Source organism: Ornithodoros turicata, unplaced genomic scaffold (genome assembly GCF_037126465.1).
Source record: "Ornithodoros turicata isolate Travis unplaced genomic scaffold, ASM3712646v1 Chromosome52, whole genome shotgun sequence".
Taxonomy (NCBI): Eukaryota; Metazoa; Arthropoda; class Arachnida; order Ixodida; family Argasidae; genus Ornithodoros; species Ornithodoros turicata.
The window spans coordinates 887,974-960,062 of record NW_026999380.1 but is presented as its reverse complement, the minus strand read 5'-3'; the positions used below and the strand labels follow the sequence as shown (position 1 = coordinate 960,062).

Below are 72,089 nucleotides of genomic sequence, written 5' to 3'. Positions count from 1 at the left end.
TCTGAAGCTTCAACAATCTATATACTCCAAAAGCGTTATCTGCAGCATTCAACTAGCGGTTATATAGCTTACGCGTTACGAAAAAGCATGTGAAGCTGAACAATGTACTCCAAAATACGACACAGGCGCCGACTCGCCTTAATGGCTAACCGAGTACCGACAAAGCCACTGTGTCGTAGACGGTCCCAACGGGTCTGCATCGAAGTACTTTGTTGGGTGACCTCTTTGCCAACACGTCGGGATCGTTAAAAAAATTGGAGTATTACGAAAACGCATCTGAAGCTGAAACAATGTACTCCAAAATACGACACAGCCGCCGACTCGCCTTAATGGCTACCGAGTACCGACAAAGCCACTGTGTCGTAGACGGTCCCAACGTGTCTGCATCGAAGTACTTTGTTGGGTGACCTCTTTGCCAACACGTCGGGGATCCTTAAAAAAAAATTTGAGTATTAGAGCATTACGAAAAACGCATCTGAAGCTGCAACAATCTGCTCCTAAAGCGTTATCTGTATCATCCAACTAGCGTTATATAGCTTACGCGTTACGAAAAAGCATCTGAAGGCTTCAACAATCTATATACTCCAAAAGCGTTATCTACAGCATTCAACTAGCGTTATATAGCTTATGCGTTACGAAAAGCATGTGAAGCTGGAACAATGTACTCCAAAATACGACACAGGCGCCGACTCGCCTTAATGGCTACCGAGTACCGACAAAGCCACTGTGTCGTAGACGGTCCCAACGTGTCCTGTATCGAAGTACTTTGTTGGGTGACCTCTTTGCCAACACGTCGGGATCGTTAAAAAAATGGGAGTATTACGAAAACGCATCTGAAGCTGCAACAATCTGCTCCTAAAGCGTTATCTGTGTCATCCAACTAGCGTTATATAGCTTACGCGTTACGAAAAAGCATCTGAAGCTTCGACAATCTATATACTCCAAAAGCGTTATCTGCAGCATTCAACTAGCGTTATATAGCTTACGCGTTACGCCAAAAGCATCTGAAGCTGAAACAATGTACTCCAAAATACGACACAGGCGCCGACTCGCCTTAATGGCTACCGAGTACCGACAAAGCCACTGTGTCGTAGACGGTCCCAACGTGTCTGCATCGAAGTACTTTGTGGGTGACCTCTTTGCCAACACGTCGGGATCGTTAAAAAAATTTGAGTATTAGAGCATTACGAAAACGCATCTGAAGCTGCAACAATCTGCTCCTAAAGCGTTATCTGCAGGATTCAACTAGCGTTATATAGCCTTACGCGTTACGAAAAAGCATGTGAAGCTGAAACAATGTACTCCAAAAATACGACACAGGCGCCGACTCGCCTTAATGGCTACCGAGTACCGACAAAGCCACTGTGTCGTAGACGGTCCCAACGTGTCTGCATCGAAGTACTTTGTTGGGTGACCTCTTTGCCAACACGTCGGGATCGTTAAAAAAAATTGGAGTATTAGAGCATTACGAAAACGCATCTGAAGCTGCAACAATCTGCTCCTAAAGCGTTATCTGTATCATCCAACTAGCGTTATATAGCTTACGCGTTACGAAAAAGCATCTGAAGCTTCAACAATCTATATACTCCAAAAGAGTTATCTGCAGCATTCAACTAGCGTTATATAGCTTACGCGTTACGAAAAAGCATGTGAAGCTGAAACAATGTACTCCAAAATACGACACAGGCGCCGACTCGCCTTAATGGCTACCGAGTACCGACAAAGCCACTGTGTCGTAGACGGTCCCAACGTGTCTGCATCGAAGTACTTTGTTGGGTGACCTCTTTGCCAACACGTCGGGATCGTTAAAAAAAATTGGAGTATTAGAGCATTACGAAAACGCATCTGAAGCTGCAAGAATCTGCTCCTAAAGCGTTATCTGTATCATCCAACTAGCGTTATATAGCTTACGCGTTACGAAAAAGCATGTGAAGCTGAAACAATGTACTCCAAAATACGACACAGGCGCCGACTCGCCTTAATGGCTACCGAGTACCGACAAAGCCACTGTGTCGTAGACGGTCCCAACGTGTCTGCATCGAAGTACTTTGTTGGGTGACCTCTTTGCCAACACGTCGGGATCGTTAAAAACATTGGAGTATTAGAGCATTACGAAAACGCATCTGAAGCTGCAACAATCTGCTCATAAAGCGTTATCTGTATCATCCAACTAGCGTTATATAGCTTACGCGTTACGAAAAAGCATCTGAAGCTGAAACGATGTACTCCAAAATACGACACAGGCGCCGACTCGCCTTAATGGCTACCGAGTACCGACAAAGCCACTGTGTCGTAGACGGTCCCAACGTGTCTGCATCGAAGTACTTTGTTGGGTGACCTCTTTGCCAACACGTCGGGATCGTTAAAAAAAATTGGAGTATTAGAGCATTACGAACACGCATCTGAAGCTGCAACAATCTGCTCCTAAAGCGTTATCTGTATCATCCAACTAGCGTTATATAGCTTACGCGTTACGAAAAAGCATCTGAAGCTGAAACAATGTACTCCAAAATACGACACAGGCGCCGACTCGCCTTAATGGCTACCGAGTACCGACAAAGCCACTGTGTCGTAGACGGTCCCAACGTGTCTGCATCGAAGTACTTTGTTGGGTGACCTCTTTGCCAACACGTCGGGATCGTTAAAAACATTGGAGTATTAGAGCATTACGAAAACGCATCTGAAGCTGCAACAATCTGCTCATAAAGCGTTATCTGTATCATCCAACTAGCGTTATATAGCTTACGCGTTACGAAAAAGCATCTGAAGCTGAAACGATGTACTCCAAAATACGACACAGGCGCCGACTCGCCTTAATGGCTACCGAGTACCGACAAGCCACTGTGTCGTAGACGGTCCCAACGTGTCTGCATCGAAGTACTTTGTTGGGTGACCTCTTTGCCAACACGTCGGGATCGTTAAAAAAAATTGGAGTATTAGAGCATTACGAAAACGCATCTGAAGCTGCAACAATCTGCTCCTAAAGCGTTATCTGTATCATCCAACTAGCGTTATATAGCTTACGCGTTACGAAAAAGCATCTGAAGCTGAAACAATGTACTCCAAAATACGACACAGGCGCCGACTCGCCTTAATGGCTACCGAGTACCGACAAAGCCACTGTGTCGTAGACGGTCCCAACGTGTCTGCATCGAAGTACTTTGTTGGGTGACCTCTTTGCCAACACGTCGGGATCGTTAAAAAAAATTGGAGTATTAGAGCATTACGAAAACGCATCTGAAGCTGCAACAATCTGCTCATAAAGCGTTATCTGTATCATCCAACTAGCGTTATATAGCTTACGCGTTACGAAAAAGCATCTGAAGCTGAAACGATGTACTCCAAAATACGACGCAGGCGCCGACTCGCCTTAATGGCTACCGAGTACCGACAAAGCCACTGTGTCGTAGACGGTCCCAACGTGTCTGCATCGAAGTACTTTGTTGGGTGACCTCTTTGCCAACACGTCGGGATCGTTAAAAAAAATTTGAGTATTAGAGCATTACGAAAACGCATCTGAAGCTGCAACAATCTGCTCCTAAAGCGTTATCTGTATCATCCAACTAGCGTTATATAGCTTACGCGTTACGAAAAAGCATCTGAAGCTTCAATAATCTATATACTCCAAAAGAGTTATCTGCAGCATTCAACTAGCGTTATATAGCTTACGCGTTACGAAAAAGCACGTGAAGCTGAAACAATGTACTCCAAAATACGACACAGGCGCCGACTCGCCTTAATGGCTACCGAGTACCGACAAAGCCACTGTGTCGTAGACGGTCCCAACATGTCTGCATCGAAGTACTTTGTTGGGTGACCTCTTTGCCAACACGTCGGGATCGTTAAAAAAAATTGGAGTATTAGAGCATTACGAAAACGCATCTGAAGCTGCAACAATCTGCTCATAAAGCGTTATCTGTATCATCCAACTAGCGTTATATAGCTTACGCGTTACGAAAAAGCATCTGAAGCTGAAACGATGTACTCCAAAATACGACGCAGGCGCCGACTCGCCTTAATGGCTACCGAGTACCGACAAAGCCACTGTGTCGTAGACGGTCCCAACGTGTCTGCATCGAAGTACTTTGTTGGGTGACCTCTTTGCCAACACGTCGGGATCGTTAAAAAAAATTTGAGTATTAGAGCATTACGAAAACGCATCTGAAGCTGCAACAATCTGCTCCTAAAGCGTTATCTGTATCATCCAACTAGCGTTATATAGCTTACGCGTTACGAAAAAGCATCTGAAGCTTCAATAATCTATATACTCCAAAAGAGTTATCTGCAGCATTCAACTAGCGTTATATAGCTTACGCGTTACGAAAAAGCACGTGAAGCTGAAACAATGTACTCCAAAATACGACACAGGCGCCGACTCGCCTTAATGGCTACCGAGTACCGACAAAGCCACTGTGTCGTAGACGGTCCCAACGTGTCTGCATCGAAGTACTTTGTAGGGTGACCTGTTTGCCAACACGTCGGGATCGTTAAAAAAAATTGGAGTATTACGAAAACGCATCTGAAGCTGCAACAATCTGCTCCTAAAGCGTTATCTGTATCATCCAACTAGCGTTATATAGCTTACGCGTTACGAAAAAGCATCTGAAGCTTCAACAATCTATATACTCCAAAAGCGTTATCTGCAGCATTCAACTAGCGTTATATACCTTACGTGTTACGAAAAAGCATCTGAAGCTGAAACAATGTACTCCAAAATACGACACAGGCGCCGACTCGCCTTAATGGCTACCGAGTACCGACAAAGCCACTGTGTCGTAGACGGTCCCAACGTGTCTGCATCGAAGTACTTTGTTGGGTGACCTCTTTGCCAACACGTCGGGATCGTTAAAAAAAATTGGAGTATTAGAGCATTACGAAAACGCATCTGAAGCTGCAACAATCTGCTCCTAAAGCGTTATCTGTATGATCCAACTAGCGTTATATAGCTTACGCGTTACGAAAAAGCATCTGAAGCTTCAACAATCTATATACTCCAAAAGCGTTATCTGCAGCATTCAACTAGCGTTATATAGCTTACGCGTTACGAAAAAGCATGTGAAGCTGAAACAATGTACTCCAAAATACGACACAGGCGCCGACTCGCCTTAATGGCTACCGAGTACCGACAAAGCCACTGTGTCGTAGACGGTCCCAACGTGTCTGCATCGAAGTACTTTGTTGGGTGACCTCTTTGCCAACACGTCGGGATCGTTAAAAAAAATTGGAGTATTACGAAAACGCATCTGAAGCTGCAACAATCTGCTCCTAAAGCGTTATCTGTATCATCCAACTAGCGTTATATAGCTTACGCGTTACGAAAAAGCATCTGAAGCTTCAACAATCTATATACTCCAAAAGCGTTATCTGCAGCATTCAACTAGCGTTATATAGCTTACGCGTTACGAAAAAGCATGTGAAGCTGAAACAATGTACTCCAAAATACGACACAGGCGCCGACTCGCCTTAATGGCTACCGAGTACCGACAAAGCCACTGTGTCGTAGACGGTCCCAACGTGTCTGCATCGAAGTACTTTGTTGGGTGACCTCTTTGCCAACACGTCGGGATCGTTAAAAAATTGGAGTATTACGAAAACGCATCTGAAGCTGAAACAATGTACTCCAAAATACGACACAGGCGCCGACTCGCCTTAATGGCTACCGAGTACCGACAAAGCCACTGTATCGTAGACGGTCCCAACGTGTCTGCATCGAAGTACTTTGTTGGGTGACCTCTTTGCCAACACGTCGGGATCGTTAAAAAAAATTGGAGTATTACGAAAACGCATCTGAAGCTGCAACAATCTGCTCCTAAAGCGTTATCTGTATCATCCAACTAGCGTTATATAGCTTACGCGTTACGAAAAAGCATCTGAAGCTTCAACAATCTATATACTCCAAAAGCGTTATCTGCAGCATTCAACTAGCGTTATATAGCTTACGCGTTACGAAAAAGCATGTGAAGCTGAAACAATGTACTCCAAAATACGACACAGGCGCCGACTCGCCTTAATGGCTACCGAGTACCGACAAAGCCACTGTGTCGTAGACGGTCCCAACGTGTCTGCATCGAAGTACTTTGTTGGGTGACCTCTTTGCCAACACGTCGGGATCGTTAAAAAAATTGGAGTATTACGAAAACGCATCTGAAGCTGAAACAATGTACTCCAAAATACGACACAGCCGCCGACTCGCCTTAATGGCTACCGAGTACCGACAAAGCCACTGTGTCGTAGACGGTCCCAACGTGTCTGCATCGAAGTACTTTGTTGGGTGACCTCTTTGCCAACACGTCGGGATCCTTAAAAAAAATTTGAGTATTAGAGCATTACGAAAACGCATCTGAAGCTGCAACAATCTGCTCCTAAAGCGTTATCTGTATCATCCAACTAGCGTTATATAGCTTACGCGTTACGAAAAAGCATCTGAGGCTTCAACAATCTATATACTCCAAAAGCGTTATCTACAGCATTCAACTAGCGTTATATAGCTTATGCGTTACGAAAAAGCATGTGAAGCTGGAACAATGTACTCCAAAATACGACACAGGCGCCGACTCGCCTTAATGGCTACCGAGTACCGACAAAGCCACTGTGTCGTAGACGGTCCCAACGTGTCTGTATCGAAGTACTTTGTTGGGTGACCTCTTTGCCAACACGTCGGGATCGTTAAAAAAAATGGGAGTATTACGAAAACGCATCTGAAGCTGCAACAATCTGCTCCTAAAGCGTTATCTGTGTCATCCAACTAGCGTTATATAGCTTACGCGTTACGAAAAAGCATCTGAAGCTTCGACAATCTATATACTCCAAAAGCGTTATCTGCAGCATTCAACTAGCGTTATATAGCTTACGCGTTACGCAAAAGCATCTGAAGCTGAAACAATGTACTCCAAAATACGACACAGGCGCCGACTCGCCTTAATGGCTACCGAGTACCGACAAAGCCACTGTGTCGTAGACGGTCCCAACGTGTCTGCATCGAAGTACTTTGTTGGGTGACCTCTTTGCCAACACGTCGGGATCGTTAAAAAAAATTTGAGTATTAGAGCATTACGAAAACGCATCTGAAGCTGCAACAATCTGCTCCTAAAGCGTTATCTGCAGGATTCAACTAGCGTTATATACCTTACGCGTTACGAAAAAGCATGTGAAGCTGAAACAATGTACTCCAAAATACGACACAGGCGCCGACTCGCCTTAATGGCTACCGAGTACCGACAAAGCCACTGTGTCGTAGACGGTCCCAACGTGTCTGCATCGAAGTACTTTGTTGGGTGACCTCTTTGCCAACACGTCGGGATCGTCAAAAAAAATTGGAGTATTAGAGCATTACGAAAACGCATCTGAAGCTGCAACAATCTGCTCCTAAAGCGTTATCTGTATCATCCAACTAGCGTTATATAGCTTACGCGTTACGAAAAAGCATCTGAAGCTTCAACAATCTATATACTCCAAAAGAGTTATCTGCAGCATTGAACTAGCGTTATATAGCTTACGCGTTAAGAAAAAGCATGTGAAGCTGAAACAATGTACTCCAAAATACGACACAGGCGCCGACTCGCCTTAATGGCTACCGAGTACCGACAAAGCCACTGTGTCGTAGACGGTCCCAACGTGTCTGCATCGAAATACTTTGTTGGGTGACCTCTTTGCCAACACGTCGGGATCGTTAAAAAAAATTGGAGTATTAGAGCATTACGAAAACGCATCTGAAGCTGCAAGAATCTGCTCCTAAAGCGTTATCTGTATCATCCAACTAGCGTTATATAGCTTACGCGTTACGAAAAAGCATGTGAAGCTGAAACAATGTACTCCAAAATACGACACAGGCGCCGACTCGCCTTAATGGCTACCGAGTACCGACAAAGCCACTGTGTCATAGACGGTCCCAACGTGTCTGCATCGAAGTACTTTGTTGGGTGACCTCTTTGCCAACACGTCGGGATCGTTAAAAAAAAGTGGAGTATTAGAGCATTACGAAAACGCATCTGAAGCTGCAACAATCTGCTCCTAAAGCGTTATCTGTATCATTCAACTAGCGTTATGTAGCTTACGCGTTACGAAAAAGCATCTGAAGCTGCGACAATCTATATACTCCAAAAGCGTTATCTGCAGCATTCAACTAGCGTTATATAGCTTACGCGTTACGAAAAAGCATGTGAAGCTGAAACAATGTACTCCAAAATACGACACAGGCGCCGACTCGCCTTAATGGCTACCGAGTACCGACAAAGCCACTGTGTCGTAGACGGTCCCAACGTGTCTGCATCGAAGTACTTTGTTGGGTGACCTCTTTGCCAACACGTCGGGATCGTTAAAAAAAATTGGAGTATTAGAGCATTACGAAAACGCATCTGAAGCTGCAACAATCTGCTCCTAAAGCGTTATCTGTATCATCCAACTAGCGTTATATAGCTTACGCGTTACGAAAAAGCATGTGAAGCTGAAACAATGTACTCCAAAATACGACACAGGCGCCGACTCGCCTTAATGGCTACCGAGTACCGACAAAGCCACTGTGTCGTAGACGGTCCCAACGTGTCTGCGTCGAAGTACTTTGTTGGGTGACCTCTTTGCCAACACGTCGGGATCGTTAAAAAAAATTGGAGTATTAGAGCATTACGAAAACGCATCTGAAGCTGCAACAATCTGCTCCTAAAGCGTTATCTGTATCATTCAACTAGCGTTATATAGCTTACGCGTTACGAAAAAGCATGTGAAGCTGAAACAATGTACTCCAAAATACGACACAGGCGCCGACTCGCTTTAATGGCTACCGAGTACCGACAAAGCCACTGTGTCGTAGACGGTCCCAACGTGTCTGCATCGAAGTACTTTGTTGGGTGACCTCTTTGCCAACACGTCGGGATCGTTAAAAAAAATGGAGTATTAGAGCATTACGAAAACGCATCTGAAGCTGCAACAATCTGCTCCTAAAGCGTTATCTGTATCATCCAACTAGCGTTATATAGCTTACGCGTTACGAAAAAGCATGTGAAGCTGAAACAATGTACTCCAAAATACGACACAGGCGCCGACTCGCCTTAATGGCTACCGAGTACCGACAAAGCCACTGTGTCGTAGACGGTCCCAACGTGTCTGCATCGAAGTACTTTGTTGGGTGACCTCTTTGCCAACACGTCGGGATCGTTAAAAAAAATTGGAGTATTAGAGCATTACGAAAACGCATCTGAAGCTGCAACAATCTGCTCCTAAAGCGTTATCTGTATCATCCAACTAGCGTTATATAGCTTACGCGTTACGAAAAAGCATGTGAAGCTGAAACAATGTACTCCAAAATACGACACAGGCGCCGACTCGCCTTAATGGCTAAAGAGTACCGACAAAGCCACTGTGTCGTAGACGGTCCCAACGTGTCTGCATCGAAGTACTTTGTTGTGTGACCTCTTTGCCAACACGTCGGGATCGTTAAAAAAATTGGAGTATTACGAAACGCATCCGAAGCTGCAACAATCTGCTCCTAAAGCGTTATCTGTATCATTCAACTAGCGTTACATAGCTTACGCGTTACGAAAAAGCATCTGAAGCTGCGACAATCTATATACTCCAAAAGCGTTATCTGCAGCATTCAACTAGCGTTATATAGCTTACGCGTTACGGAAAAGCATGTAAAGCTGCAACAATGTACTCCAAAATACGACACTTGGCGCCGACTCGCCTTAATGGCTACAGAGTACCGACAAAGCCACTGTGTCGTAGACGGTCCCAACGTGTCTGCATCGAAGTACTTTGTTGTGTGACCTCTTTGCCAACACGTCGGGATCGTTAAAAAAATTGGAGTATTACGAAAACGCATCCGAAGCTGCAACAATCTGCTCCTAAAGCGTTATCTGTATCATTCAACTAGCGTTACATAGCTTACGCGTTACGAAAAAGCATCTGAAGCTGCGACAATCTATATACTCCAAAAGCGTTATCTGCAGCATTCAACTAGCGTTATATAGCTTACGCGTTACGGAAAAGCATGTAAAGCTGCAACAATGTACTCCAAAATACGACACAGGCGCCGACTCGCCTTAATGGCTACAGAGTACCGACAAAGCCACTGTGTCGTAGACGGTCCCAACGTGTCTGCATCGAAGTACTTTGTTGGGTGACCTCTTTGCCAACACGTCGGGATCGTTAAAAAAAAATTGGAGTATTACGAAAACGCATCTGAAGCTGCAACAATCTGCTCCTAAAGCGTTATCTGTATCATTCAACTAGCGTTATATAGCTTACGCGTTACGAAAAAGCATGTAAAGCTGCAACAATGTACTCCAAAATACGACACAGGCGCCGACTCGCCTTAATGGCTACAGAGTACCGACAAAGCCACTGTGTCGTAGACGGTCCCAACGTGTCTGCATCGAAGTACTTTGTTGTGTGACCTCTTTTCCAACACGTCGGGATCGTTAAAAAAAAAATTGGAATATTACGAAAACGCATCTGAAGCTGCAACAATCTGCTCCTAAAGCGTTATCTGTATCATTCAACTAGCGTTATATAGCTTACGCGTTACGAAAAAGCATGTAAAGCTGCAACAATGTACTCCAAAATACGACACAGGCGCCGACTCGCCTTAATGGCTACAGAGTACCGACAAAGCCACTGTGTCGTAGACGGTCCCAACGTGTCCGCATCGAAGTACTTTGTTGTGTGACCTCTTTGCCAACACGTCGGGATCGTTAAAAAAAAATTGGAGTATTACGAAAACGCATCTGAAGCTGCAACAATCTGCTCCTAAAGCGTTATCTGTATCATTCAACTAGCGTTATATAGCTTACGCGTTACGAAAAAGCATGTAAAGCTGCAACAATGTACTCCAAAATACGACACAGGCGCCGACTCGCCTTAATGGCTACCGAGTACCGACAAAGCCACTGTGTCGTAGACGGTCCCAACGTGTCTGCATCGAAGTACTTTGTTGGGTGACCTCTTTGCCAACACGTCGGGATCGTTAAAAAAAATTGGAGTATTAGAGCATTACGAAAACGCATCTGAAGCTGCAACAATCTGCTCCTAAAGCGTTATCTGTATCATCCAACTAGCGTTATATAGCTTACGCGTTACGAAAAAGCATGTGAAGCTGAAACAATGTACTCCAAAATACGACACAGGCGCCGACTCGCCTTAATGGCTAAAGAGTACCGACAAAGCCACTGTGTCGTAGACGGTCCCAACGTGTCTGCATCGAAGTACTTTGTTGTGTGACCTCTTTGCCAACACGTCGGGATCGTTAAAAAAATTGGAGTATTACGAAAACGCATCCGAAGCTGCAACAATCTGCTCCTAAAGCGTTATCTGTATCATTCAACTAGCGTTACATAGCTTACGCGTTACGAAAAAGCATCTGAAGCTGCGACAATCTATATACTCCAAAAGCGTTATCTGCAGCATTCAACTAGCGTTATATAGCTTACGCGTTACGGAAAAGCATGTAAAGCTGCAACAATGTACTCCAAAATACGACACTTGGCGCCGACTCGCCTTAATGGCTACAGAGTACCGACAAAGCCACTGTGTCGTAGACGGTCCCAACGTGTCTGCATCGAAGTACTTTGTTGTGTGACCTCTTTGCCAACACGTCGGGATCGTTAAAAAAATTGGAGTATTACGAAAACGCATCCGAAGCTGCAACAATCTGCTCCTAAAGCGTTATCTGTATCATTCAACTAGCGTTACATAGCTTACGCGTTACGAAAAAGCATCTGAAGCTGCGACAATCTATATACTCCAAAAGCGTTATCTGCAGCATTCAACTAGCGTTATATAGCTTACGCGTTACGGAAAAGCATGTAAAGCTGCAACAATGTACTCCAAAATACGACACAGGCGCCCACTCGCCTTAATGGCTACAGAGTACCGACAAAGCCACTGTGTCGTAGACGGTCCCAACGTGTCTGCATCGAAGTACTTTGTTGGGTGACCTCTTTGCCAACACGTCGGGATCGTTAAAAAAAAATTGGAGTATTACGAAAACGCATCTGAAGCTGCAACAATCTGCTCCTAAAGCGTTATCTGTATCATTCAACTAGCGTTATATAGCTTACGCGTTACGAAAAAGCATGTAAAGCTGCAACAATGTACTCCAAAATACGACACAGGCGCCGACTCGCCTTAATGGCTACAGAGTACCGACAAAGCCACTGTGTCGTAGACGGTCCCAACGTGTCTGCATCGAAGTACTTTGTTGTGTGACCTCTTTTCCAACACGTCGGGATCGTTAAAAAAAAATTGGAATATTACGAAAACGCATCTGAAGCTGCAACAATCTGCTCCTAAAGCGTTATCTGTATCATTCAACTAGCGTTATATAGCTTACGCGTTACGAAAAAGCATGTAAAGCTGCAACAATGTACTCCAAAATACGACACAGGCGCCGACTCGCCTTAATGGCTACAGAGTACCGACAAAGCCACTGTGTCGTAGACGGTCCCAACGTGTCCGCATCGAAGTACTTTGTTGTGTGACCTCTTTGCCAACACGTCGGGATCGTTAAAAAAAAATTGGAGTATTACGAAAACGCATCTGAAGCTGCAACAATCTGCTCCTAAAGCGTTATCTGTATCATTCAACTAGCGTTATATAGCTTACGCGTTACGAAAAAGCATGTAAAGCTGCAACAATGTACTCCAAAATACGACACAGGCGCCGACTCGCCTTAATGGCTACCGAGTACCGACAAAGCCACTGTGTCGTAGACGGTCCCAACGTGTCTGCATCGAAGTACTTTGTTGGGTGACCTCTTTGCCAACACGTCGGGATCGTTAAAAAAATTGGAGTATTAGAGCATTACGAAAACGCATCTGAAGCTTCAACAATCTATATACTCCAAAAGCGTTATCTGCAGCATTCAACTAGCGTTATATAGCTTACGTGTTACGAAAAAGCATTTGAAGCTGAAACAATGTACTCCAAAATACGACACAGGCGCCGACTCGCCTTAATGGCTACCGAGTACCGACAAAGCCACTGTGTCGTAGACGGTCCCAACGTGTCTGCATCGAAGTACTTTGTTGGGTGACCTCTTTGCCAACACGTCGGGATCGTTAAAAAAAATTGGAGTATTAGAGCATTACGAAAACGCATCTGAAGCTGCAAGAATCTGCTCCTAAAGCGTTATCTGTATCATCCAACTAGCGTTATATAGCTTACGCGTTACGAAAAAGCATGTAAAGCTGCAACAATGTACTCCAAAATACGACACAGGCGCCGACTCGCCTTAATGGCTACAGAGTACCGACAAAGCCACTGTGTCGTAGACGGTCCCAACGTGTCTGCATCGAAGTACTTTGTTGTGTGACCTCTTTTCCAACACGTCGGGATCGTTAAAAAAAAATTGGAATATTACGAAAACGCATCTGAAGCTGCAACAATCTGCTCCTAAAGCGTTATCTGTATCATTCAACTAGCGTTATATAGCTTACGCGTTACGAAAAAGCATGTAAAGCTGCAACAATGTACTCCAAAATACGACACAGGCGCCGACTCGCCTTAATGGCTACAGAGTACCGACAAAGCCACTGTGTCGTAGACGGTCCCAACGTGTCCGCATCGAAGTACTTTGTTGTGTGACCTCTTTGCCAACACGTCGGGATCGTTAAAAAAAAATTGGAGTATTACGAAAACGCATCTGAAGCTGCAACAATCTGCTCCTAAAGCGTTATCTGTATCATTCAACTAGCGTTATATAGCTTACGCGTTACGAAAAAGCATGTAAAGCTGCAACAATGTACTCCAAAATACGACACAGGCGCCGACTCGCCTTAATGGCTACCGAGTACCGACAAAGCCACTGTGTCGTAGACGGTCCCAACGTGTCTGCATCGAAGTACTTTGTTGGGTGACCTCTTTGCCAACACGTCGGGATCGTTAAAAAAATTGGAGTATTAGAGCATTACGAAAACGCATCTGAAGCTTCAACAATCTATATACTCCAAAAGCGTTATCTGCAGCATTCAACTAGCGTTATATAGCTTACGTGTTACGAAAAAGCATTTGAAGCTGAAACAATGTACTCCAAAATACGACACAGGCGCCGACTCGCCTTAATGGCTACCGAGTACCGACAAAGCCACTGTGTCGTAGACGGTCCCAACGTGTCTGCATCGAAGTACTTTGTTGGGTGACCTCTTTGCCAACACGTCGGGATCGTTAAAAAAAATTGGAGTATTAGAGCATTACGAAAACGCATCTGAAGCTGCAAGAATCTGCTCCTAAAGCGTTATCTGTATCATCCAACTAGCGTTATATAGCTTACGCGTTACGAAAAAGCATGTGAAGCTGAAACAATGTACTCCAAAATACGACACAGGCGCCGACTCGCCTTAATGGCTACGGAGTACCGACAAAGCCACTGTGTCATAGACGGTCCCAACGTGTCTGCATCGAAGTACTTTGTTGGGTGACCTCTTTGCCAACACGTCGGGATCGTTAAAAAAAAGTGGAGTATTAGAGCATTACGAAAACGCATCTGAAGCTGCAACAATCTGCTCCTAAAGCGTTATCTGTATCATTCAACTAGCGTTATGTAGCTTACGCGTTACGAAAAAGCATCTGAAGCTGCGACAATCTATATACTCCAAAAGCGTTATCTGCAGCATTCAACTAGCGTTATATAGCTTACGCGTTACGAAAAAGCATGTGAAGCTGAAACAATGTACTCCAAAATACGACACAGGCGCCGACTCGCCTTAATGGCTACCGAGTACCGACAAAGCCACTGTGTCGTAGACGGTCCCAACGTGTCTGCATCGAAGTACTTTGTTGGGTGACCTCTTTGCCAACACGTCGGGATCGTTAAAAAAAATTGGAGTATTAGAGCATTACGAAAACGCATCTGAAGCTGCAACAATCTGCTCCTAAAGCGTTATCTGTATCATCCAACTAGCGTTATATAGCTTACGCGTTACGAAAAAGCATGTGAAGCTGAAACAATGTACTCCAAAATACGACACAGGCGCCGACTCGCCTTAATGGCTACCGAGTACCGACAAAGCCACTGTGTCGTAGACGGTCCCAACGTGTCTGCGTCGAAGTACTTTGTTGGGTGACCTCTTTGCCAACACGTCGGGATCGTTAAAAAAAATTGGAGTATTAGAGCATTACGAAAACGCATCTGAAGCTGCAACAATCTGCTCCTAAAGCGTTATCTGTATCATTCAACTAGCGTTATATAGCTTACGCGTTACGAAAAAGCATGTGAAGCTGAAACAATGTACTCCAAAATACGACACAGGCGCCGACTCGCTTTAATGGCTACCGAGTACCGACAAAGCCACTGTGTCGTAGACGGTCCCAACGTGTCTGCATCGAAGTACTTTGTTGGGTGACCTCTTTGCCAACACGTCGGGATCGTTAAAAAAAATGGAGTATTAGAGCATTACGAAAACGCATCTGAAGCTGCAACAATCTGCTCCTAAAGCGTTATCTGTATCATCCAACTAGCGTTATATAGCTTACGCGTTACGAAAAAGCATGTGAAGCTGAAACAATGTACTCCAAAATACGACACAGGCGCCGACTCGCCTTAATGGCTACCGAGTACCGACAAAGCCACTGTGTCGTAGACGGTCCCAACGTGTCTGCATCGAAGTACTTTGTTGGGTGACCTCTTTGCCAACACGTCGGGATCGTTAAAAAAAATTGGAGTATTAGAGCATTACGAAAACGCATCTGAAGCTGCAACAATCTGCTCCTAAAGCGTTATCTGTATCATCCAACTAGCGTTATATAGCTTACGCGTTACGAAAAAGCATGTGAAGCTGAAACAATGTACTCCAAAATACGACACAGGCGCCGACTCGCCTTAATGGCTACAGAGTACCGACAAAGCCACTGTGTCGTAGACGGTCCCAACGTGTCTGCATCGAAGTACTTTGTTGTGTGACCTCTTTGCCAACACGTCGGGATCGTTAAAAAAAATTGGAGTATTACGAAAACGCATCTGAAGCTGCAACAATCTGCTCCTAAAGCGTTATCTGTATCATTCAACTAGCGTTATATAGCTTACGCGTTACGAAAAAGCATGTAAAGCTGCAACAATGTACTCCAAAATACGACACAGGCGCCGACTCGCCTTAATGGCTACAGAGTACCGACAAAGCCACTGTGTCGTAGACGGTCCCAACGTGTCTGCATCGAAGTACTTTGTTGGGTGACCTCTTTGCCAACACGTCGGGATCGTTAAAAAAAAATTGGAGTATTACGAAAACGCATCTGAAGCTGCAACAATCTGCTCCTAAAGCGTTATCTGTATCATTCAACTAGCGTTATATAGCTTACGCGTTACGAAAAAGCATGTAAAGCTGCAACAATGTACTCCAAAATACGACACAGGCGCCGACTCGCCTTAATGGCTACAGAGTACCGACAAAGCCACTGTGTCGTAGACGGTCCCAACGTGTCTGCATCGAAGTACTTTGTTGTGTGACCTCTTTTCCAACACGTCGGGATCGTTAAAAAAAAATTGGAATATTACGAAAACGCATCTGAAGCTGCAACAATCTGCTCCTAAAGCGTTATCTGTATCATTCAACTAGCGTTATATAGCTTACGCGTTACGAAAAAGCATGTAAAGCTGCAACAATGTACTCCAAAATACGACACAGGCGCCGACTCGCCTTAATGGCTACAGAGTACCGACAAAGCCACTGTGTCGTAGACGGTCCCAACGTGTCCGCATCGAAGTACTTTGTTGTGTGACCTCTTTGCCAACACGTCGGGATCGTTAAAAAAAATTGGAGTATTACGAAAACGCATCTGAAGCTGCAACAATCTGCTCCTAAAGCGTTATCTGTATCATTCAACTAGCGTTATATAGCTTACGCGTTACGAAAAAGCATGTAAAGCTGCAACAATGTACTCCAAAATACGACACAGGCGCCGACTCGCCTTAATGGCTACAGAGTACCGACAAAGCCACTGTGTCGTAGACGGTCCCAACGTGTCTGCATCGAAGTACTTTGTTGTGTGACCTCTTTGCCAACACGTCGGGATCGTTAAAAAAAATTGGAGTATTACGAAAACGCATCTGAAGCTGCAACAATCTGCTCCTAAAGCGTTATCTGTATCATTCAACTAGCGTTATATAGCTTACGCGTTACGAAAAAGCATCTGAAGCTGCGACAATCTATATACTCCAAAAGCGTTATCTGCAGCATTCAACTAGCGTTATAGAGCTTACGCGTTACGGAAAAGCATGTAAAACTGCAACAATGTACTCCAAAATACGACACAGGCGCCGACTCGCCTTAATGGCTACAGAGTACCGACAAAGCCACTGTGTCGTAGACGGTCCCAACGTGTCTGCATCGAAGTACTTTGTTGTGTGACCTCTTTGCCAACACGTCGGGATCGTTAAAAAAAATTGGAGTATTAGAGCATTACGAAAACGCATCTGAAGCTGCAACAATCGTTATCTGTATCATTCAACTAGCGCTATATAGCTTACGCGTTACGGAAAAGCATCTGAAGTTGCGACAATCTATATACTCCAAAAGCGTTATCTGCAGCATTCAACTAGCGTTATATAGCTTACGCGTTACGAAAACGCATCTGAAACTGCACAAAGATTGGTGGTGGAAGATTGGAAGATTTCGTGGGAGGCTGTTGCAGAAGGAACATCTTGCCGTGAAGGAACGTCTGTTAAAATTACCACACAGAAAGATTAGAGGAACAGAAGAAACCATCAAGCAAGAATAAGAATGAAATGTTCCATGTTCTATTCCATGAAAGGCTCAGTTCGCTCACCAAGAATGCTGTCGGGAACTGTCAACTCCACTTCGGTGGAAGATTTCCTGGGCAGTTTCGTAGGAGGTCTTTGCAGAAGGAACATCTTGCCGTGAAGGAACACCTGTGAAAATTACCATACAGGAAGATTAGAGGAATAGAAGAAACCAAGAACCAAGAATAAGAATGAAATGTTCCAAGTTCCATGTTCTGTTCCATGAAAGGCTCAGTTCAGTCACCAGGAATGCTGCCGGGAACTGTCAACGGAAATGCAAGCCAGACTTAAAAAAGCCACTCCTTCTCATCGTCTTTGGTGATCTTGAGCCTGAGTCTAGCGCCGCCATTTTACGCGGGCGTTGGTGATAAGGCTGCAACACGTCCTATGTCCATTCTTTGGGGGGAAATAGGACGTTATGAATGCTGTAGCTCCGAAGCAATTTCATTTTAATGCAGTGAGGGACAGAAGAATGCGCAGATGGCGCAGCGTGTTGGCATACTAAGTGCGCTTACAGCGCGGAGAAGACACAAAAAAGAAGACGAAAGAGGCAAGATGGTGGACGACATGCATAAAGAACGAAACCTGAACGTGGGTTCTACGTGGGTTTCTTTCAGTGTTTTCCCTGAAAAATAGTTTTAAAACCACTCAATTGTAATAAGTGCCGCCAGAAAAACCGCTGGAAATAGGCCGTATGCAAAATTGGAAGCGCCATCTCGGGGACGCGGTTGCAACTGGGGCGGCCATCTTTGTGTTGTCGAGAGGCAAGTGCGCGCTATTGCCTGCTGCTTGACGGGTCGCTCGCTGGCACGTCCTGAGCCTTCTTAATCCAGCAAAAATGCCTCCACACTGTTGCGTGCCAATGTGTAAACAACGTGGACTCGCAGACAGCGATGGCAACAAGGTATGTACCTTATTTTTTAGAATAAAAATTGTACTCGCTTCGTTGCCGCTCACTGGCTTGCGTTTTTACGAATGGTGACTTTATACGATATGAATACGTGCTATATATGAATACAGAGAGGCAGAAACGTTTGCGGTTAAGTTTTGATACGTTAGTTCTATCACGGTCCCTCAATACTCTTTCTGGTCTGGAAACTCCGCTCGAATACAATAGACAAGGTCACTTAGGGACAATTGCTCCCGCATGGGGCGATCGCGTCGTTCGGGAGGAGACACCCTCGTGGAGCAGACGACGTTTCCATAGCGCTGCGTGTTTTTAGGGAATATTTGATCAGCTACTTTTTACAGTTCATTTCGGGTTTAGAGCAAAAATAATTCTCGAATAGGTTCATGAGTTCAGCCCGCACATTTTAGTTCAGTTAGCGTAAATTTGCAGATTTTCCGCGTAGATTGCAACTTTCGTTGTTGTCTTTTTCTGACACGGAAAGTATTAATTTTACTCTCACTCATATCTCTCAATGAAGGTTGAGAAACATATTAATTCATTCTGTTACACAATCACACAAACTAGTGATGTGTTATAAAGTAATGCCGCTTTCGGTAGTTATTTCGTGACGGCGAAACTTTCCAAACGCGTGGTTTCCTCGTAGCATGCAGTTTGTTGCAATCTGAGCAGAGATAAAATTACGAGGTGATTCTATTTCAGAGAAGACAGGTAAGACCTCAGAAGAAGTACTTATAGAAATCCTGCGTTTAATCATGATCATCTGAAAGTCGTCTCTGGCGGTATGAGAGACGGGGGATACACATGCTATAAATCGCATGACTCGATCGTTTTCGGTGAAGAAATAAATATGTTGTTTTTCGATGTGGTTGACAATAACTGATCTATATTACACTATTAACGTATTGTAGACATCTCTACACATTGGGAAGATGTATCGACTTAAGATAGCAATGGCTCTCATGCGTTCCCTTTAAACATAATGTACATGATCATCCCATGATAATATTTCTGAAGTATTTCTACTATTTTTGCAGCTTGGACTGACTGACCAACCAGTTGTAATAAGGAGATTCCAACATGATTTAAGCTGGGTTACTAAATTAACAGGATAGAATTTCCGCTTACTGAAGTGTGGCCCTAATAGCACTTTTCAGCTATAGAAATGGGCTGACGAGATTCAGGTGTCAAATTCATCGCGAGGATATTTAGAAAAATGAACCTCTGTTTACGCACGCAAAACTTCTCAAAAAGTTCTCACAAAAAAAAAAGTTATCACTTCCAAACACCCGCAGAAACACATGCAATCCATACGCGCAGGCAGCGGCGGACACGAAAGTCTCCTCCCGAGCGACGATGCGCCGCCACGTCATCCGCCGGAAGCTGCCGTTTACGCAATGGTCCAGGGAAAATGGCGGGCGCCCAAACCACGTGATCTCGAGGAGCCACTCACAGCGTTCCCGAGCTGCCGCCCGGGAAAAAAGCTCAGGCCCAGTGCGCATGCGACCGACCTCCTTTCTCAACCTCCTCCCCCTTCTCTCCTGGGTTTTGTCGTCTGCTCTCGTTCCGCGCTCCGCCAGCTGCGCTGGCTTCGCTGTGTTATTTTTCTTTTGCGCGCTTGCTTTTCGCTGCTTCCCACGTCGAATGTGTAGACTAGACTTAATGAATCGGAAGCGATACCGGTTTATAAAGTGCAAATTTATTTGTGCTCATGAATTGACTTGAAAAGGTTCAACATAATCACATGTCTTCCAACAGTCTTCATTTGAAGTTCAATAAAATCGCAGACCACACATCGAAGGGGGTACAGCAGGTTATGTTTTTGGAAGACGGCTGCGCTGTGCCAGGTGTGTCGTTGCCGCTGATGGACGCGAGAACACTGAAAAAATAAGGGAAAGTGTACAGATTGTGGATGCCTGTGAATGAGGGAAATGACTAAAAAGAAGAGCTAAAAATCTGTTTTTAGCGCTCTTATTAAAATAGAGCACTAAATAGAATGTCCCTTGGTGGTTCATGGCATGACGAAAAAAGAGGAAGGAAAGGCCAGCTGTAACGTGAACGAAAGTATACGCTACTATGTTCTGTTAATTAATGTATAGAACTATATAAGTTGAAAACGAAATGCCTCAGATATGGCCGCTGCAAATATGCAGATACCTTGAACACAGAATGTTCTGCTAGGGTCCTCTGCCTTGGCACATTAGAGTCAAAGTTGCTAATATGCCACAACAATACCATTCATCGTAATCATGTACTGGACCCATTCCATCATTGGCATTTTCTGTTAGTGGGTTTAGCTTAGGAATGGAAAGTCAATTGATAACTTAGTAAAAGAGAGGTTAGAAGCCGTGCATCCACAGCAGCATGCATTGTATTAAATAACAAGGGGAAAGGCGAAGACACAGTGGAGTGAAAATGTTACGATTTCAGAAGGTTAAAATCTGAATCCGAAGTCCACGTACAGATTCAGACAAAATATTATGCAGCTACAGAGCTTTGTTGTTGCTATGATGTTGTTATGAGAATATTAGAAATAGAACATTATCATTGCTTATGATGATCTATTATGAATAAACGAGCCACACATGTACACACTTACACACGCTTTGTTCAAAAAAGGCAAAAGCAAAAAGCATCTGGATTCCTTTTAGTTTAACTTACTTTGATTTGATTTGACCATACTGGCGCAAGGATAACAAGGATCATGCTGCGCCGAAGTTTAACTTACTTGAGCTTACTATAGCATTCACTGTGCTGCTCAGAGCTCCTGCACTGTTTTACCAGGATTCAGTAAGCACGGAGCAGGCACAGTGAAGCAATGCAATATGAAATATGCAGTACCATGTGTAACCTTGATGTATTGCCTTTTTTGAGTTTGTGTGGGAAAATTAGATCATGAAAACTGGTGAACCTTTAATCAATAATATCCTTTTTAGTTTAATTTACTTGCACTTACTATATGATCAACTGTGCTGCTCAGAGCTCCTGCGCTGTTTTACCAGGATTCAGTAAGCACGGAGCAGGCACAGTGAAGCAATGCAATATGAAACATTCAATACCATGTCTAAACCTGATCTGTTGCCTTCCCTGAACGATGTGAGGGCAAATTACCACAATGAAGGAAATAAATCAGCAAAAGCCAATCTGAAAAGCAGCTTGCAGGGAGGGCAGTGCTGAAAGATTGTCAGAATCTACTACAGCAGAACTGAACCTTTCTTTTTGTTCAAATAAATAAAAGAAATCCTCTGCTCCAGACAGTTGTGGGGTCATACGCGCCCATTCTAAATTATTGCTGCTTTAGGCTTTCAGAACAACTCTCCCATGCTGATAGCCACTGAAATATGCAGTGCATTACAGTGCATGGGATTACATTTCAGAAATGTTGGTAGTACTGAAACTCCACTTCAAATTTGGATAATGTCAATATGATATGACGAGATCTACATTCGTATTCATGAAGCAAGTTTCTTGCGCTTTCTTCTGCTCTGTTTCTGCTCTACTGAAATTTGCCTGTTTGCAGCATTCGTCAACCTTAAAGGGACGGTCTCGTACACCCTGGCCTATCCACAAAGCGTACCATTCGATTCCTCATATCTGAAAACGTAATACTGTGAATTCGCTCGTCCAGAATCGTCACGATTATTAAATAAACGAATTAAGTTGATAAGAACAGCGCCAGCACATTGCGATTTCTGTTGGCAACAGCGATATCCGCTACGATGGCAGACCGCTTATTGGATGAACAAATCGTCTGCTCTCGCGCCTTCTTGCAGCGGTGAGAGCAGACGACTTCCAAAAGGTGCTCGAGGATCACGGCGACGGCAATAAATTTGCTGCATGTGGTCTGGTCAAACGAAAGACGCGTATTGTAAAATGTGGCCAAACGACAATGTCAATACGTCTCGCATCTTCATTTCGAGCGGCAGCTTACGTGGATGACTCCACCTAATAAAGGCAGTTGACGCTTATTTACTAACCTGTCTCGAATCGTTCGGTATTTTGAGCACTTCTAGTTCGTCTTACCTGCGAAAAGAATATTCCGTATGGAAGTGGTGGAAACGTAACCCGGGTGTATAACAACTCTTTTGTCGACAACAATGTGACGAAAGTGGATATAGAAAAGCACCTGCTGGGAGTCACACACCCGAAACATCTTCAACAAAAGGTCGGATTGTCACACGCGCGTGCGTGTACTCCGCACGTTTCGTTCACGATGGATATGAGGTAAGAGACGTTCTGCGGGCACGATATGTATGGGACGGCGCCGGACGCAGCTCGAACTAAAAGATGTCGGCCGTCACGCAGTCAACTGTTAGCGGCAACGGTGTCCAAAGAACTGGATACGCGCAGTATTGAAATGTAGGTATTACTTTGTTGATAATAGCCAAAAGTGATGTGTACAGAAATTGTCGGCACCGCACGCAACGGCAGTCCCGCGTACCTCGGAAGGAAGTGCTTGATCCAGCAGGCTACGAGTTTGTTTTGCATACAGCCTCTCTAAGGTATTATCCCTACCGGAGCAGTATATCGCCAAACTATGCTCAATAATGTTGTCTTGTACCCCTTCAGTAGCTGACACTAACTGATGAGAGTGGCACTCCTTCCTGTGCCAGAATCAACACCTATTAATGGGTCACAAATATAACAACTCCAATTCGCAGGCTTCACAGCTCTATTTAATTTTTCCCTGCACATTGCTGATGTGAGAAAAGTATTGCATAATATAAATATGTAAGTTATATCCACAAATCAGTGTTGTGATTATATGATGTTCAAGCAGCAAAAGACAAGACAACCTTGTTGACAGGACAGGACGACAGGTTGCTCAGAGCTTGCTGCTTGAACATCATTATGACTACCCGATACCAACAACCCAATTTTAACACAATTGGTCAGTTCTGTGGACGTACATTACAATAAGGGACAATAAAAGATGACTACATAAACACTCAACTTCCGCAAACTTTATATTCAACGTGCTGGACATGTTAGTCTGCAACCCCTGATATCAAATCAAAATGTGAGCCAGTATGGGCTCATGAACACACCGGTGTAACATGAGCAAAAATAAGACTGACGACATGTTGACAAGTTGCAAACCGCTGTTCCATCTTACAAATTTGTCATGCACGTCCAGGTATTTTTCATATTTTTTAAACATTTACACATCTTTCATATTCAACATGCTGGGCATCTAAGTGTGCAACCCCTGACACAATCAAAATCTGAGCCAGTATGGGCTCATGAACACACCGGTGTAACAGGAGCAACAATAAGCCAGACGACATGTAAACATGTTGCAAACCGCTGTTCCATCTTGCAAATTTGTCATGTACGTCTAGGTATTTTTGATATTTTTGAAAGTTTTTAACCAACTCCAAATCTTTTATATTCAACGTGCTGGACATCTTAGTGTGCAACTCCTGACCAATCAAGATCTGAGCCAGTATGGGCTTATGAACACACCGGTGTAACATGAGCAACAATAAGCCAGACGACATGTAAACATGTTGCAAACCACTGTTCCATCTTACAAATTTGTCATGTACGTCTAGGTATTTTTGATATTTTTGAAAGTTTTTAAACAACTCCAAATCTTTTATATTAAACGTGCTGGACATCTTAGTGTGCAACCCCTGACCAATCAAAATCTGAGCCAGTATGGGCTTATGAACACACCGGTGTAACATGAGCAACAATAAGCCAGACGACATGTAAACATGTTGCAAACCACTGTTCCATCTTACAAATTTGTCATGTACGTCTAGGTATTTTTGATATTTTTGAAAGTTTTTAAACAACTCCAAATCTTTTATATTCAACGTGTTGGACATCTTAGTGTGCAACCCCTGACCAATCAAGATCTGAGCCAGTATGGGCTTATGAACACACCGGTGTAACATGAGCAACAATAAGCCAGACGACATGTAAACATGTTGCAAACCACTGTTCTATCTTACAAATTTGTCATGTACGTCTAGGTATTTTTGATATTTTTGAAAGTTTTTAAACAACTCCAAACCTTTTATATTCAACGTGCTGGACATCTTAGTGTGCAACCCCTGACACAATCAAAATCTGAGCCAGTATGGGCTCAAGAACACACCGGTGTAACAGGAGCAACAATAAGCCAGACGACATGTAAACATGTTGCAAGCCGCTGTTCCATCTTACAAATTTGTCATGTACGTCTAGGTATTTTTGATATTTTTGAAAGTTTTTAAACAACTCGAAATCTTTTATATTCAACGTGCTGGACATCTTAGTGTGCAACCCCTGACACAATCAAAATCTGAGCCAGTATGGGCTCATGAACACACCGGTGTAACATGAGCAACAATAAGTCAGATGACACGTAAACACGTTGCAAACCGCTGTTCCATCTTACAAATTTGTCATGTACGTCCAGGTATTTTTGATATTTTTGAAAGTTTTTAAACAACTCCAAATCTTTTATATTCAACGTGCTGGACATCTTAGTGTGCAACCCCTGACACAATCAAAATCTGAGCCAGTATGGGCTCATGAACACACCGGTGTAACATGAGCAACAATAAGTCAGATGACACGTAAACACGTTGCAAACCGCTGTTCCATCTTACAAATTTGTCATGTACGTCCAGGTATTTTTGATATTTTTGAAAGTTTTTAAACAACTCGAAATCTTTTATATTCAACGTGCTGGACATCTTAGTGTGCAACCCTGACACAATCAAAATCTGAGCCAGTATGGGCTCATGAACACACCGGTGTAACATGAGCAACAATAAGCCAGACGACATGTAAACATGTTGCAAACCGCTGTTCCATCTTACAAATTTGTCATGTACGTCTAGGTATTTTTGATATTTTTGAAAGTTTTTAAACATTTCCAAATCTTTTATATTCAACGTGCTGGACATCTTAGTGTGCGACCCCTGACACAATCAAAATCTGAGCCAGTATGGGCTCATGAACACACCGGTGTAACATGAGCAACAATAAGCCAGACGACATGTAAACATGTTGCAAACCGCTGTTCCATCTTACAAATTTGTCATAGACATCTAGGTATTTTTGATACTTTTGAAAGTTTTTAAACATTTCCAAATCTTTTACATTCAACGTGCTGGACATCTTAGTGTGCAACCCCTGATATCGAATCACAATGTGAGCCAGTATGGGCTCATGAACAAACCGGTGTAACAATAGCAAAAATAAGACTGACGACATGTCGACAAGTTGCAAACCGCTGTTCCATCTTACAAATTTGTCATGCACGTCTCGGTATTTTTGATATTTTTTTAACATTTACACATCTTCCATATTCAACGTGCTGGACATCTTACTGTGCAACCCCTGACACAATCAAAATCTGAGCCAGTATGGGCTCACGAACACACCGGTGTAACATGAGCAACAATAAGCCAGACGACATGTAAACATGTTGCAAACCGCTGTTCCATCTTACAAATTTGTCATGTACGTCTAGGTATTTTTGATATTTTTGAAAGTTTTTAAACAACTCCAAATCTTTTATATTCAACGTGCTGGACATCTTAGTGTGCAACCCCTGACACAATCAAAATCTGAGCCAGTATGGGCTGATGAACACACCGGTGTAACATGAGCAACAATAAGCCAGACGACATGTAAACATGTTGCAAACCGCTGTTCCATCTTGCAAATTTGTCATGTACGTCTACGTATTTTTGATATTTTTGAAAGTTTTTAAACAACTCCAAATCTTTTATATTCAACGTGCTGGACATCTTAGTGTGCAACCCCTGACCAATCAAAATCTGAGCCAGTATGGGCTCATGAACACACCGGTGTAACATGAGCAACAATAAGCCAGGCGACATGTAAACATGTTGCAAACCGCTGTTCCATCTTACAAATTTGTCATGTACGTCTAGGTATTTTTGATATTTTTGAAAGTTTTTAAACAACTCCAAATCTTTTATATTCAACGTGCTGGACATCTTAGTGTGCAACCCCTGACCAATCAAAATCTGAGCCAGTATGGGCTCATGAACACACCGGTGTAACATGAGCAACAATAAGCCAGGCGACATGTAAACATGTTGCAAACCGCTGTTCCATCTTACAAATTTGTCATGTACGTCTAGGTATTTTTGATATTTTTGAAAGTTTTTAAACAACTCCAAATCTTTTATATTCAACATGCTGGACATCTTAGTGTGCAACCCCTGACCAATCAAAATCTGAGCCAGTATGGGCTTATGAACACACCGGTGTAACATGAGCAACAATAAGCCAGACGACATGTAAACATGTTGCAAACCGCTGTTCCATCTTACAAATTTGTCATGGACATCTAGGTATTTTTGATATTTTTGAAAGTGTTTAAACATTTCCAAATCTTTTATATTCAACGTGCTGGACATCTTAGTGTGCAACCCCTGACACAATCGAAATCTGAGCCAGTATGGGTTCACGAACACACCGGTGTAACATGAGCAACAATAAGCCAGACGACATGTAAACATGTTGCAAACCGCTGTTCCATCTTACAAATTTGTCATGGACATCTAGGTATTTTTGATATTTTTGAAAGTGTTTAAACATTTCCAAATCTTTTATATTCAACGTGCTGGACATCTTAGTGTGCAACCCCTGACACAATCGAAATCTGAGCCATGGGCTCATGAACACACCGCCATAACATTAGCAAAAATACGGCTGATCCATCTTGCACATTCGTAATGCACGTCTAGGTATTTTTGATATGAAATACTACAATCATCCATGATGATAAGAGCTTATTCGATGCAGAAGCATGGTCTTTGATGCAGATATGTTGGATGGTCCTGAAAAGGGCTTTTTTTTTTCATAGGCCAGGGGTAATTGAAGACGTTGACGTAGATCAGCTTATCCTTGATTTTGTCATTTGCTCCAGGTGTAATGACATGAATGGAAAGCCTTCACTTATCACGTTGACAACCTCCTGCCGCTTAATTGCGGGAATGGATAGAGAGAGCAGCTTTCTTCAGCAGTCTATCCAAGTTCTGATACATATATGACCAAATCTGAAATTTTGCATAACGTTACCATGAAACACGCATTTTTATATGCAAATAAAAAGCTGTGCAACAAAAACAAACCTTACAACACCTTTCAGGAGAATACAACACCATGTGTACGTGACTGATCGAAACAGGTTCCGGATTGTGCGCACAACACACATGCTGGTATTGGCGAGCAGTGTCTACACACACACCTGCAATGTTTGTACAATTTAGAATGGTGTCACGATCAAGCGGAACATATATACGCAAAAAAGTGCGCTTTTATGGATGAGTCTTACCCGTCAATCGATTCCGGATCATCCACTACTTTCACTGGCTAACCACGTTGTTGTGGCAAAGGGTCAGTAGCTAAAGGTTCATCGACGTCCCCGGTTCTTCAATCGATCGGCGCCGATGAGCTCATCTTCACCGCGACAGGGACCCGTCACTATCGCTAAATTTGCTATCAGACATTACGACGTCGCGCGTGACAACTTTCAAGCGCAAAGCACATACACCTCCGACTGTATTGTGCATTGCGCTTCGGTCGCCCAATGGGCGAGCTGCCACCATAAATACCATAACCACGTCACATGTGACGTTGCATGAGAGGGAGTTGAATCCAGCTGCGACTTCTGTCGTCTGCTGTCACGGCATATTCCTTCAAATTTCTCGAAAACCACTTCGTTGTTCTGGTTGAAACTTCGCGACTGTATTTCTGTAGCACTCTTGAATATAATTTCAGCTAAGTTTCGGAATCGCTCGATCTGTACGAGACCGTCCCTCTATGCGTAGGACGACAAACATAGAATGGAATTTCGTCATGCAAACTACATCACAAAAGGGTTCACGACTGGACTGCTTTAAGATGTGCAGCAAGTTTGCCTTTACATTTTTCTTGTGCAATATGTCACCAACATTTGCCTGAAATGTCGTCTCCAGTTTCTGATAATATTCAAAGAAGGCACTTGAAGGGACACAGGTTTGTTCATTAGCACGCAAATAAAGGAACTCACTAGAAGGGTCCTGAAGGTCATCCTGTGTCCCTTTGAGTAGTTCACTGCAGTTGCTACAGTTGGACGTTTTGAGGAACAATTCAACCAAGTGTCCTGCATATGCAAAGCGCGCATTTAGATCAGCAGGACCAATGTCAGAGGACGTATCTAATGTCTCGCTTGATGGCAGATCATGCTCTGGTTCCTCTGGTGGAACAGATGCAACAGTAGAAAACGGCATGTGTTTTAGTTCATTGAGGATTAGGCTCAGCTCGGTAGCTTCGCAGTTACCCCTGCCTGTCGCATTGCCAACTTTGCTTGCCAATGTATGCTTCAAACCAGCAACAAACTGAAATGCATTAGGTGTTTCATTGCTTCCATGCATTTGCCGAAACTGTCCAAACATGTTTTCTAGGGGATCTTGGTTGAGTCGCCTCGTGAGCAGGTGCTCAAAGTTCGAATTCTCATGGAGGTCATCCCACAACGCAAGCACAGCATTAATTGTTACTTGCCAACCATTCACTGTTGGTGGCTCTCTAGCACAACCAATAAATTTCCAGTTAGAAATTCGCTCGGCGGCAGATTGCAAAATTTCTTTATGCTTAGTAGATGCTGATATCGCATATCTCATTTTTTTGTCCTCGCTCTGAGCAGTTGAAGAACTGTTAAGGGTATCAAAGAGAATATCCATCTGTTGCAAGAAATCTGATGTCGCAGCAGCAGCAGGTGGCATCTCTCCCACTACAATGAGAACCGCAATGCCTGCTGACACGCTGTCACTAAGGACTTGTGTTGCAAACTTGACCCTCATGCGGTTGAACACTGTTGGGTTGATATGGTTCTCTGTGAGCCTCGGTGCAAGGCGTGCCTTGAGGGGGTAGTTACTCTCATAGAACTGTTTGATGAAAGCCCACTGAACCTTTTTCTCAGCACTTCCATTCAGAAGGTCATACTTGAGCAAAAGATTCCGGGTTGTCTTCATCAGGTGCGGAGGGTCAAACATAAAATACACCTTGTGGTCATTCACAAGAAAATATGGCTGTGAGGGGGATACTTCCAAATTTCTAGCTAAGGCACAGTTGCTTGAACCTTGGTCACAGACAACCACCTTTACAAAAATATTTGCTGATTGCAACCGTTGAATCAGTTGTACGAGCAGAGCCTGCAGAGTATTTGCTGAAGCTGCGGATTTCGACAGAACATACGCTAGGGGCTGGATCCACGTTGTAGAGATACCGGACAGCATTACGAGAAGAGCTGAGTTTGCCAACTGAGGTTCTCTCTCTTGGCCATTGTCAACAAAACCAAGCACTACATCAGAACCGCGATCATACTGTAGATGTTGCTTGATAGACATCTCATCAAACATCAACATGCATGAACGGTCCTTGAGTGGTAGATCCTTAAGCTTGGCCTCCAGCCTATTGAGAACTTCGGGCAGCACTCCAGGCTCCACGTGAATATCCTTTAGCCAAGTACGGAGGGTACGCTCAGTTGGCAAAGCCAGGAACCGACTTAAAAATCTGTAAGCCCTCGGCCCCATGAAGTGCAATTTTAGGGCTAAACCCCGGAAGTACTCAGGCCACCGGCGCCCATACTTGCGAAAACGCTGCAGGTACAACTGAACCCTGAAAATTTCAAGTGCCTCCTTTGACATATACCGTGATGCACCGTTAATTATCTGAGCTCTTGACAAGGTACTTATCTGTGCTGTCGAAACAGTTCTTCTAGCACGAAACAGACTTTTTCGCAGCTTGTCACGTGACGCCCTTAGTGACTGAATTAGAGAAGTGGTCCTTGGAGTCCTCACAATTTTGGGTCTGCCTCCCCTGTCTATTCTTGGTGTAGCTGCTGCAGTAAAGAAAATATAAGAGACAAATAAATAAATAACAATAAAGCAAACAATGTCACCGTGTGAACAAAACGAAACACAGGTATGCTACGGCAACAGAGTTGCAGAATATAGTCATTTATTCTCCATCATAATTATGCAAAGTAGGGCAGCATAATCTGTTTTCCTGTCACAACTATTAATTTGATTACCCCTCCCCCCCCAAAAAAAAAGAAAGAACCGAAAAATTTCCTCTGTTCCTCTTTCTCTAGCTGCTACTATACTTATCACTACCACTATCACTCTCATTATCTTCCCCATGACAAACGCTCGGCCTCGCGCATCGCATCGCGGCTCGCTATCTCTCGAATCACCACAGTCACCGTACATTGGTTATCAGCGATAGGTTAGAGCAAAATGTGAGAGCGTTGCTAACATTTACTCAGCCCTCATAGATGGCGTCGCAACACGTCGCGCGGCACATGATGTGCGTATTGCGCAACGTATGCGAGAATCGAAAGTACTTGTCGCGAGTTGAGTGAGGCCAGGAGACAAAAGGCGTCAAGTCGGACCAGACTATTTTATTGACCGTTCGGGCCGGTCGCTCGAGTAGAAGAAGAAGTAACTAGCTCGCATCTCGCGAGCGCGAGGTGGCAGGGCAGAAAAAGGGTCATGTGGCCAAAGGCGATGTTGGTGCAGCTAGTGCTGCTACATACTACTGTCCCAACCCGAACGTCTACAGGTACTGAGGTGAGAGTTCATCCTACGAATTTCCCGCGTGACATTTTGCGATCATCTCGTTCCGGAGGCACACTTAGTGTTGAGGTTTTCAGATGTCTGTTATATACGACCTCCAGTTCGTGGGTGATTCGATGATGCTGCGACTGGCGGAGCGTATCACTCGGCGAAAGAGGAGCCATCTACGTAAGTGCTGATCACATTTACAAGTTAACTATTGCACACTGCTGAGGTCCACGATTGTGTGCACCCCTCCCTTCTCTTCTCAATATGCATGTTACCGCGGTGCCGGCGTACGGGGAGGGGGGAGGATTTTCGAGCAGGAAGCACCAGTTTTATGGTCACAACGTGGATGAACAGAAACTAGTAAGAGGCGGGGGTCATGAGGTAGTGGCCTACCTACCCCTTACCCTGATTGTACCTCTATAAACGTAACTGTGAGGTGAGATGTCGCTTCCACCTCAGGCTTTTTTTTTATTGTGAAAGCCTCATTTTTGAAAGGAACAAAAATCAGTGCTCAGTTACATTCATTTTTCAGAATCTTAAGTTTTGAAGCCCGGTGCCACATGCCGGGCTTTACTGCACGCACTTGAGAATTGCGAAAATATTCACAGAAAAGTCATCATAATGATTGGCACTAATGACATCAAAAAGGTAAGCACATATTGAAGAAAATGTATTGATGCTTCACTCAATCTCTGATGCTGCAGAATGTTATTGAAAGGCCTTTGATTTTCGTGGTAAAACCTTCCTAGTTTATGTATGTTCATTCTTTTTTTTTTTTGAAAAGATGAGAGATTCGAAAAGAATCAAAGAAGACATCTCAGCAGTCATCAACCACATCAAGACACGAGTGGACAAAGTAATACTTTTAACACTTCCGCCATGCCCACTTGTCTCTAAAACATCTAGGGCATGGCACACACTTCACGCAGTCAACACACATATACAGACACTACAGTGTGGTAAGTTGCTCAGATAATGCAATAAATACTCTCATGACATAGCCGACTATGGAAAAAAGATGAAGTGGCATCCTTGTGCAAATTTAATGTTTACTGTAAACGGTGTATGTATCTTTCATGCCTTTTAAACAAAAGTATGAGCCATTATGTTCAACGCTTGCAGATGACATTCAGCTCTTGGATATACACAAGATCTTCATAAAGGGTCCCAGAAAGCCGAATTATGGCATGTACGAGAGGTAAGTTAGCAAAATGATCAAGCTTGACAGAGCTGGATGGGAATCTTTAAAAAATTATGCTTATGTTGTCTGAAACCTTTACTTGTACATAGGAGGTACAGACGTCGGCGCAACGAGGCAGCACCAAGGACTGACCTTGTGCATTGGAATAGGAAGGGCATGGATGCTGTTCACAAGGCCACAAAAGATCATCTGGGACTGTAATTTCTAAAACTGTGCTAGACACACGATTAAAAATGAACATAACGGCATAGCACGGTAATAGCTAACCATCATCCCGAATGACATCATTATCTGCCCTGACTTGTTGAAAATTTATGAACTGCATCAGTGTCACAACAAAGGCTTACGCATTCCACTTTCAACAAATCAGGGCAGATAATGTTATCATTTGAGTAGATGGTTGGCTAGGAACGTGCTATGCGGTGAAGTTCATTTTTATGAGTGCAGTGTTTTCAATCTGTTTCGTGTTCTATACAGTGCGAGCATTGTGAATAACGGTGGAACAGGAGAAATTAATATGCATACTGGGTCGACAAGGGGGAACTACGCCGTCATTCGTCTGGATGAACTGCTAAAAAGCCCATGTAAAACCTCAACCTGCAGAGCCAGTGGTAGGATTCCGAACCCATTACCTCCCAACCTTGAGCATAGCCGTCACCAAGATGCAAATTCTGTTACCCACTTTGCAATGCCATTGTTAGACAGCGATTTTCTACTGGTTTTCGTTAGAATGAATATTCTCTTTACTGCTACCATTTCGTTCTCAGTAGGCAAATAATTCGTACAGGCAGCATAATGGTAAATGACCACATACCAGATGAACCCAATGAATCAGGAGCCAACACAGGTGACTGGGAGCAAATGTCGGCACCTCCAAGGGCTGTAAAGGAAAAAAAAAAGTACTTAAAATAAACCAAGAGAAATGTTGAGTAAGGACACTCACTGGGTGGTGACAGCCGGTCCAGGTTTGCAGTGGTTGCTGTATCACCCACACTGCTGCAAGGATCTAAAAAAAAATACAAAAGCGAGCAGGAATTCCATGAAAATGCTGCGGCAGAAAAAAAAAAAAAAACACCTGTTGAGGTATTGGTAGATGGTATAGGAACATGAGATGGTCTTGGAACAGGTGAAGGTGGGGAAACTGGTGTGTCAGGTGTGCCAGGTGGCTCCGAAAGAACGCAGGGTTCCTGTGGTTGTTCTTGTGACTGAAGAGACACATCTAAAGAAGAATTGACGCAGCGGCATATTTACCTCTCATTTCAAACACAATATGCATTATTACTGTCATTATTGTGATTAGTACTTTAGTGTAAATGTCCTAGAACATGCAAGTGCTCAAGAAAGTACCACCGTTGTTTTAGGCAGTGACACAACCCAGCAAATGGAGTACCACGCACATAATGATTAAAACAAACAGATGAAGGTGGTGAAACCGGAAAAAAGCATTTAGAAAAAGAAAATTACGTATGTGTTACAGTAGAGAGATGTGAGAGCAACTAACTTCCACTGGCATATCTGATGCACCATGAGGCTCCTGTGTTTGCTCTTGTGATTGAAGAGGCATATCTAAAGGAGAATGACCACAGAGGCATAGTTAGCAACCTGTCCCACTGTCAATCACAATATTTGTGTTACTGCTGTCAATATAGTGAAAGTGTGTATGAAAAGATATATAAACCTGTTATGCAGAGGAAAAGTGCAACAAAAGAAGCAACAGGGCACATCATTGACTTTACTAGGAATTAACAGTGATCTATGGAGAACCCCCTACAGCCCCCCCCTAAAAAAAAAACAAGAAAATTGGAGGAGTTCCCACTACAATTTTGTGAGATTGTACATTATTTTGTCAAAACTCCACCCCCCCCCCCCCCAGAGACGAAATTCTTGGTAAACCACTGATTATGCATGAAACGTGATGCACAAAATGGATGAAATTACCATAATCAAGTGCAAGTAGCCCAGGCCATTGTCTCTGCAGTGAAGTACTGGCTTGTCCTAAAAGGAAAAAAAAAACCGTCATATTCAAACCTGCCCACATGCAACCTTCGAACGTCTACAGATTGACTTGAATGGACGTGTGGTTCACACCGTCCCCACATATGTACCTCGTCCAGTTCCACAACCACTGCCTACAGATTGATCTAATTAGGGTATAACTAAAACATACATGATCAACTGAAGTGAAAAACCTCACCCTGCAGCGGAACTGTCGGACAAGCTGTTTTCTTCAACCGTACTTTGGCACGAGAGATGAAGCAGTCCGGTGAGAAGTGCTCGCCACACAAAAGCCTACAACTTAGAGCTGAGTCTGCCAAATCGTTCAGGTTCAGCTCAGGGCGTTGTGCATAGGCGATCCACGCAGATTTCCTATTTGAACACCACAACACACGTGTCACAAGCATCCGTGTATCACGCTAAATGAATAACAGCTATGTATGTGATAGTGACACATGGAGTATAACGAGAACACATAATCTGACAGCGGCGTCCGAGCGCAACTCTCATTATGAAACGCCTCAAACGCCAATCGATGACTCGTAGTAGACTTCACACGATAGACCTGCATTTTGTCCTTCAATGGAAAGTAACAAAACTTGTCTTACCGTTCATCGATGGGAAATCGGAAGAATGAATGTCGGCTTCCATGCGTGCGATTTGTACATCCTTTGGCCGTGCAAGGACGTCCTGTCTTCTTCCTCTTTCTGTTGCCGTGATGACTAGTTGAATCTGCCATTCTGTTTTCACGAAGCAATGTAGCAGTGCTAAGTTTCCAGAATGTAAATCGCAACTATTACACACAGTTAGCGTCGGAGTCCTTCCGTTGAGCGGTTCGCGTTCGCGCGTTCGGACGCTCGCTTGGCTCGCTCCTCAATCAAATGACTCTCGCCCAATCAGCGCGAAGGAAACTGACGCCAGTTCTTGGCGACCAATGAGCATCCAAATATTTATACATATAATGCGCAGCCAATGAGAGATCTTCCGAGCTGGCATGCCGGTGGCAACAATATTTTCGAGGCGGTGCGTTTCGCTTTAGAGCCGGCGGCTGGCCACGTGTCGTCGGGGCGCCCTAAGCGAACTTTTCTCGGGAGTTCCCTGACCAGAAAGAGTATTGAGGTTCTATTAATTTATGCCATATTCATGCACGGAATGTAGTGACACGTGAATACAGCTGCGCCGATAATAAACCTGCAGCAGTGGCAGTGTTTTGCTCCGCAGAGCCGCGAATGTGTTTAGTACTGACCCTAGCGTTAGTCATCTTTTTATTGGATGAGAAGTCATCTCGTGATAGCCAAGGTTACATTGTGGCGTCCAAGTATTCCCTCTTATCATCGTCACTGAGTACATTTTGTGTCCTTTTGCAATGCAGGTATCTTTTCATCGTTTCCCTAAAGACGGCACACAGTTCAAGAAGTGGATCATCGCCATAAAGAGAGACGAAGGCCCTGATTTTCGTGTGACCAAGTACACAAAGGTGTGCTAAAAACATTTTTGCACATCTGACTTTATTCCTGGTGTTGCCAGTGGTCACCGACTTCTCAGAAACACAGCTGTGCCATCAGTGTTTGCGTTTAACAAGCCGTGCAGCCTTTGGAAGCCACCAAAACAGCGTGCTGCACAACTGCTACCACGATCACCAGCCGCACAGTCAAGTCAAGCACAAGAGCCAACCGAAACCGTAGATATTCCGACCGAGGAATATGACATACCCATCACCGACAGTGACATGAATGGCGACAACGCTATCGAACCTGCCCTTAATGCCCCAGGCACAGAGGGGCAGGAGCATCTGCTATCTATCATCGTAGGGAAGGATCAAGAAATATTGAAACTTCTAGACAAGCGTGCTGCCTTAGAGGAACAGCTTACATCTGCCAGGGCAGCCATCCACGAACTGCGGGCACAAAATGAATCTCTAGCGTGCCAGCTTGACGAAGAAAAACAAAGGACATCAAATTTTCCCCTCGAAAAGCTCAAGCATTCAGATGAAGTTCATGCTTTACACCGGTTTGCCCTGCTATGAACAGTTCGTGAGTTTGATGGAGTTCTTGGACCCAGGTGAACGTGGCTGTAATGTTTTGCGCACTGAGGACAGCAGTAGTACAACAAGGTCGAATGACATAAGTAAGTATCTCTAAGATGGGAATGCCTCATAACTCTGAGTTGCATTTCACATTTGATATTTCTGTGTGGTTCATTAGAAATTTCTGTTGCAAGATATTAAAAAAATTGATGTAATTAAATCATTGCTACCAATTAATAATTTGGACTTTCTCTACATCTTCAATAACAATATCGCATCTCTACAAACTTAACCGACTTGTCAACCACTTTGACGAAAGATTTCCGTTTCAGGGAAAGGATGCGAAAAGATAGTGACCCCAGCCAGTGATATCGACATCTATTTGCGCTGCACAATAAAATATATCGCCTTTGAACTCTCTTATCTGACCTCTAGAGCGTCCCGTTTGCTGGACGAAGTAATATAGCCCCTAACCCTTTGAGTGATAAAGCATGCGCGGTGCTATGGTCACATAGATAGAGACATAAAGTCTCCTGGCTTTGAGGAAAAGAGTGAAAACAGTGCATATTTTCTACGTCTTGGATATCTCCATCAAGGTTCGTAGTGTTTGTTAGAATGAAAATTGTATATTGATCGATTTTATGAGAGGAGACCGCCGTTCAATTCTGCGACGCCTAGTGACACCCCTGGCTTCCCGCCAACGGACAACCGACATTTTTGCCACGAAACACCTCTCGTCAAGATGCTGCATTAATCCACCGAATGTGCCTCCATGTGGCCTTTACAGCTCAGTGGCGTTACCGCTTGAGACAAGTTGACTCTCCCACCTGCTGCCACTGTGGTGCTCTTGAGGATCTGGAGCATATTCTTCTTCATTGCCCTCACTACCAACCCTCCCAAATCACACTCTCCGAGTCTCTTCGTCAGCTGGACTCTCGCCCCTTCTCCCTATCGAAATTGCTTGGTCCCTGGCCCAATCCAGCCCAGTAACGCTCTGCGCTCAAAGCTCTTCTGACATTTCTGGACACCATCGGACTTCGATCGTTATTGTGAAGGGGCTCGTTATTTTATTCCCCACATTCCCACCGCAATGGGGTAGAGTATCGCCTGTGGCGATGAAACTCCCTCTCCAAGGTGAAAAATAAAGGTGTTGTTGACTGCTCTACAGAATCATTCATGGAACTGTGCTAAAGGCATCCAGAGTTTGTGCAGCACGTCACGAGGACTTTATTAATGCTTTGAAGTGGTACGGTAGCACAGTGGCATGGAAAGCATAAGAAAATTAAATCACAAATTGACAATATGCCCATGGTGTTAGAAAGACATCAGCATTCGGACAGCACACAAAAGCAGGCTGGGAGAAGCGTTCATAGGGCATGTTTGAAAGCAGGGAAAACGCATTTGGTGGGATAGTCTAGATAACGCATTCTTTCATAAATGACACAATTTTAGTGAGATTTGCACACTATACACATTGACACAAAAACGTGCCTCTTGTGGTACAGTTCGCATGGCTTGAGTAGCTGCATTCAGCATTCAGAGCCCCGTTAGCCAGGCCCTCCCACGAAGAGGGCCCGTTGCCCAGCTCCCACCACGAGGAGGAGAGGTTGAATGCTGCTGTTTATGGGAGCTGTGAGTCCGTAGTCAAAGATTCCGAGGGCAGGCAGTTGTCGTTAAGGGTTCAGGAGAAGTTGGATGCTGCTACTTATAGGAGCTGTGTGTCCGTAGTCAGATTGTCAGGGCAGGCAGTTTTCAGTAAGCGTTATCAGGAAGGGAATCTGTACTTGTAGTTCAGAGGGGGGAAAAGCACACTACATCTTAGTGAATACATAACACACGGTCAAGGCAGATGCTGCCGGCTCTTCACAATGTAGGGAAGCATATGGGAGAAATAAAACTTGTCAAGTTTTGACTTCATGTCCCTCCATGCATGTTCATCGAACCTGATGCGCTCGATAGCAATCCAGGTTTTGGAGAACACAACAAAGTCAGCCCTCTGACATCCTGTTAATGCCATTTGTCCGACTACTTGAGCGTGGTACTCGTGGTTCCTTTTGAGGCTTGGCTCCCCATTCTCACTAACACTCATGCACAATAGCTGCAGTGTAGAGTTATCTGGATCAGTGTCTTTCAAGGAATATGGGCACTTGATTTCTAGGACACCATACGTGCGCTCCTCCGGGTCGTACACAAATCTATCAGGACTGGCACCTAGCCACGGGCACCCCGGATGGACGATGAGACCGCTGTGTCGCAGTGAGACATTGTGGCCACAGCGCTTCATAACTTCGGCATAGCGTTCTGCTGCCGGCCCTTCATTTTGGTTGGCCAGGTTGCTAAAAAGCACAGCCCTTGACCCGTAGCATAGAATATGTGGTTTGAGTCCTGCAGCTGGCTCAGTGACCATTCCAGTAGCTTCTTTCGAAGTGTAGAAGATTTCCTTCCACTGCATTGTGTTTGTTGTTATCTGCACAATTTCCAACAATGTAAGCACACACGTGATATGCAAAGATACATGTAAGGGTATGAACAAAGTCATACACTTACCATCAGTATACTTTGTTCTTCTGTGGCGAGCCCGTCCGGGAAGACATACTGTGTTGCTCCGCAGAAGAGTGGCAGTTCCGGCACAGAGCTGACCATACTGGACCCTGCCGAGATGTCAGCAGCGATCTACGCCTTAAAGTTTGCAGGCAGGCTTACCTGCTGGTAGGTCAATGGTGAGGAAGGAGGCGCCACTCCAAGCTTCGTGTTGTCGAAAGAACTCCTTGCAGCCCGCAGCACAGCAGCGAAGTCATGGTTCCCAAGGCCAGCTTGACGTTCACTCAACTTCTGGAAAGACTCCAGCTTGTGCTGTTGGTCCATACTCCTGGCCTGCGCATCGAACAGCCGCACCGGCATTGGCAGAAGTACACCACCTTCACGGGTGCTCCTCCAATCTACGTCCTGTACCCTCATCGGTCCAATATTTTGACAACGAGGACGCCTCCTCTGTTGAGGTAGCGCGGTACATGACAGCTCCGGTGGTGCCTCCTTGTACCCTTTCTTCTTCAACAAAATAAGCAGTCGTACTGCCGCAAGGACATGACTGCATGGGCTCTCCTTTCCAATAGCGCAGTCACAGTATGCATCGGTTACTGAACAGCTTTCAAATTTTAGCTGTACTTTATACTCCGGTCCAGTTTTCCTTGGCTCCTGTAGCAAGTTGCCCGAGCATATATGGTGCCACGACTGTAAGAGAGCAGATGTAATGTCTCAATGTCAAAGTGTCAATGAATCGGCGTTCAATGAAACGCCAATTTTTCGACGAAAGGATGTTCGATGAAATGTCCCGGAACCGTTTCGTCCACGTCAAAGGAACGAGACGATTAGGCTTATCATACCTGCTGCTCAAACTATTGAAAGAAGTGGCTCTCCCGTTACGCAAAAGTGATGTCAAACGTGAACAAGTGACCGAGTAAATTTTCACGTTGGGCGGATACCTCACACACAGGCATTTGCAAACCGCGCCTACTCCGTTGAAAATAGTGGTAGCAAAGCGGGACGTGTCCCTCCTTAATCGAGACGCTTCACACATATTGCATTGTAAACGAAAATATGGAACCATTCCACAGGCTTAATGTGCGCCTACGACAAGCAAGTAGCAGCAGTTATACGCATATTTGCTAAACCGTGCGAAAATGCAGGCTCTGGTCTCAAATATTCCCGCGTCGTCATGATCTACGAAAGCTTAACTTCAGAAGAGCAAAAAACGTTACGTACCTGATGTCGCACGCGTTTGTAAATATCGACGAAGATTGGGCGTACGCCTCGACGGTGACGACGTAAGATTTCTTCTGTTGCCGGACCGACGGCTCTGCCAGCGCGCACAAGCCTCCCAGCGTATCATCTGACAGACAGGGTAGAACTTCCAAGTCGTTTTTCCACATGTCATGGCCAAAAGATGGAAAACGCAGTCGAGCAGTCATCGTAGAGCCGATAGACTGCGATAGAAGCACGTTTACCGGGACGATTGGGTAGACAACACAAAGATGGCTGACTAAATCTCGGCACTCGTTGTTGCCAGACGCAGAGTAATTTTGCATAGCACCTATTCCATATGAGAATTCTTACACAAATTGTGGAATATTCGTTTCCTTGGCGATCATTGTTCCCAGTCTAGCCATGCTAAATGTAAAGTGTTTTTCATTGTGATGATGACAAAGATTACATTTATTGTTTCAGTTATACACTTGTTTATTTCGATAAATTACAGTTCTATTTCAAACTCTGAAGTTTTCGTTTGTTGTCTTCATTGATGAATTCCGAAGACATTAAATAGTTTATTCTGATTGTTGGGCGCTTGAATCCAACGTTGATTAACGCAGGCGCTATGTTGTCGCCGTGTTTGTATTGCTTCAACAACTTGCACTTAGTGGCGATGAACTTGCACAGTCTCTTATTGATGTTTCCTTTCTTTGTATGAAGATTCTTGAATGGCATACAAGAGCGTATGAGATGAAAATCGTCCGGTGGTCCACCGCAATTGATATGTTTGTTGAGTTTCAAAAGGTGATAATACATCAGACCTTGCACGACAATATTGAACTTCTGTTGATTCGACATCGTTGCAGAGACTGGTAGAAGAAAATAATTGCGTTGCCGTGGTAGTGGAATATATCACGTGATAAGATTTTATGTACTTTCCATCTCAGATATGTGTAATTTCAACAAATCCGTAATGAATCGTGCGATATAGACCGCTTGTATATGATAATTTGATCTGACTGCTTTCTTGATGTACGTAATGCCCATTGCAATGATTACAATTACATCTGGTCTAGTGTATTCCAATTCTTCATTAGCAAATCTCAAAAACTCCGCCATCAATCCTAGTGGCCCTTCCGATGATGATGTGCAGATATTTTTATAAGTATTGTAGATTCGGCATATAAATTCTTGCACCTTCAGTTCTGTAGTTTGTACCATATCCCCGAATACGACCATATCTAGGACGTATTGAAATGCAGCGATAATGAAATCGTTTCGCGGCTCCTCCTTTTCGAAGCAGTTTTTTATCACATCTTCCCATGACTTATGGTATCGAGTACAAAATCTGTCCATCTTTTCAATGTAGAGCAATTGTCTCTTCTGTTTTCAAGTGCACATCTACACTTAATTAAAAGCATATCTATGTTTATTTTCTTGATTAAAATTTTATTATCTGGTTTAGAATGCTATAATCTCGACCTGTCGTGAGAATTATTGTTTTGACTTTGTTTCAAGTATTCACTCGTCTGATACTCTATGAGTACTGCCTGAAATAATTATTGTCTTGCATTTGTTTCAATTGTTTACTCGAATGACATAAGTAAGTATCTCTAAGATGGGAATGCCTCATAACTCTGAGTTGCATTTCACATTTGATATTTCTGTGTGGTTCATTAGAAATTTCTGTTGCAAGATATTACAAAAATTGATGTAATTAAATCATTGCTACCAATTAATAATTTGGACTTTCTCTACATCTTCAATAACAATATCGCATCTCTACAAACTTAACCGACTTGTCAACCACTTTGACGAAAGATTTCCGTTTCAGGGAAAGGATGCGAAAAGATAGTGACCCCAGCCAGTGATATCGACATCTATTTGCGCTGCACAATAAAATATATCGCCTTTGAACTCTCTTATCTGACCTCTAGAGCGTCCCGTTTGCTGGACGAAGTAATATAGCCCCTAACCCTTTGAGTGATAAAGCATGCGCGGTGCTATGGTCACATAGATAGAGACATAAAGTCTCCTGGCTTTGAGGACAAGAGTGAAAACAGTGCATATTTTCTACGTCTTGGATATCTCCATCAAGGTTCGTAGTGTTTGTTAGAATGAAAATTGTATATTGATCGATTTTATGGTGGTTCAATGATAGATTATTTTCCTCTGTTGTTGTTTACGTGTCGCCGCGTGTTCCTCTGTCGTTCAGCGTTAAGTCTGTGCTATATTGTTAAGTTTGTGCTATTTCGCCTTTGATAGATTGATTAGCTATTATTTCTCTATGTGTTGGATGGTGCGCAGGTTTTGGCTCTCTATTAATTGTAGCTTTTGATTGTGTTGTTTCTCGTTATTTCCTTACGTCTATGCTGTTCACTTAATAAGAAATTAAAAGTTGAGTAATGTTCGAATATGAAATTGAGATTCCATATTGCGCTCGAAATGTTCTGACAGATATGATGGTTCTCAGGTCTCAGACCTTTTATAATATAACTTGTAATTTGATTGCAATTGTATTGATTAAGAATATCTTCTTTGTATTGGTATAGATTTTATTTCCTCTTGTCGTTCGTGTTCCGTGGTCTTCCATACATCTAATGGCACCTGTCTTCAACAAATCAGGTCAGATATCATTAGTTCTGTTTGTTGAATGCTAATGTATCATACCTGTAATAAGTGTTGTTACGTGTATTGTGTTCCTAGTGTTCCTTCTATTTCAGATTTTTTCGCTAAGTTTTTCCCATTCACGCAGAGTCATAACATAATTCCTAACGACTTTAATAAATATATATATGAATATCCTTTGCATGTAAAAAGCCTACTGCACACCTGTTGTAGCTGGAAAAAAATATGATCCAAGTCGGCTCAGGCTGAAAAATGGCGAAAGTCGGCAGCCCAGGCTGAAAAATGACGAAAATCGGCGGCCCAGGCTGAATGGTAAATGCGCACACAGCCCTCCGGCCACGCGACGCCCACCTGTCGCGGGAAGGAAGTCGGCCCAAGTAGGAAAATGGTGAAAGAAGTCAGCCCAGGGTGAAGGGTAAGCGCGCACGCCAGCCTCCGGTCACGCTCCGCCCACCACAGCAGCCCTCCACCTGAGCGCCGCCCTGTTAGAGGTGGTGAAGGTTTTACGACTGGGTTTTTCTCTTGCACCTGATTGGCATCACAATTGGCACAATTCCCAGCACTATTGGCTTTAATAAATATACCTCAACTTGAATGGCATTAATAAATATATTTTCACTTGTCCTTTTTTGTGTATGACCCTTCTTTGCATGTCTCTGCATGTAAACCGCTCACCTGCTGCATCGGAAAAATATGTGAAGTCGGCGAAAGAAGTCTGCCCAGGCTGAAAAATATGCTACGATGAGCGCACGCGCAGCCCTCCCCCGTCGATAATCACGTGGACAACCCTCCGCACACGCGCCGCGCAGGGAAAAATACGCGCAGGGCAGAGGGGGTCCATGTTTCTAACTGGACCGCGGCTTGTTTAACGCAAGTCGTATACTACTCCACTTCTGTGCGGTCTGTTCCACGGTCTCTTCCATCTGCCTCCGACCTGTACCCGCCATTGCAGGAGTGGCGAATGACATGCGTGCCCTTTGGGGCTGCCTCCAGCCCGTTCCTCCTCGCGGCCACCTTGCAGCACCATTTCAGATCTGTCAGCCATCGTTACCCAACCACTGCTGCACGACTTTCCACCAGCTTTTACGTGAATGACTTGGTAGTCGGGTGCAGGGATGTCGCAGAATTCGTCCCGTTACAAGACGCCAGTAGTTGTCTGCTCCGACCAGGATGTCAACACTTCGGGAAACGCCTGTTGTTGAGGTTGCAAGTCACGCTCAAGTACACTCTAAATCTTTTCACACCTTTAAAGGTGTAATAGCGTGCATGGCGCACGCCTTTTTAGCTATAATTTCGGTAACATCATAATGGAGCACGGTTTCGCACAAATTTTCTTTACTCGAGTGCTGTCTGTCCTCCAAAAATTCCGTCTTGCAACATCTCAACATTGTTCAACAGTATTGTAGACACTTGCGCGTGCTCGATTATCGATAGCGATGCATATATGCATTAGCTCGTACCTACGATATCCAAGACATAATGAAAGCGAGATCTGCACTCACACTTGACCTTTAGTAATGCTTTCCGAATTTTGTAAAATATCGTCCTGGAGATATAATGTTACGCAACCAGATTGAATGTGCATAGCGCACACCTTTAAAGGTGTGAAAAAGTTTACAGTGTAGCATGCGTGTTAAATGCGGATCCAGCGAAGGGCTCAGGGACTTGCATATCTCGGGAATCGTTAGAGCTTCTAACTTGAAGGTGGCGTCACGGCCTGTAATGTTTACAGTGACCTTACTGCATCTGTGGCGGGCAGATTGCGTTGATCCAAACGCGTAGATGGCCAAGTCCTCAACGTCGATTGTCCCACATTGTAGGCTCATAGCGAGGTCCTCTCTGATAAAGGTCCGTTGACTTCCGTTATCAAGCAGGATCTGGACTCTTGCCTTGCCTCCGGGGCCAGAGGCATCCACCGCAGCACTTTGAAGCAGTATGACGGTACTGTCCATAGAAGCTGGTGTTGCTTGCACTGGAGACGGCGCCGCGGCCGTTGCCGGATGGGGTTCGGCGGCTAGAGACGCTGCCACGGGCTGTACATCACAGAGTATTGTGAGATGGTGACCGCTGCACTTCCTGCAAACTAAACTGGCTAAGGTTCGACAGTGGCGTGCATGATGGTAGCGTTTTGCACATCGATAACAGCGTCGCGTGGAGCTCAGCAGCCGCTTTTTCTCTTCTGCTGTTACGGGAACGGGACAATCTTCGGTGAAGTGGTCGCTTGCACGACAAAACGCGCAATTCCTCTGGGAAACTGGAGCCCCTGGACGTTGACAGCAGCAGGGAGGGCTGCCGCGGACGGTAAGCGTGCTTGCAGGGTGCCCTCTGTATTGTCCTTCTGAACGTGCCGGGGACGGTGAAAGGCCGCTTCTTCCCTACTTTCGACTTGCACCCGCAGAAAGGTAAGAAGAGCGGTCACCTGTTCCGCTGTCGAGAAAGTCCTTGGGCCGTCAGCGGAGGGAGTCCCGCCGCCACTGTTCCCCCCAGATGCAGCGTCCGCTTTCCTGCTCTGCTGAAACTGGACGAAGAGGTGAGGTCGGTAGGAATGCAGCGCGTAAGCACCCTGTATAGAACGACATCGTAACTCGATCGGAGTATGCCAAGCGATTCCAAAGCCTTTGTATGCCGTGACGCCTCGTCGTACAGATGACGCAGCTGGGCTACGTCACTACAGCTGTTCACCGAATGGAGGGCCAGTAGCTTGTCTAGATGTTCTGCTGAGAGTAGATCTGTGCGCCCGAATCGTTGGTTGAGAGTCAGTATTGCGGTAGCGTAATTGTCCCCGCTGAGACCGATGCCGTCAATTGCTCGTTTGGCGTCGTCCGTAAGAAAAGATAATAGATTTTTAAACTTCTCTACTGGGGCTAGGGAAGCATTACCATGAATCGTAGCGTCGTAGCGTTCCCAAAATCTTTGCCAATCTTGCAGTTTTCCTCCGAATTTCGGGATCTGCAGCTTCGGCAGCGATACGGTGCGGCCTGCTTGAGATGGCGGATCCCCAGTCGTGTGCAACTGTTCGCGGAGGGCCCGCTTCGCTTGACTGATGGCTGCTTCGACCCGCTTTTCCTGCTCCAACACAGCGTTGTTCTCCTCATCGAACCCAGCATCGTCGTCGATGAGTTCGAGAATCTGCTGATCGAGGTTGCACAACGCGGCCTTCCGTGCAACCAGGTAGTCCATGCCTACCTCAACGCTGGCCTTCTAAATATCGGGGCGCGCGAGGCATTCTTCTAGATGCGCGATGGTGCTGGTGACCATCCCACGGATCCCAGCTCGAGTCCTCTTGAGGCGATCTAGTTGACCCTCGCGGGGCATTGTCGAGTGCAGTCGTTCCCGAGTTTCGGCACCAAATGTTCCGAATTAGCGAAACGAAGTAACAGGGACCACGACTGCTCGCCTTCTTCCCCAGCGAAAACCAACAAATCGTTTTATTCTCGTGATCACGCGCCCTACTCAGTTCCTCCTTCTCCTTTCGCAACAAGTGCGTTTTGGGTATGAGTCCAGCTGGTCAATCGCTATTTCTCTCGCTCAAGATTGCTTGGTCCCTGATCAATTCCAGAAAACAACGCTCAGCCCTCAAAGCTCATAGTGCTTTTTGCACACAACAGGACTTCGAGCGTTACCGCAAGTGGGTTCATTATTTCATTGCCCACGTACATCACCACCAGCGATGGGGTAGAGTATCGCCCCTGGAGATGACACTCCCCATTCATCACTCCAAAATAAAGTTAATAAATGTTGTTTGTTTTCCTGTTTTGAGAGTTTAGAAGGCCGTGTACCGCGAAAAGGTGTGATATGTCGCTAGATGTTAGTCGAGCGAGTTAGTCAGCTACGGGTCATGATTCACGGAACACGACAGTATCGTATATCGTCACCGGAGCGACACCGTTGCAGCGAACGGGAGCAGGTAGATTTGCAGACAGGTGACTGGGTATTCCATGCACTTCTCAGTATGTGTCTTCCACTCCCGTTCACTACTACACTCTTAAACAAATGGTGTACTTTAACTCCTGTCCTTGCCACATATATAACACCCTTTTGGAGAGTACAATTACTCTCAAAGGGTGTCTCCTCACTCCCTCCAGGGAGTAGCATAACACCTTTCTCCCTACTGGAGAGTAATATTACTCTCCGGCAGGGAGAAAGGTGTTATGCTACTCCTTTGAGGGAGTGAGGAGACACCCTTTTGAGAGTAATTGTACTCTCCAAAAGGGTGTTATATATGTGGCAAGGAAAGGAGCTAAAGTACACCCTTTTTTAAGAGCGTAGAGTGTCTCCCGATGCAGACATACGTCACTCTAATGTTTCGTAAGCTTTGACGGGATCTCTACTTGCCTCATCTACGCCATGTACAGGCAGCTCTTCCTTGCGCTGTTCTTTGCCTCCGAGAACGGCGCCCACAGACTGCAAATACTTTGATTCCCTTATTTTTATGAAGCAGAACTCGGACACGGTGGCTCCTCTCGGCGCAGTCTGTTTAGAGAAGTTGATGCTAGGTACTGGAGGTGCTTTCCCGAATCCACTGTTTGCCTAGCACGAAGCTGCCTAAAAGCAGCGTAGTAGTTTAGACGTGGAGCTGGAACACTGGTTTGGTGCCTATGACCTGCTTTTGAAACAACGTAAGCAACACGACGGCAAATGTTTCAAAAACAAATTCGAATAGCTCCGCCAATATTGCATAATATGCAACCGACATATTATATCAAGATCAGGAAGGAGTATGCCGAAACAGTGTAGAATAGCGTCGTTGTTGTTGGTACACTCACAGAAAAAAGGGTGGAGCAGTTATACCTTTTAGGAGGTAATATTTGTCGCATATGTTGTGCCTAAAGGGTTGCAAAGTTCTACACTGTTAAAACAGAACTTCACCACATAGCACGCTCCGAGCCAACCATTATTCTGAATGCTATCATTCTGTGCATTGATTTGTTAAAAATTGGAGGAGGCGCCTATCTGGGACAGATTATCTTGTCCCAGATAGGCACCTTCCCCATCTTTTGAACAAATCATGACACAGAATGATATCATTCGGTATGATGGTTGGCTAGGAGCGTGCTATGTGGTGAAGTTCTGTTTTAACAGTGTACCTGCTACCTCACTCTCTCCCACGAATGATAGGGTTACCACTTCTGATTCGGTGAGCGAGGGGGGTGCACGTCTTTTTGTAGCAATTTGGATATATGATAATTGCTTTTATCGCCCTTTTACACCCTTTATCAGACGCTATGTTGACCTATGTGGTAGCTATCGAAGTTACCACCTTTTCACATCCTTTCTTTTTTTTTTCGAGAGTGTAGTGTGTGGAGAAACGTTACGGTATCCGTAAGAACGCGTTAATATGCATTAATAATATGCATTTTGCATGAACTCCCGTGTCCTAATTATCAGTCTTGCTTGGTGGAAAGCTTGGCGGTACTCCTTTTTCCTGACAGTTATACCATGGCCGCCTAAGTGTCACAAAAATATAATCAAGAAAACGTACGCCTCGCGTTCCCAACAAATCAGTGCAGAGACCGATGTTACACGAGATGATAGTTGGCTGGAAGCCTGATATGCGGCTCCATTTAAGAGCACGTGACTAAAGTACACTCTTAAAAATGAACTTCACCGCATAGCACGCTCCTAGCCAACCATAATCTCAAACGATGATATCGTTATCTGCCCTAGCTGATTTGTTGAAAACGGGGGGCGTACGCCCTTTTTGTGACAATTATGAACAGCATAAGTGTCACAGAAAACGCGTACGCCCCCCGTTTTCAACAAATCCGGGCAGATAACGATATCATTTGAGATGATGGTTGGCTAAGAGCGTGCTATGTGGTGAAGTTCATTTTTAAGAGTGTAGATGCGTCAAAAGTAGTCCCACTCAAACGGAGGTCTGTCTGCAGGAAAAGAGTTAAGTGAAAGTCCAAATCGCAACCGTTACCTGGCCACCAATGAAGTGCACATGCCTTTCGTGTGGATTCGAATCCAGATTTAAATCGACCCCACAGCACTAACAGTGACAGTGCGAGAAGCGCCGCAGCACGCTTTCCACACGGTACACTCTTAAAAATGAACGTCACCGCATAGCACGCTCCTAGCCAACCATCATCTCGAATGATATCGTTGTCTGACCTGGTTTGTTGAAAACGGAGGGCGTACGCCCTTTCTGTGACAATTATGAACAGCATAAGTGTCACGAAAATGGCGTACGCCTCCCGTTTTCACCAAAGGGCAGATAGCGATATCATTCGAGATGATGGTTGGCTAGGAGCGTGCTATGCGGTCCCAGGCGAAATTTTTTTGAACTGGTACCAGTTGAACTGTGTTATCGAACAGGGACCAGTTCAACCGGCCCCAGATCAACTGGTAGCAGTTGGGACAACTGGTCCTTGTTCGATAACACAGTTCACCCTGTCGCAGTTGCAACCGGTCCCAGTTGAGACTGGGACCGGTTAGAAACCAGTTGGGCCAACTGGTACCAGTTGAGACTGGGACAGGCCAGGAACCAGTTGGGCCAACTGGTACCAGTTGATCGAACTGGTCCCTGTTCGATAACACAGCTCACCAGTCCCAGTTGAACTGGTCCAGTTGCAACTCCAGTCTCCAGTCTCAACTGGTACCAGTTCGCCCTACTGGTTTCTAACCGGTCTCAGTCTCAACTAGGACCGGTTGCAACTGGGACTGGGTGAACTGTGTTATCGAACAGGGACCAGTTGTCCCAACTGGTACCAGTTGATCTGGGGCCGGTTGAACTGGTCCCTGTTCGATAACACAGTTGAACTGGTACCAGTTCAAAAAATTTTCGCCTGGGGCAGAAAAACATGACCCGCATTTAGGCACATAGCTTGTTGCCTACCTAACTAACGAACTTCCGGTGGCGCACGATGGCGCATTTATGCGTGCGAAATCTGTAGAAAAATTGTGGAAGCCACACCCAGCTTAAAAAATAAACGGAACAACGAAAACGTCGGCTTCCGTGCATCAGAATAGGGCAACATATGGTGGACAACAGGGTGTATGTGAAAGGGCAGCACGGTGCACGTAGGAGAGTTGTGTTCAAGTACCGCTAGGGGAGCTATCGGTGCATAAATGGAAACGATGTCCCACATGGATGCTCATCGGCAGTACCCCTAGCGGTGCCTGCACATAATTCTCATGAGACGGATATGCACTACAATGCACAGTCATGACCGCCCTATTTTAATGCATGGAAGCCCATGTTTTCGCGCTCTGTTTATTTTTTTACACTGAGTATGGCTTCCAGGATTTTTTTGTAGCTTTCGCACGCATAAATACGCCGTCGTGCGCCACCGGAAGTTCCTCGTCTAAGTAGACAACGAGTTACATGTAAAAATGCGGGTCATGTTTTTCTGCACACACCCTGTACGATGTATGATGTTAAATTCTACAAACGCTATGTGGATGACACTTTTGTAGTTCTGAAACGCAATGACGTCATCCCATTTCATGCATTACTCAACAGTGTTCACCCCAACATCCAGTTTACCCTAGAGGAGGAGGAGAATTCACAGCTTCCTTTTCTTGATGTTTTAGTATCACGTAGTGACTCAGGTGCAATTAACACCAGTGTCTATCATAAACCCTGTGATAATGGATCGGTTTTAGATTTTTACTCTGACCATGCGCCCGAACACAAGCGTGCTGCCATCAGGTTCCTTTTTAATCGTTCTGACGAGATACCTAGCACGTATCAAGCTAAGAAATCTGAGCAGTTTTTAGCCACTAACATTCTATCTAAGTGTCATTACCCCGAGCGTTTCATCAAAGACACGGTCTCCAAAATGTGTTCCGTCTCAGATAACCGACCTGCCCCCGACAATATTGTATGCATTCCTTATGTACGTGGCCTATCAGAGTCAGTACGAAGGCTGTTAAAGCCATTTGGTATTGTAACCACCTTCAAGCCCCGTCAAACATTACGCAACATTCTGTGCCATCCCAAGGACTCTGTGCCCCACATGTACAAAGCAGGGGTTGTATACAAACTGGAATGTCAACAATGCGACACGTGCTATGTAGGGGAAACTGCGAGGAAGAAGGTCACCAGAATGAAGGAGCACAAGGCACAATTGACAAAACCACCAGCAAAGAATCAACGCACCGAACTTGTCGATCACGTGTTAAGAACAGGACATACTTTCAATTTTGACAACGCGACAACATTGACCTTTGAACACAGATGGGGGGTGAGAAAATTCCTTGAATCTTGGCACATTCATAGCGAGATAAATGCCTGTAACAGTCACAAGGGGCCCTTACCAGTCTGTTACAAGGGTTTAAAAGGATTCCCGTTTTAAGCCCCCGTTTCATTTTCCTGTGCTGATGATGACGCCCGAATAGGTGTCGAAACGTTCACGCTTTTCTTCTTTTTACAACTTGTTATGCAAGCCCAGGCTCCATGCAGCCCAGGTTATGCAGCTCCATACTATTAAAGAAACACATCCTCTACAACTATAAGAGTTCCAAAATAACTTTCGTTAACACTAACGAACTTTACCAAAAATTGAAATATGATTATTTCTACTAATAAAGTTACCTTCTGATCGTTTTTGTAACTTCATCTTGCAATCTTCATATTAACCTGTCCTGGCACTGAAACCGAAACTTCCCCCAAATATGTAAACCTGTCCACTTCGAACCTGCACCACCTGACTTCCAGTTGCTAACAGTCCAGCTTGAACTGGGACCAGTTCACTTTCCAGTTGCCACCATCCCAGCTTGAACTGGTTGCACACAGTGCCCACTTGCCACCAGCCCAGCTTAAACTGGTACCAGTTCACTTTCCAGTTGCCGCCAGCCCAGCTTGAACTGGTACCTGTTCACTTCCCAGTTGCTACCAGTAAAGTTTGACCTGGTACCACAAAGTGCCCAGTTGCCACCAGCGCAGCTTGAACTAGTACCAGTTTACTCTCCAGCTGCCACCAGTTTGGTTCCAGTTGGTTCCAGTTGACCACCAGTTGGTGCGAACTGGGAACGAGCTGGTACCAATTGACTTCCCAGCTCAAATTTTCGCCTGGGGTGAAGTTCATTTTTAAGAGTGTATAGTACAGTCGGGGTCTGACAACACTTTGATACTTTTTGCTCGAGTAATTTGCATTCTGTCGATGATCACAGGCTCCAAACAGGTAACAGGTGGATCAAGTTGATACGGGATTCCTTTTTCAACCGTTCCTTCATAGTTTGCACGCCGTCAGAATACGGCCCCCAGCGATCCCTAAGAAATGGCATTGCATTGACGCAAAAAGTTGCACTGTGCACTGGGCAGTGCACCGTAGAGATGGGTTAGGTGCAATTTCGCGACGCGTTCCTGCGTGAACGGCAGGAACGTTGTAAACCTTCTCTCAGCAATGAATGATGCGGGGTTCGCAGCATCGAATGATACGCGTCCAACGCGTCATGATCAATCAGCCTGACATGGATCGTCCTGCACAGAAAGTCCTGTATATACTGTGAAACCGCAACTCCATCCACTTGAGCGTCTCGACCAGCTTTGTTCACGGGATGTTACACGCATTGTGTTCTTGTTTCTTTTTTGTTTCCGTAACCGTGACAATGAAATGTATCCTCGTTGAAATAGATTAAATGCAATTAGGCAATTGGAGGCTTGGTATGTATTTGGCCCTGCTTTGTTGTTCCAGCCTCATAACATCAGTTCTCTCATGTTCAACAGTTGCCGCTCGCATCGATCCCGTCGTAGGAATGTGTGTATGAGTGAGCAAAAAATGTAAGAGTGAAAGGAGGATGAGTGAGAGAGAGCGGCTGGTTTGTCCCTTCAGATGACGCATCCTAGAAGTCGCTGAGGAGGCGTGTTAGCTTAGCTCAATTGGTTGAGCCCTGGGCCGGTAATCCAGAAGACGTGGGTTTGAGTCCTAGAGCTGGCTAACCTTTTCAGTGACCTTCATCTTTCATGGTTAATTTCGGCAATTCAGGCTTTGTATGTATTTGTGCCTTCTTTGTTGTTCCAGCTTCAGAACATCAGTTCTTTCATGTTCAGATTAAATGCACTGAGCATGAAATCACCTAGTGGACTTATCTGGCTCGTGACTTTTTCCTTGCAGAGCATGTGTGAAATGGTCGCTGCTCCTCACGGTGATGAAAGCAACTTTTCGCCTTCGCGTTTGTCACTATCCAGCAGGTAGGAAGTTCTTTCGTCGTACAACGTCATTCGAGAAACATTTCGTTGAGCATGAGGAGCACAAAAACAAAACGTGGACCCTCTCTTCTATTCACGATACTTGCTCGATAACAGCGCCCTCCCATGCGGAACCCTCCACTCAAGCATCCCCTGTGTGGCCCGAGTGAACTTCAAATATGGTGGAAGGCTATGGCAGCAAACTTTTCGACTTTGTGAGCAGCATGAATGGGTCAATTGAGGGCAGTATGTTTTCAGCTTGGGCAGTTACGTGACTGGAGCAACCTGTGTACCGTCGTATTCTCAATCTGCACTTGACCTACGTGCCGAGCCCTCCCCTCCCCTGCAGGAACCCTTCGCCCCTTCCTATATTCATCCTTTTTCATGTGCCACGTCGTTGCGCATGCGCTTATGCTGGGCACTCCTGGGCAAAGCAGTGGAAGCCACCTTCTGAGACAATTTACTGAGAAGGTCCAAGGGCGTATCCAGAATTCGATTTACCCTTCCTTCAAGTGAACGACTTGAAGGGCCCCTGCAAAGGGGCCTTCGGCGCAGGAATAGATCGTGCACTGGAAATATGGCGGGTATGTGGTTTGTGTGTTCCTGATGCTCAAGGAAACGTTTCCCTCTTCCACACACTGGCTAGAGAAACGCAGCTGTGCGCTTATTCCAGTTCTGGAACTGCGGTGGGCTCGGATCAGGACGGTTATGCATTTTTGGGGTTGAGCCGGTCAGCGCCGGACATAAAGCGACTGGGCCGGGCCAGGGCGAGTAGATCAAAGAAAAAAAAATGGCTCGGGTGGGGCAAGGGCCTAAATCTGTGGCCTGTGCAGCACTCTAGGCTAGCCTTCCAGCATGACACTCCTTGATGGCCCTCATACAATTGGCTCAGCACTTCTTCCGTAAAGTTGAATGATTACAAATTGGGTACGCTTGAAAATAAGTCATTCACACATGATCAACTCGGTTCGGAACTGCCAGTATTCTGTGACGTGAGACCGAGAGTGATATTTATTAGGCCAGCTTCCAGTGCAGTAATTAATCGATCAGAAGCTTGGATTTCGCACCAGTTAGTCCGGCAAATTTTACACAGTAGAGTTGTGGATAAGCCTTGTTGGGAACCGCTGTGACCAACACCGGAGAAACACCGGAGAAAATAACAACCGTCACCTGAGGGTGTTCTTCCACTGACGCTCTGGATAGTGCATCCGCTTACCAAGACATCCTCCCGGGACATATATATGACCTCGTAGACTAATTAGTTTTAGACACAACCGCTGTGTTCGAGGTGGAAGGATCAAGTTTAATCTTGCCGAGCAGCGGTACCAGCGGTTGATGTTCCGTTTCAATTGGAAATTCTAAGCCTCTGGAATGCTTCTCGAATCGATGTACAGCCGAAGAAACGGCAAAGGCGTCCTTTTCAGTTCAGTTGTATCTGCATTCTCGGGAATACAAAGCTCGGGAAGCAAGTGAAATTATGTGAACGAAGTCATGTTGGCTCCAGACCGGTTACAGAAATGGGAGGTTCACGAACACGGAGACGAAACGGGACAACAGGCAGGAATTGGCAAGCATTTCGAAAGATAAGGAAGTTAGTGGTTACGTGGGGGAAATTCCAGAGCAACCAAAGCATTTCTTTAAGATATATATTTGTAGTACAAAGTTGTGGCATGCAGTAAAGAAAGCAAAAAGCAGTGGCCACGCAGAACATAACAGATGATAAAGGGGATAGAAGGGAAGAGGTCTCAGCATATTTTCTGTGTTTCTAGGGTGCCTTGTGATTTGTTGATACCGAACCGTGGAAGAGCGTTGAAGTGGTATATGAGATAAGTCTCCATATCATGCCTGTCACGTGTGGATCTGAACCCGGTTTCTAAAATACATAGTATAATGTTGTCAAAATTGTGACCAGGAACGTGAAAGTCTTCGGCGACTGATATGGGGACGCACGTGGCAGCGCACATAGCAGCACGTGCTGCACGTGCGGCGATCATGGCGGACAGAAGTATGTCTTGTGGGAAGCACCCACGACCCAGGAAATCTGCCCACGCAACACGTCCTGACGTTGAAAGAACACGGGGTTTACTTTACCCTTCCCAACGCCAAGGCCCCCGGCCGACGACTGCCGCGCAGTGCAACGTCTGCATGACCTTAGACCCTTTTCGTGCCCCGCGGCCGTACGTGATCAAGAACGCCCCCACACAGCATAATGTATCTACTGTCACGGAGCGTCCCCACAGTCTGTAACTGAGGAACAGTGATGCATAATCAAGTTCCTTGTCAAGGGAAACCAGCTGAGATTTTGCAAGACCAGTTGGTGCATACAGAATGGTGCAGACAGTTTGGCGAAAGAAAGGCTATGATGACGAATGAAACACACAGACACGTTCCTGCGACTGAAGTCTTGCCAGTGAAACATCGCAGATGTTGAGCAAGCCATCCTCGAGAACCTGCAAGTAGCAGTTCGGGGATACGCAGCCCGCCGTAACATTAGTGTCGCCAGTGTGTTCAGGGGCACTTACTGTTACGCACAGGCTTTGCAAGTTGTGAGTCTTGTACTGTGTTTGTATTTCTATGTGTAATTGCCTCATCCACTACAACGTCCCGTCACTCGAGATGCGTTGCCGGGCACCTCACTTGTGGTCAGAGCGCGCATTACACTCTCTGAGCAGCTGCTGAACCGAGGGGGGTGAAGTTTTGCAGCCAGTCACCACACGTGATGAAACCTGGAGGGATTGATCTTCAAAACGAACCCTGAGACTGGGGAAAAACACACTAAATTATCATCAATTATCACCAGCTCGCCTGCTTCCTTGCCGCTGTTTACCCTGGAAAGATTATTTTACCCCCAGAGACAAAAAGAAGCAGCATGGAATGACGATAAGGCTTTCCTGCCGTAATGGAAAAGCAAGACACAGCCGTCTGCTGGTGAGTCAATGGGACCTGCCTTCTGGCACATGCAGGGTGGCATTTATGGACTTCTTGGAACAAGGGGTCACGAATGATGTCTAGTACAATTCCCGGTTGGTTCCGTACGAAACGGAATTCGCGAGAAGAAGACCCGGGATATTGTCCAGAAGGGTCATTATTTTTCATGATGATGCCCGGCCTCACACGGCGAATTTGACTGTAGCAAACTCTGGAGCTTTTGCGGCATGCCTCGTACAGCCAAGATTTAGCCCCATACAATTATGATTTGTTTTTGTCCCTTAAAGAGCATCTTACTTGGTTCACATAATCCCCTCCACAAAGCGACCGTTCACTCCGACCGCAGAAGCCCGTACGGACCCTTTCTTCCCTCCGGGCTCTTGACCCACAATTCGCATGAACCTTTAACATGTCGCACCTAACCCTTTAAATACCATGCCAATGGTGAGAACGGTGCGCAGAAGAAGAACGGTCTCTGTTCGAAATATCGGCGGCTCCTGTCCTGAGGAAAACTCCCTTCGTATCTTGGAGGAAAGACGTTCTCCAGAGATGAAACCCACCAGAAAGACGTCTTGCGGTGCCTACGACAGCAGCCCACATATTTCTGCACCAAAGGCGTCAAAGAGTTGTCACAACAATGTCAGCGGTGTCTACGTGCGTACGGTGAATACTCTGACGGACTGGCGTAATTTGGTGTTGACCAATTTTTTCAATTGGATCTAAAGAAATAAAAGTCTCGGCTAGTCTCGGCCTTGAACGGCCCTTTCACCCTTCTTTGCGAAAACTGTGTCAATCCGTCTCACATTTCCAGAGCAAACGAGAGCTTATGGAGGTGACCCAACCTAACCAAGTTGGCGCTTCATGAGCTTGCCTTGTATCCTACAATCTGTTGCGGATTTCTCGTCGTTTTCGTTTTATCGTTATCGTTTCGTCTTATCGTTTTCTCACCTTCCTTCGAAGAGATCATGCAGAATGAAGTAGTTGAGACCACTGCAGCGTACATGGTTGTAGTATCAACTCCTTTGCGGATGACAGCAAGTTTCTGTACTACGAAGGATGAAGCACAAGTGAGAAGCTTCTACCAGCGGCATGGCCGAATGGGTAAAAACGTCCACCCGTTGTTGACAGCCAAAGTCGTGGTGAAGACTAGTGGTTGGGTTCCAATATGCACGGGTCCTCTTTCAATATATCTTCCCAGTGTACTTCTACCTGAACACGTCGCAGAACCACTGAAAGGTGTAGCAGTTTTTCAAAAATAACAATTTTCTCGTGTGTTTAACTTCATTTCACACATGTCGATCCATAGGCGGCGCTCACTGTCACTCCGCTTTAGGGTGCCCTCTGTGGGTAGAGAGGGATCTAGTTTTTAGGCACCCTACCCTATTCCGTACTGTGTACCGCAATCTTAGGAACGTGCATAAAATACCCTTCGACCAAAGACAGCATCGTTGAGTCTTCGTCGCAGAAGACGCCGCTCTCTGTAGGGTAGGGTAATTTAAACGCAAGGTTAGCGTTGGTTAAAATATTGGGGCGATGCTTATCAACGCCGATTACAATTTGAGCAGGAGGCCACGAATCCCTTAACTTTAATTTAACGCTTAGCTTCACCAAAGGGCGTTATTGTCAGCGAAACGTTCGTCACGTCACCAACTAACGTCTGTAAAAAAGAATTGAGCGTTAACTTTCAGTTTTAGCAGCACTTGATATCGATTCAAAGTTAGCTAGCGTTGGTGAAAGTGGACCTAAATTGATCAAGTTAATTCAGTGAAACACTGAATTAACTATACCTTATGCGTACGACTGATGAGAATAGAATACATTCACAGCACCTGTCCAGATTTGAAATTGAAGAGTATGAAGGCAAAAAAAAGGGCTTCACAAGCATGTGCCACGATACCGTGTGGATAGGAAGTCCAGTGTGTGGCCACAGTATGAGCCTTCATGTACTGTATCGAAAAAGCCTGGCACTCAGCCGCTACTGTAATCTCCCTTGTGGCACTGAACGGCCCCCCATTGGTTAAAAGTTCTCACCTAATCACCGTATTTCTCTTTCAGGCTCCTCGTGTCTCTTGCAAGCAGCAACACTTTCACGGAGGTCTTCTCTTGCGCTCCTGAGACTCCTATGTATTCCAATGGTTCTTGTAAACTGTGGTCAGCACTCTAATAAACAATAATCCGTATAGTTTGGCAGTGAACAGTTGATGGCGACCATTAGTTCGGCGCATCATCGCCATAGCTGTTCATGCGCCATTACATACCGCCACCACCACATCATCATCATCCCTTATTCGGAATTCAGGTATCTGGAAAACTCGTTAACTGGACTGCGTTACCGGGAACACCGGCCTCGGTGGCTCAGTCGGCAGTGTGTTCGCCTTCTGATCCCGAGGTCGCGGGTTCGAACCCGGCTGAGGACGCCAGGAACTTGGTGGCAGGGTACAAGTTGTTTGGACACGCCGTCTTCGGCGAGGGCCGTTAAATACGGAGTGCCGTGTGGTGATGTGCTTTCATCGCACGTCAAATAACCTTTAGGTGGGCAAAAGCAATCCACAGGCCGACCGCTGTGGCGTCGCTCATGATCTCAGTTGTCTCGCGACGTAAACCCCCAATTATTTATTTGCATTACTTGGAACGAACCTGCTACCATTGGCTTTTGTCTCAGTTATCCGGAATCCGTTGTCCGTATCCGGAAAGCAAGTTCGGGGACCAATATTTGGGAACCTATGTTATTCGGATTCGTTTATTCAGACATGTATTAACGGACCCTGTCCTTGGCATGTGCTGTATTCACGTTCTTCCGGAAAAAAGGGTCATCGGGACATCCTCTCACTGGGCCTTCTGACTTTCTGAGGTACTTTTGAGGTAGTGTACACCACGGGCGATCTTATCCTTGTTTTCTTTCAGCAATAAGGAGGTCCCCTTAGTTTTGGGGTACCCGCGAAATTTGCTGGAAATTCGTTATCCGGACGGAGAGGTACCACTCCAGAGGTGTACCGTAAGCGAAACGTTACTATTAAATAGCGGCAAACTGTCGTTAAAACACACCTACTCATCTGTAACAGGATGACTGGAATAAAAACGAGTAGCAACATCTTTATCTCCCATTGCCGAGCTCAAATGTCATGTAATGCGTTGAACGCGGGGTCCGCTCGTAGCGGAACATTAGCGGAGATGGACACACAAATGAACCACAATCTGACAGGACACGGGAGAGACACCCGAAGCAATCGGCGAACATTTTCACACGCCTAAAATATGAGGAAAAAACCGCTCGTGAAATGGTAGTAATAGCCACTGTTAGTACTGCGGGTGCCTAGCATAACAGGGAACATCGGTCCGTGCCGTGCACCTGCCAGGTGACAACTGGCAGGCACGTTTGTGGTCGTCTTGATGGCGGCCATCGAGGGCTCTACACTACCGTGCTGATCAGTGCCTTGTATGCCAAGGGAGTCTGGCCATTAATGGGACCTGCCTACACCTGAGGCTCCACCCACTTTTTTGAGGTATCTAGCCAATCACAGGTCGAAACACAGTTGCCTATTGTTACATCCATCCAGTACTTACTGGGTGCCACCATTTTGGAGAAACTCGATTGATTCGGATTGAAACGGATATCACTGGTGACAGCCCAAAACGACGGATTTTGCGCCCACTTTTATCAGCGCCATCTACATGGAGAAACGCATGTTAAGAAGGCTCAGAATTGCAGAAATGTGGGAGACTCTTTTTGGCTGTAGTTCGAGTCACACAGGCTCCGCCTCATGGCGTGCGTCATATGTCACGTGAGGAGGGAAAGAGAGAGCGAGGGATGGAGCGGGAATGGCGGGAACACCAAAGACGGGGACGGGGAGGTCAGATTGGTATGTGTAAGGCGGCAGAACTGGTTGCAAGTAGGGGAAATTATGCGATTTTTTTGGGAGTTCTAACTTCAAAAAAGGTATTAAGAGCGGTTATATATACGCAGCCCGTCAGACTGAGAACAGGATAAACATTCCGTTAAATCTTCCGTTGAAACACTCAGCACTTTCAACACGTCACCAAATATTATTTACGCCGTTGCCTGTGTACCGCTGTCCGACGCGTGTTACCCATTATGGCTTCTCGAATTCCGCATTATGTATTCGATACACGGTGATTTTCAAATTTATTTTACTTCGCAAAATAGTATAGATTATCATAGCTATGTGGAACTTTTCTGCGAACTTTGTGTTTCCTCTCATATCAACCTCTGTGAAGTAGGGTTGGGTCCTTTGGCTACCAGGGGTAAACATCCCATGTCATCGTAACTTCTCTATCATTTATTATTGTTGTTGTACATGCTTCCGAATTTCGAGATATATAGAGAAGCTCTTTCATTAAATGGAATACATTAATCATATGTATATTGCTCTCAGTCTATTCTTTTGCTGTTTTCTTTTATTTTATGTTTCCAGTGATTTGAGCACACATTTGAATCACACATCAAAGGCTCAACTGCCTGATCACACCTGCCGCACTTAGTCTAAATTGTATTGTGCTGCAGAAGACGAAACTTCAGGTAGTTCTGAACAGTTCCCTTGCGATTCGTAGTTGTTGATCGCAAACTTTATCCGAAGTTCAGCAGCAGGCACTTGTGTTTCCATTCGGCAAGCACTAATCTCCATCTTGCGTTTCCGCCCCGTTTTTTCTTTCGTCTAATAAATATATCCCCCCCCCCCATCTTGCCTGCGAAGAAAGGACTACTGAGCGAGTTACTCTTCTTGTTGCAATCTGGAATGATATGCTTGGTTTAACAAACGAACAAAAGCTTTCCTTGCCGTATGAATTATTTTGAGCGCCTGATACCCATCGCTGTCGCCGATCGGCTTCCCTATTTTGGCCGGGGCAGTGCCAGTGCCGTGTATTACGGCTTTGGCCCGGGGAAGCGGGAGGGGATATATTTATTAGACCAATGGGGGAAAAAACAGGGGGGGAGTACAATGTACTCCAAAATACGACACAGGCGCCGACTCGCCTTAATGGCTACCGAGTACCGACAAAGCCACTGTGTCGTAGACGGTCCCAACGTGTCTGCATCGAAGTACTTTGTTGGGTGACCTCTTTGCCAACACGTCGGGATCGTTAACAAAAAATTGGAGTATTACGAAAACGCATCTGAAGCTGCAACAATCTGCTCCTAAAGCGTTATCTGTATCATTCAACTAGCGTTATATAGCTTACGCGTTACGAAAAAGCATCTGAAGCTGCGACAATCTATATACTCCAAAAGCGTTATCTGCAGCATTCAACTAGCGTTATATAGCTTACGCGTTACGAAAAAGCATGTGAAGCTGAAACAATGTACTCCAAAATACGACACAGGCGCCGACTCGCCTTAATGGCTACCGAGTACCGACAAAGCCACTGTGTCGTAGACGGTCCCAACGTGTCTGCATCGAAGTACTTTGTTGGATGACCTCTTTGCCAACACGTCGGGATCGTTAAAAAAAATTGGAGTATTAGAGCATTACGAAAACGCATCTGAAGCTGCAACAATCTGCTCCTAAAGCGTTATCTGTATCATCCAACTAGCGTTATATAGCTTACGCGTTACGAAAAAGCATCTGAAGCTGAAACAATGTACTCCAAAATACGACACAGGCGCCGACTCGCCTTAATGGCTACCGAGTACCGACAAAGCCACTGTGTCGTAGACGGTCCCAACGTGTCTGCATCGAAGTACTTTGTTGGGTGACCTCTTTGCCAACACGTCGGGATCGTTAAAAAAAATTGGAGTATTAGAGCATTACGAAAACGCATCTGAAGCTGCAACAATCTGTTCCTAAAGCGTTATCTGTATCATCCAACTAGCGTTATATAGCTTAGGCGTTACGAAAAAGCATGTGAAGCAGAAACAATGTACTCCAAAATACGACACAGGCGCCGACTCGCCTTAATGGCTACCGAGTACCGACAAAGCCACTGTGTCGTAGACGGTCCCAACGTGTCTGCATCGAAGTACTTTGTTGGGTGACCTCTTTGCCAACACGTCGGGATCGTTAAAAAAAATTGGAGTATTAGAGCATTACGAAAACGCATCTGAAGCTGCAACAGTCTGCTCCTAAAGCGTTATCTGTATCATTCAACTAGCGTTATACAGCTTACGCGTTACGAAAAAGCATCTGAAGCTGCGACAATCTATATACTCCAAAAGCGTTATCTGCAGCATTCAACTAGCGTTATATAGCTTACGCGTTACGGAAAAGCATGTAAAGCTGCAACAATGTACTCCAAAATACGACACAGGCGCCGACTCGCCTTAATGGCTACCGAGTACCGACAAAGCCACTGTGCCGTAGACGGTCCCAACGTGTCTGCATCGAAGTACTTTGTTGGGTGACCTCTTTGCCAACACGTCGGGATCGTTAAAAAAAAATTGGAGCATTACGAAAACGCATCTGAAGCTGCAACAATCTGCTCCTAAAGCGTTATCTGTATCATTCAACTAGCGTTATATAGCTTACGCGTTACGAAAAAGCATCTGAAGCTGCGACAATCTATATACTCCAAAAGCGTTATCTGCAGCATTCAACTAGCGTTATATAGCTTACGCGTTACGAAAAAGCATGTGAAGCTGAAACAATGTACTCCGAAATACGACACAGGCGCCGACTCGCCTTAATGGCTACCGAGTACCGACAAAGCCACTGTGTCGTAGACGGTCCCAACGTGTCTGCATCGAAGTACTTTGTTGGATGACCTCTTTGCCAACACGTCGGGATCGTTAAAAAAATTGGAGTATTAGAGCATTACGAAAACGCATCTGAAGCTGCAACAATCTGATCCTAAAGCGTTATCTGTATCATCCAACTTGCGTTATATAGCTTACGCGTTACGAAAAAGCATCTGAAGCTGAAACAATGTACTCCAAAATACGACACAGGCGCCGACTCGCCTTAATGGCTACCGAGTACCGACAAAGCCACTGTGTCGTAGACGGTCCCAACGTGTCTGCACCGAAGTACTTTGTTGGGTGACCTCTTTGCCAACACGTCGGGATCGTTAAAAAAAATTGGAGTATTAGAGCATTACGAAAACGCATCTGAAGCTGCAACAATCGGTTCCTAAAGCGTTATCTGTATCATCCAACTAGCGTTATGTAGCTTACGCGTTACGAAAAAGCATGTGAAGCTGAAACAATGTACTCCAAAATACGACACAGGCGCCGACTCGCCTTAATGGCTACCGAGTACCGACAAAGCCTATGTGTCGTAGACGGTCCCAACGTGTCTGCATCGAAGTACTTTGTTGGGTGACCTCTTTGCCAACACGTCGGGATCGTTAAAAAAAATTGGAGTATTAGAGAATTACGAAAACGCATCTGAAGGTGCAACAGTCTGCTCCTAAAGCGTTATCTGTATCATTCAACTAGCGTTATATAGCTTACGCGTTACGAAAAAGCATCTGAAGCTGCGACAATCTATATACTCCAAAAGCGTTATCTGCAGCATTCAACTAGCATTATATAGCTTACGCGTTACGGAAAAGCATGTAAAGCTGCAACAATGTACTCCAAAATACGACACAGGCGCCGACTCGCCTTAATGGCTACCGAGTACCGACAAAGCCACTGTGTCGTAGACGGTCCCAACGTGTCTGCATCGAAATACTTTGTTGGGTGACCTCTTTGCCAACACGTCGGGATCGTTAAAAAAAAATTGGAGTATTACGAAAACGCATCTGAAGCTGCAACAATCTGCTCCTAAAGCGTTATCTGTATCATTCAACTAGCCTTATATAGCTTACGCGTTACGAAAAAGCATCTGAAGCTGCGACAATCTATATACTCCAAAAGCGTTATCTGCAGCATTCAACTAGCGTTATATAGCTTACGCGTTACGAAAAAGCATGTAGAGCTGCAACAATGTACTCCAAAATACGACACAGGCGCCGACTCGCCTTAATGGCTACCGAGTACCGACAAAGCCACTGTGTCGTAGACGGTCCCAACGTGTCTGCATCGAAGTACTTTGTTGGGTGACCTCTTTGCCAACACGTCGGGATCGTTAAAAAAATTGGAGTATTACGAAAACGCATCTGAAGCTGCAACAATCTGCTCCTAAAGCGTTATCTGTATCATTCAACTAGCGTTATATAGCTTACGCGTTACGAAAAAGCATCTGAAGCTGCGACAATCTATATACTCCAAAAGCGTTATCTGCAGCATTCAACTAGCGTTATATAGCTTACGCGTTACGGAAAAGCATGTAAAGCTGCAACAATGTACTCCAAAATACGACACAGGCGCCGACTCGCCTTAATGGCTACAGAGTACCGACAAAGCCACTGTGTCGTAGACGGTCCCAACGTGTCTGCATCGAAGTACTTTGTTGTGTGACCTCTTTGCCAACACGTCGGGATCGTTAAAAAAAATTGGAGTATTACGAAAACGCATCTGAAGCTGCAACAATCTGCTCCTAAAGCGTTATCTGTATCATTCAACTAGCGTTATATAGCTTACGCGTTACGAAAAAGCATCTGAAGCTGCGACAATCTATATACTCCAAAAGCGTTATCTGCAGCATTCAACTAGCGTTATATAGCTTACGCGTTACGGAAAAGCATGTAAAGCTGCAACAATGTACTCCAAAATACGACACAGGCGCCGACTCGCCTTAATGGCTACCGAGTACCGACAAAGCCACTGTGTCGTAGACGGTCCCAACGTGTCTGCATCGAAGTACTTTGTTGGGTGACCTCTTTGCCAACACGTCGGGATCGTTAAAAAAAATGGAGTATTACGAAAACGCATCTGAAGCTGCAACAATCTGCTCCTAAAGCGTTATCTGTATCATTCAACTAGCGTTATATAGCTTACGCGTTACGAAAAAGCATCTGAAGCTGCGACAATCTATATACTCCAAAAGCGTTATCTGCAGCATTCAACTAGCGTTATATAGCTTACGCGTTACGAAAAAGCATCTGAAGCTGAAACAATGTACTCCAAAATACGACACAGGCGCCGACTCGCCTTAATGGCTACCGAGTACCGACAAAGCCACTGTGTCGTAGACGGTCCCAACGTGTCTGCATCGAAGTACTTTGTTGGGTGACCTCTTTGCCAACACGTCGGGATCGTTAAAAAAAATTGGAGTATTAGAGCATTACGAAAACGCATCTGAAGCTGCAACAATCTGTTCCTAAAGCGTTATCTGTATCATCCAACTAGCGTTATATAGCTTAGGCGTTACGAAAAAGCATGTGAAGCAGAAACAATGTACTCCAAAATACGACACAGGCGCCGACTCGCCTTAATGGCTACCGAGTACCGACAAAGCCACTGTGTCGTAGACGGTCCCAACGTGTCTGCATCGAAGTACTTTGTTGGGTGACCTCTTTGCCAACACGTCGGGATCGTTAAAAAAAATTGGAGTATTAGAGCATTACGAAAACGCATCTGAAGCTGCAACAGTCTGCTCCTAAAGCGTTATCTGTATCATTCAACTAGCGTTATACAGCTTACGCGTTACGAAAAAGCATCTGAAGCTGCGACAATCTATATACTCCAAAAGCGTTATCTGCAGCATTCAACTAGCGTTATATAGCTTACGCGTTACGGAAAAGCATGTAAAGCTGCAACAATGTACTCCAAAATACGACACAGGCGCCGACTCGCCTTAATGGCTACCGAGTACCGACAAAGCCACTGTGCCGTAGACGGTCCCAACGTGTCTGCATCGAAGTACTTTGTTGGGTGACCTCTTTGCCAACACGTCGGGATCGTTAAAAAAAAATTGGAGCATTACGAAAACGCATCTGAAGCTGCAACAATCTGCTCCTAAAGCGTTATCTGTATCATTCAACTAGCGTTATATAGCTTACGCGTTACGAAAAAGCATCTGAAGCTGCGACAATCTATATACTCCAAAAGCGTTATCTGCAGCATTCAACTAGCGTTATATAGCTTACGCGTTACGAAAAAGCATGTGAAGCTGAAACAATGTACTCCGAAATACGACACAGGCGCCGACTCGCCTTAATGGCTACCGAGTACCGACAAAGCCACTGTGTCGTAGACGGTCCCAACGTGTCTGCATCGAAGTACTTTGTTGGATGACCTCTTTGCCAACACGTCGGGATCGTTAAAAAAATTGGAGTATTAGAGCATTACGAAAACGCATCTGAAGCTCGAAAGAAGTGACAGGGCGCTGACAAGCTGGTGCATGATGAGAGAGGCGGAACCCGAGACGGGGAAGGAGAGAGACGACACAACAAGAATTCTCGAACACAGCAAAAAAATTTATTTACCAGAGCTCTATATATTCAAAAACCTCCGGAGAGGAGGAAGAGGAAGGAGGGAAGGCTTGCTTACGCAGTTGCCACGTGTACTAATCTCACAAGTCTCCCTGAGCAACCTACGCCAAGTGTTCTTTTCTTTGCACAAAACTTGGGTCTCGGGGAAAACCGGCTTACAGCCTCTGCATTCACGGAGATGCTGCACGAGTTCGCTCGACACAAAGCTCCGTTCATTGTTGCGCGAGTGTTCCCGTAAACGGTCATTGAGGCAGCGTCCCGTTTGCCCTACATAGCAAAAGCCGCATTCAAGGGGGATAGAATAGACAACAGAGCGGTTACAGGGCACAAGCGGGTCACGGTGCTTGACATTGCATCCCTTAAAAACAGAAGAAAATGGTGTTAACTTGCTTAGCTTCAAAGCATTTGAAAAAACGATCTTTATGCCGAAATCCTTGGCGACTGCATAAATGTTGTGCGACACAGAGTGATGGTACGGGATGACAGCAATTTGACCAGAGTGAGATTGGGGGACATCTGAAGAACAAGTGTTGTGATAAAATAGCTTTCGAAACAACATAAGAGCCCGAGCAGAAATGACATCATAACCATATCCAGCAGAACATAATCTGGAGCATTGGCGCAACAAACTGAAATTGACATGATGGAAGCAACTTTTTGTCACAGAAGCGTTCAACAAAGATGATATAATACCGGATTTGACAATCTTAGAGTGTGAGCTAGAACGAGGCAGAAGAGGCTTGGCACCATCCTTACCGTAACACCAACAAATGCCTGACAGAGAAAAAATTGTTAAATCAAGAAACTTCAGCTTACTGTCTGAGGGGTACTCAACAGAGAATTTAAGCTCGGGGGCAAAGGAAGTAAGGGTGGTGACCAAACTCTCCGCTGAATAGACACTGGGATCAAAAAGAACAATGATGTCATCTACGTATCTTCGGACAAATAACACACCATCATCAAAACGGGAGATGAAAGACCGAATCGTGTTGTCGAGAACGTTCAAATAGATTTCAGCCAAAACCGGCGCTACCGATGACCCAATACATACACCTTCAGCCTGAATGAAAGACTGATTATCCCAATTGATGACGGTGGATGTTAAATAGGACCGAAGAATAGCCAAAAAATCAACAACAGGCATACCTGCAGAGTTCTGAAACATAACCAAGTTGTTGTCAATTACATCTGAAATACGCTTGAGAAGAAGTGGGACATTCATAGAGTAATAAAGATCCTTGATATCAAGGGAGAACATGCTGAGGCGCGTGCCATGGAATTGTCTAAGGGAATCAATCAATTCCATGGAGTTACGTAAAGACAGGGAACCGGGAAGTGGCAAAGTTTTGAGAACACGTTGGAGGAAATCGGATACACACCTCTGCCATGCGCCACGCTCACTAACAACAACGCGGAGGGGCATGTCAGTTTTGTGATCCTTGAGCAGGAACTTGACAGCAAGAGAGTCAATACGGCAATTGTCAACACGTTTCAACAAGGAGTGGTTATTTTTGGAAAGGATGGAAAGAATTAGAGCCTTGGACTTCTTGAGGGAACCCGCAAAGGGCTTAAAGAGAGTGGAGAGAGCAAGCTGGACTTTAGAGTGAAATATAGGCATGGGAAGAATACCAAATTTACCAGATTTGTCACATTCAAGCAACATTAAGTTAGAACTCTGCAGCTCTGACTGTACATTAACAACAGGGGAGGCTTTAGTGCGAACATTGACTGCATATGAGCTACTAGGGATGCGCGAGATACATCGTTCTACAAAAACATTCTTGTCTACAGGATCGGCAATCTTAGAAGCAACATTGGCAAGGGAAGCAGCGACATCAAACTTAGTTGGCTTGACAGGTAGGCAATACTTGGGAGTTAAGGAAAGGAGGCGGGAAGTAGGCACAGAAATGAAAGCATTGGACGGATTTACAATGGGAACATCGGGGCATGACTTGTCATGTTGAGTGCAAACCTTTGAGAACAGCGCCTTCTTGGGAAGCCAAGCCTTAGCAAATTGCGTGTTCTTGAGGGCAGACCAATGACGGTAGAGTGAGTGGGAACGGAAGCGGTCGCCGAAGATTTCAGTCCAGATGATGTTTGAGATGGCATATAAGTCCTTGGTGTGGTTGATCAAAGCCGACTTGTGAATAGAGAGGACACGGCGGGCCTTGGTCCATGGCAAATTCTTCGTGGAAGAGCCCAGCAACGGATCCGGAGGGGAGACCTTGCGACGGAGAGCATACTTGAGAGTGCAGATGTCAGCCTCCAGGAGGGCAATAGTGAAGCCAATCTTGCAGAGGTTTGTGAGGGCGACTTGGCGAAGAACATGGTCATGGCCATCCAATAGAGCATGGTGGGGAAGACTAACAATTCCAGCGTTTGGTAAGATGATCGAAAGAAGTGACAGGGCGCTGACAAGCTGGTGCATGATGAGAGAGGCGGAACCCGAGACGGGGAAGGAGAGAGACGACACAACAAGAATTCTCGAACACAGCAAAAAAATTTATTTACCAGAGCTCTATATATTCAAAAACCTCCGGAGAGGAGGAAGAGGAAGGAGGGAAGGCTTGCTTACGCAGTTGCCACGTGTACTAATCTCACAAGTCTCCCTGAGCAACCTACGCCAAGTGTTCTTTTCTTTGCACAAAACTTGGGTCTCGGGGAAAACCGGCTTACAGCCTCTGCATTCACGGAGATGCTGCACGAGTTCGCTCGACACAAAGCTCCGTTCATTGTTGCGCGAGTGTTCCCGTAAACGGTCATTGAGGCAGCGTCCCGTTTGCCCTACATAGCAAAAGCCGCATTCAAGGGGGATAGAATAGACAACAGAGCGGTTACAGGGCACAAGCGGGTCACGGTGCTTGACATTGCATCCCTTAAAAACAGAAGAAAATGGTGTTAACTTGCTTAGCTTCAAAGCATTTGAAAAAACGATCTTTATGCCGAAATCCTTGGCGACTGCATAAATGTTGTGCGACACAGAGTGATGGTACGGGATGACAGCAATTTGACCAGAGTGAGATTGGGGGACATCTGAAGAACAAGTGTTGTGATAAAATAGCTTTCGAAACAACATAAGAGCCCGAGCAGAAATGACATCATAACCATATCCAGCAGAACATAATCTGGAGCATTGGCGCAACAAACTGAAATTGACATGATGGAAGCAACTTTTTGTCACAGAAGCGTTCAACAAAGATGATATAATACCGGATTTGACAATCTTAGAGTGTGAGCTAGAACGAGGCAGAAGAGGCTTGGCACCATCCTTACCGTAACACCAACAAATGCCTGACAGAGAAAAAATTGTTAAATCAAGAAACTTCAGCTTACTGTCTGAGGGGTACTCAACAGAGAATTTAAGCTCGGGGGCAAAGGAAGTAAGGGTGGTGACCAAACTCTCCGCTGAATAGACACTGGGATCAAAAAGAACAATGATGTCATCTACGTATCTTCGGACAAATAACACACCATCATCAAAACGGGAGATGAAAGACCGAATCGTGTTGTCGAGAACGTTCAAATAGATTTCAGCCAAAACCGGCGCTACCGATGACCCAATACATACACCTTCAGCCTGAATGAAAGACTGATTATCCCAATTGATGACGGTGGATGTTAAATAGGACCGAAGAATAGCCAAAAAATCAACAACAGGCATACCTGCAGAGTTCTGAAACATAACCAAGTTGTTGTCAATTACATCTGAAATACGCTTGAGAAGAAGTGGGACATTCATAGAGTAATAAAGATCCTTGATATCAAGGGAGAACATGCTGAGGCGCGTGCCATGGAATTGTCTAAGGGAATCAATCAATTCCATGGAGTTACGTAAAGACAGGGAACCGGGAAGTGGCAAAGTTTTGAGAACACGTTGGAGGAAATCGGATACACACCTCTGCCATGCGCCACGCTCACTAACAACAACGCGGAGGGGCATGTCAGTTTTGTGATCCTTGAGCAGGAACTTGACAGCAAGAGAGTCAATACGGCAATTGTCAACACGTTTCAACAAGGAGTGGTTATTTTTGGAAAGGATGGAAAGAATTAGAGCCTTGGACTTCTTGAGGGAACCCGCAAAGGGCTTAAAGAGAGTGGAGAGAGCAAGCTGGACTTTAGAGTGAAATATAGGCATGGGAAGAATACCAAATTTATTTGAATACCAAATTTGATCAACCACACCAAGGACTTATATGCCATCTCAAACATCATCTGGACTGAAATCTTCGGCGACCGCTTCCGTTCCCACTCACTCTACCGTCATTGGTCTGCCCTCAAGAACACGCAATTTGCTAAGGCTTGGCTTCCCAAGAAGGCGCTGTTCTCAAAGGTTTGCACTCAACATGACAAGTCATGCCCCGATGTTCCCATTGTAAATCCGTCCAATGCTTTCATTTCTGTGCCTACTTCCCGCCTCCTTTCCTTAACTCCCAAGTATTGCCTACCTGTCAAGCCAACTAAGTTTGATGTCGCTGCTTCCCTTGCCAATGTTGCTTCTAAGATTGCCGATCCTGTAGACAAGAATGTTTTTGTAGAACGATGTATCTCGCGCATCCCTAGTAGCTCATATGCAGTCAATGTTCGCACTAAAGCCTCCCCTGTTGTTAATGTACAGTCAGAGCTGCAGAGTTCTAACTTAATGTTGCTTGAATGTGACAAATCTGGTAAATTTGGTATTCTTCCCATGCCTATATTTCACTCTAAAGTCCAGCTTGCTCTCTCCACTCTCTTTAAGCCCTTTGCGGGTTCCCTCAAGAAGTCCAAGGCTCTAATTCTTTCCATCCTTTCCAAAAATAACCACTCCTTGTTGAAACGTGTTGACAATTGCCGTATTGACTCTCTTGCTGTCAAGTTCCTGCTCAAGGATCACAAAACTGACATGCCCCTCCGCGTTGTTGTTAGTGAGCGTGGCGCGTGGCAGAGGTGTGTATCCGATTTCCTCCAACGTGTTCTCAAAACTTTGCCACTTCCCGGTTCCCTGTCTTTACGTAACTCCATGGAATTGATTGATTCCCTTAGACAATTCCATGGCACGCGCCTCAGCATGTTCTCCCTTGATATCAAGGATCTTTATTACTCTATGAATGTCCCACTTCTTCTCAAGCGTATTTCAGATGTAATTGACAACAACTTGGTTATGTTTCAGAACTCTGCAGGTATGCCTGTTGTTGATTTTTTGGCTATTCTTCGGTCCTATTTAACATCCACCGTCATCAATTGGGATAATCAGTCTTTCATTCAGGCTGAAGGTGTATGTATTGGGTCATCGGTAGCGCCGGTTTTGGCTGAAATCTATTTGAACGTTCTCGACAACACGATTCGGTCTTTCATCTCCCGTTTTGATGATGGTGTGTTATTTGTCCGAAGATACGTAGATGACATCATTGTTCTTTTTGATCCCAGTGTCTATTCAGCGGAGAGTTTGGTCACCACCCTTACTTCCTTTGCCCCCGAGCTTAAATTCTCTGTTGAGTACCCCTCAGACAGTAAGCTGAAGTTTCTTGATTTAACAATTTTTTCTCTGTCAGGCATTTGTTGGTGTTACGGTAAGGATGGTGCCAAGCCTCTTCTGCCTCGTTCTAGCTCACACTCTAAGATTGTCAAATCCGGTATTATATCATCTTTGTTGAACGCTTCTGTGACAAAAAGTTGCTTCCATCATGTCAATTTCAGTTTGTTGCGCCAATGCTCCAGATTATGTTCTGCTGGATATGGTTATGATGTCATTTCTGCTCGGGCTCTTATGTTGTTTCGAAAGCTATTTTATCACAACACTTGTTCTTCAGATGTCCCCCAATCTCACTCTGGTCAAATTGCTGTCATCCCGTACCATCACTCTGTGTCGCACAACATTTATGCAGTCGCCAAGGATTTCGGCATAAAGATCGTTTTTTCAAATGCTTTGAAGCTAAGCAAGTTAACACCATTTTCTTCTGTT

At 45.1% G+C, this 72,089-nt stretch overlaps 1 protein-coding gene and 3 long non-coding RNA genes across 4 annotated transcripts; 2 read left to right on the top strand and 2 right to left on the bottom strand.

Annotated features, from left to right (window-relative positions):
* Window positions 1-18,566: 18,566 nt before the first annotated feature.
* LOC135374270 (uncharacterized) lies at window positions 18,567-35,898 on the top strand. The gene is made up of 2 exons (XM_064607262.1): window positions 18,567-18,632; window positions 35,785-35,898. Exons 1-2 carry the CDS (start codon window positions 18,567-18,569, stop codon window positions 35,896-35,898), a joined length of 180 nt encoding a protein of 59 aa, XP_064463332.1.
* Window positions 30,479-33,438, bottom strand: LOC135374257 (uncharacterized). Its single transcript, XR_010416814.1, has 3 exons — window positions 33,361-33,438; window positions 33,232-33,297; window positions 30,479-30,492 (listed from the first exon to the last, which is right to left on the bottom strand). It is a non-coding gene; the product is annotated as an uncharacterized LOC135374257 (long non-coding RNA).
* LOC135374284 (uncharacterized) lies at window positions 33,918-35,105 on the bottom strand. The gene is made up of 4 exons (XR_010416826.1): window positions 35,021-35,105; window positions 34,612-34,784; window positions 34,356-34,412; window positions 33,918-33,983 (listed from the first exon to the last, which is right to left on the bottom strand). It is a non-coding gene; the product is annotated as an uncharacterized LOC135374284 (long non-coding RNA).
* A 17,008-nt stretch (window positions 35,899-52,906) lies between the features above and the next one.
* LOC135374276 (uncharacterized) lies at window positions 52,907-58,061 on the top strand. Its single transcript, XR_010416820.1, has 2 exons — window positions 52,907-52,954; window positions 57,935-58,061. It is a non-coding gene; the product is annotated as an uncharacterized LOC135374276 (long non-coding RNA).
* The last annotated feature ends 14,028 nt before the right edge of the window (window positions 58,062-72,089 follow it).

Coding starts and splice junctions, on each gene's coding strand:
- LOC135374270 (XM_064607262.1), top strand. CDS start 18,567: ATGCCTCCACACTGTTGCGTGCCAATGTGTAAACAACGTGGACTCGCA. Junction 18,633..35,784: donor CAGACAGCGATGGCAACAAG/GTATGTACCTTA, acceptor TTTGCAATGCAG/GTATCTTTTCATCGTTTCCC.